Genomic DNA, 57,271 nt, shown 5'->3' on the forward strand with positions numbered 1-57,271 from the left:
TTGTCCCTTCTCTCTTTTTCTCTCATCATTTTTTTGTTTGGGCTCTTTGGCCTCTTTTTTTCATTTTTTTGGTGGGCGTATTTGGCCTTTTTTTCCTCACATGGGACAATGCTCTAATAATGATGATCATCACACTTTTATTTACTTACAACTCAATACTTAGAACAATGATGACTCTATATGAAATGCCTCCAGCAGTGTATCGGGATGTGCAATGTTCTAGCTTAGCGTATGACGTTGAAACATCTCGCTAGCTATCTTACGATCATGCAATGGCAATATGAAAGTGACGGCACATGTCATGAGACGGAACGGTGGAAGTTGCATGGCAATATATGTCGGAATGGCTATGAAAATTCCATAATAGGTAGGTATGGTGGCTGTTTTGAGGAAGGTATATGGTGGGTTTGTGCACCAGCAAAAGTTGCGCGGCACTAGAGAGGCTAGCAATGGTGGAAGGGTGAGAGTGCGTATAATCCATGGACTCATATTAGTCATGAAGAACTCATATACTTATTGCGAAAGTTTTATTAGTAATCGAAACAAAGTGCTAAACGATACTCCTAGGGGAAGGGTTGGTAGGTGTTAAGAGTCGCGCGATCCCGACCGCCACACAAAGGATGACAATCAATAAATCAATTATGCTCCTACTTCCTAACATAGCGGTTCACCATACTTGCATGCTACGGGAATCACTAACTTCAACACAAGTATTTCTAGATTCACAACACCCTACTAACATAACTCTAATATTACCATATCCATATCTCAAAACTAATTGTGAGGAATCAAACTTTTCTTACTAATCAATGCACTTGAATATGAAAAAAAAATTATTATATCCTCTTTGGATGCCTATCATATTTAGGACTAATTTCATAGCACACGCCAATTACCAAGTTATTTAGAGAGAGCACTCTCAAAATGGTATAAGTGAAAATCGAGAGTTTTTATTTCTACAAAATATGACACCGTCGTGCTCTAAAAAGATTTAAGTGAAGCACTAGAGCAAAGTTATCTAGCTCAAAAGATATAAGTGAAGCACATGCGAGCTAAATTGCCTAACTAAAAAGATATAAGTGAAGCTCATTGAGTATTCTAACAAATTCACTATGAGTGCATGTCTTTCTCAAAAAGATGTGCAGCAAGGATGATTGTGACAAAACAAAAAGTAAAGACTCCTATAATAAACGATGCTCCAAGCAAAGCACATATCATGTGGTGAATAAAAATATAGCTCCAAGTAACGTTACCGATGGATTAGAGAGGAAAAGAGGAGATGCCTTCCCGGGGCATCCCCAAGCTTAGGCTTTTTGGTGTCCTTGAATTTGGCTTGGGATATCTTGGGCATCCCCAATCTTAAGCTCTTTCCACTCTTTATTCTATTGTCCATGAGAACATCACCCAAAACTTGAAAACTTCACAATACAAAACTTAAACAGAAACTTGTGATATCATTAGCATAAGAAAACAAACCACCAACTCTTTAGGTACTGTAGTAAACTTGATTTCCATTTATATGATGTTATATTACTGTATTCTCAGTTTTCCATGGCTAGTACCCCCCCCCCCCCCCCCCGATACTATGCACAGTTTTATCAAAATAAGCAATCAACACAACAAAAATAGAATCTGTCAAAAACAGACCAGTCTGTAGTAATCTGTATACTTCGTAGACTTATGTTATCCCAAAAAGTTTGAAAAATTATGGAACTTAGGTAAATTCACATATAAACCAGAAAAAAAAAGAATCAACTCAAAAGCTCTTTTTCGATAGGAATTAAAAATAATTTCGTGAGCACAAAATTTCTGTCTTTTTCAGCATGATCAAACAACTATCACCAGAACTAATCATAAAGGTTCTACTTGGCACAAACACTAAAAGAAACATAAAAAACACAATCATAACAGAATTATGATGGTGAGGAAACAACAGAATAGAAAGTAAAAAGCAAAAATAAATTCATTGGGTTGCCTCCCAACAAGCGCTATCGTTTAACGCCCCTAGCTAGGCTTAACGATTTCAATGATGCTCACATAAAAAGTAGTAGTTGAGATATGCAAAAGTGCATCATGAATGGAAAAAAACACGTTTAAGTCTAACCCACTTCCTATGCATAGGGATTTTGTGGGCAAACAATTTATGGGAACAAGAATTAACTAGCATAGGAAGGCAAAACAAGCATAACTTCAAAACGTTGAACACATAGAGAGGAAGCTTGATATTATTGCAACATGTAAAAGAATATGTTCCTCTCTCATAGTAATTTTCAGTAACATCATGAAGGAATCTTACAATATAACTATCACACAAAGCATTCTTTTCGTGATCAATTATAGCATAAGGATCATCACCAAAACTTGGGAAACAAAAAATATCATCTTCATCAAGCATAGCATCCCCAAGATTGTGGTCTTGCATATCATTAGCATCATAGATATTCAGGGAATTCATACTAACAACATGGCAATCATGTTTTTCATTCAAGCGGATATCATGAACCACTTTATAATTTTCTTCTTTCAACACTTCATCAAAATTTTCAGATTCATGATATTCAAACAAAACTCCATAGAGATAGTCAAGTGCACTCAACTCACTAGCAAATTGTTCATCATAATTTGTTCTTTTGAAAAGATTAGCAAGTGGATGAGGATCCATATCAGATTTTTAGCAAGCGAAGATGCAAGCAAATAGAAGGCACATGGCAACACAAGCAAACATAGCAACAAAAAGGCGAACGGAAGAAGAGCGAATATTTTTTTAAATTTTGTTTTTTTAGAAGTGGGGGAGAGGAAAACGAGAGGCAAAAGGCAAATAATGTAAATGCAAGAGATGAGTTTGCGATGGTTACTTGGATATGATTCACTTTGAATACTCCCCGCAACGGCGCCAGAAATCCTTCTTGCTACCTCTTGAGCTTGCGTTGGTTTTTTCCTTGAAGAGGAAAGGGTGATGCAGCAAAGTAGCGATAAGTATTTCCCTCAATTTGAGAACCAAGGTATCAATCTAGTAGGAGTATCAAGATGAGACACCAATGTACCTGCACAAAACAAACAATCTTGCACCCAACGTGAAAAAGGGGTTGTCAATCCCTTCACGATTATTTGCAAGGTGAGATCTGAAGGTGAAAAGTGCAACAAAGTAATTTTGTAGATCTGAATATAGGATGTGCAGTAGACCCGGGGGCCATAGTGTTCACTAGAGGCTTCTCTCATAATGCAAGTATTGCGGTGGGTGAACGAATTACTGTTGAGCAATTGATAGAATCGCGCAAAGTCATGACGATTTCTAAGGCAATGATGATACATATAGGCATCACGTCCGAGACAAGTAGAACGATACTTTCTGCATCTACTACTATTACTCCACACATCGACCGCTATCCATCATGCATCTAGTGTATTGAGTTCATAACAAACAGAGTAACGCCTTAAGTAAGATGACATGATGTAGAGGGATAGATTCATGCAATATGATATAAACCCCATCTTTTTACCTTGATGGCAACAACATGATGCGTGCCTCGCTACCCTTTCTATCACTGGGTGAGGACACCACACGGTATGAACCGAAAATCAAGCACTTCTCCCATTGCAAGAATTATAGATCAAGTTGGCCAAACGAAATCCATAACTCGAAGAGAATTACAAGGATACGAAATCATGCATATAAGAGATCAGAGGAGACACAAATAATATTCATAGATAATCTGATCATCAATCCACAATTCATCAGATCTCGACAAACACACCGCAAAAAAAAGTTACATCGGATAGATATCCATGAAGATCATGGAGACCTTTGTATTGAAGATCCAAGAGAGAGAAGAAGCCATCTAGCTACTATTTATGGACCCGAAGGTCTGTGGTGAACTACTCATGCATCATCAGAGAGGCAATGGTGTTGATGAAGAAGCCCTCCGTGTCTCAATCCCCCTCCGGCAGGGCACCAGAACGGTCCCCATATGGGATCTTGCGGAAACAGAAGCTTGCGGCGGCGGAAAAGTATTTTCATGGCTCTCTTCTTTGGTTTCGGGATTTTAGAGAATTTATAGGCGAAAGAGGTAGGGCAAAGGAGCCACGTGGGGCCCACAAGCCTGCCAGGCGCGGCCACCCCCCTAGGTCGCGTCTAGGGGGCTTGTGATCTCCCACGAGGTCTCCTGCAATGGTTCTCAAGTCCCCTGCATATCTTCTGTTATGGAAAAAATCATCCCGCAGGTTTTATTCCGTTTGGACTCCGTTTAATATTCTTCTCTGAAAAAGGTCAAAAACACGGAAAAAACAGAAACTGGCACTTGGCACTGAGTTAATAGGTTAGTCCTAAAAAAGATATAAAATAGCATATTCATGCATATAAAACATCCAAAGTTGACAAGATAATAGCATGGAACCATCAAAAATTATAGATACATTGGAGACGTATCAACAAGCAAGGCCCCAATCTTCGCACCTACACAACAATCAAACACTTGCACCCAACACTAAAAAGGGGTTGTCAATCCCTTCACGGTTATTGCAAGGATGAGATCGGATAGAGATAGATATAAAAGATTGCTAGAATGGAAAGTAAAACAAAAGTAAATAAATGGCAACAATATATTTTTGGTATTTTTGGTTTATAGATCTCAAAGTATAATATGGAAAATAGACCTGGGGGCCATAGGTTTCACTAGAGGCTTCTCTCATGAAGGAAAATAATACGATGGGTAAACAAATTATTGTCGAGCAATTGATAGAAAAGCGAATAATTATGAAGATATCCAAGGCAATGATTATGCATATAGGCATCACGTCCGTGTCAAGTAGACCGAAACGATTCTACATCTACTACTATTACTCCACACATCGACCAACTCCTGCCTACATCTAGAGTATTAAGTACATGAAGAACAGAGTAATGCATTAGGTAAGATGACATGATGTAGAGGGATAAACTCAAGCATTATGAGGAAAACCCCAACTTTTTATCCTTGATGGCAACAATGCAATACGTGCCTCGCTACCCCTACTTTGTCACTGGGTGAGGACACCGTAAGATTGAACCCAAAACTAAGCACTTCTCCCATTGCAAGAATTACCAATCTAGTTGGCCAAACCAAATCAGTAACTCGAAGAGACTTGCAAATATATGAAATAAAGCATATAAGAATTCAGAAAAGACTCAAATAATATTCATAGATAATATGAACATAAAACCACAATTCACCAGTTCTCGACAAACACACCGCAAGAGTATTACATCGGATATATCTCCATGAAGAACATGAAGAACATGGTATTGAAGAACAAAGAGAGAGAAGAAGCCATCTAGCTACTAGCTATGGACCCGTAGGTATGTGGTGAACTACTCACACATCATTGGGCGGGCAATGGAGTTGATGTAGATGCCCTCCATGATCAATTCCCCCTCCGGCAGATTACCCAAAAAGGCTCCCAAATTGGATCACACGGGAACAGAGGTTCCCGGCAGCGGAAAAGTATTTTTTGTTGCTCTTTTGGTATTGGGGAATATTTGGGAATTTATAGGAGGAGGATTAGGGTTAGGAGGTCTGTCGCGGGGCCACAAGCCAAGGGGGCGCCCCCCTAGGGCACGCCCTGCAGGCTTGTCGTCTCCTCGCAGGTCTCCTTCCCCCTCTCCAAGTCTGGCAGGTTTCTTCTGGTCCAAGAAAAATCATTCCGGAGATTTTATTCCGTTTGGACTCCGTTTAATATTCCTTGTCTGCAATACTCAAAAACAAGGAAAATAGAAACTGGCACTAGGCTCTAGATTAATAGGTTAGTCCCAAAAATAATATAAAATAGCATATTAATGCATATAAAACATCCAAAACAGATAATATAATAGCATGGAAAAACCAAATATTATAGATACGTTGGAGATGTATCAAGCATCCCCAAGCTTAATTCCTGTTCGTCCGCGAGTAGGTAAATGATAAAAACAAATTTTTTGATGTGGAATGCTACCTAATATATTTATCCATGTAATATTCTTTATTGTGGCATGAATATTCAGATCCATAAAATTCCAAACAAAAGTCTAAGATTGACATAAAACAATAATACTTCAAGCATACTAACAAGGCAATTGCGTCCTTTCGAAATAACATGGCCTTAGAAAGTTATCCCTACAAAATCATATGGTCTGGTTATGCTTCATCATCCCCACACAAAGTATCTAAATCATGCACAACCCCTATGAAAGTCAAGCAATTGTTTCACACTTTTTATGTTCTCAAACCTTTTCAACTCTCACGCAATACATGAGCGTGAGCCATGGAAATAGCACTATAGGTGGAATAGAATATGGTGGAGGTTGCAAGAGAAAAAAAGGAGAAGATAGTCTCACATCAACTAGGAATATCAAAGGGCTATGGATATGCCCATCAATAGATATCAATGTGAGTGAGTAGGGATTGCCATGGAACAAATGCACTAGAGTTATAAGTGTATGAAAGCTCAAAAAGAAAACTAAGTGGTTGTGCATAAGATGAAAAATTCCACTGGTTATATGAAAGTGACAAAATAGGAGACTCTCTATGAAGAACACGGTGCTACTTTGAAGCACAAGTGTGGAAAAATATAGTAGCATTGTCCCTTCTCTCTTTCTCTCATTTTTTTGGTGGTCATCTTTGGCCTCTTTTATTTTTTTATATGGGCTTCTCTGGCCTCTTTTATTTTTTGTAAAGTCTGGAGGATCATCCCAACTTGTGAGGGAATCATAGCTTCCATCATCCTTTTCTCACACGGGACAATGCTCTAATAATGCAAATCATCACACTTTTATTTAATTACAACTCAAAGATTACAACTCGATATCTAGAACAAAATATGACTCTATAAGGAATATGGAAGTGATGGTGCGTGTCATAAAAACGGAACAGTGGTGTTGCATGGCAATATATCTCGGAATGGCTATGAAAACTCCATAATAGGTAGGTATGGTTGTTATTTTGAGGAAAGTATATGGCGGCTGTTTTGAGGTAGGTGGCTTTAATGTACCAGCGAAAGTTGCGCGGTACTAGAGAGGCTAGCAAAGGTGCAAGGGTGAGAGTGTCTATAATCCATGAACTCAACATTAGTCATAAAGAACTCACATACTTATTGCAAAAGCCTATTAGTTATAGAAGCAAAGTATTAGATGCATGATCCTAGGGGAAGGGTTGGTAGGAGTTAAACATCGTGCATCCTTACCTCCGCACAAAGGTTGACAATCATTAAACAAATCATGCTCCGACTTCATCACATAACGGTTCATCATACGTGCATGCTACGGGAATCACAAACTTTAACACAAGTATTTATTCCAATTCACAATTACTTACTAGCATGACTCGCATATTACCATCTTTATATCTCAAAACTATATGCAAGGAATCAAACTTCTCATCATATTCAATGCACTTAATATGAAAGTTTTTATTATATCCCTCTTGGATGCCCATTATATTATGACTAAATTCATACCTAAACCAATTACCATGTTGTTTAAAGACTCTCAAAATAATATAAGTGAGGTACGAGAGTTTAATAATTTCTATAAAATAAAACACCGCCGTGCTCTAAAATATATAAGTGAAGCACTAGAGCAACATTGCCTAGCTCAAAAGATATAAGTGAAGCACATAGAGTATTCTAATAAATTCACGATTCAGCGTGTCTCTCTCAAAATATGTGTGCAGAAAGGATGATTGTGGCAAACTAAAAAGTAAATACTCATATCATACAAGACGCTCCAAGCAAAACACATATCATTTGGTGAATAAAAATATAGCCTCAAGTAAATTTACCCATGGATTGAAGACGAAAGAGGGGATGCCTTCCGGGGCATCCCCAAGCTTAGGCTCTTTGGTATCCCTAAATATGGCTTGGGTGACTTGAGCATACCCAAGCTTAGGCTCTTGCCACTCCTTATTCCATAGTCCATCAAATCTTTACCCAAATTTTGAAAACTTCACAACACAAAACTCAACAGAAAACTCATGAGATCCGTTAGTACAAGAAAAACAAATCACCACCTTATGTACTGTTGTGAACTCATTATTTATTTATATTGGTGCAATATTTACTATATTCTAACTTCTCCATGGTTCATACCCCCCGATACAACCCATAGATTCATCAAAATGAGCAAACAACACAAAGAAAACGGATTATGTCAAAAAAAAGAACAGTTTGTAGGAATCTATAAACTTCGAATACTTATGTAACTCTAAAAATTCTGAAAAAATAGGAAAATCAAGGAAATTTGTATATAAATCTTGTGTAAAAATTTCAGACTAAAAGCGCGTTCCAGTAAATTTACAAAATTCCTGGACTGAGAGCAAAAGTTTCTATTTTTTAGCAAAATCAACTTGCAAACACTTTAAACCATTCCAAAGGTCTTACTTGGCTCAAACACTAATTAAAACAAGAAAAAAATTTATTACAGAGGTAATAATGTGTGCAGAACTCAAAAATAGAATAAAAATAAAAGCATAAAAATAAAATTGGGTTGCCTCCCAACAAACGTTATTATTTAACGCCCCTAGCTAGGCATAATGCAATAGATCTTGCTATTGTCATCTTTGGTATGCAACTCCTCAATTGCACACTTGTAAACTCTAGGAGATCCTTTGGTTTTATCAATAATCATACTCCTAGGCGAGAAATTCAGAAATTCACTTGTAGTAATAGGTTCCCTAACAATGTCGATAAAGCTAGGGTGAACACTTATCATCTTAAGATCTCCATCCCCTTTTCTAGAGGATTCACCCTTATTTTTGGGAACATAAACAAACTTGGCAGTCTTAGGAGGAGGAAATTTTGGAGTGGTACTTTGAATAGAGGCGTAAGCGGAACCCAAGTTGGTAATAATGTCCTCTAGCTTTCCAATTCTAGCAGAACCTTGATCCAGTTTTTCATTAACTATGTGTTCCTTTTCCCTTAGGTTCTTTAAAGTAACTCCTACCTTGGATCCATATTGAGTAATATGATTATGAATATTTTTGTTCAAGTTTTCAATGAGCGCAATGGTAGCAACTTTATTTTCAATAGTATCAAGCCTTCGCATCACATGTTACATAGTTAAGATTGTTTCATTAACCATGAGCGGGGGTGAACCTACCAAATTCGTCATAGAATTATAAGAATCAAAGGTATGGTTACCCAAGAAGTTTCCTCCCATAATGGTATCCAAAACATATCTATTCCAAGGAGAGACACCCACATAAAAATTGCGAAGGAGAACGGTAGTAGATTGCTTACGAGTAGATCTATTTTGAGCATTGCAAATTCTATACGAAGCATCTTTTAAGTTTTCTCCCTCCCTTTGCTTAAAATTAAGAACTTCATTCTCGGGAATACTAGCGATAGTAGAAAGGCTAGCCATGAGTTTAAGCGATCTAACACCCAAGCAAACGAAAAGGCGAATGGAAGAAGGGCGAATAAAAAGGCAAATCCTTTTGGTATTTTCTAAAAATCGTTTTAGAAGTGAGGGAGAGGAAAACGAGAGGCAAATGGCAAATAAAGTAAATGCAAGAGATGAGTTTGTGATGGGTACTTGGTAGGCTTGATCTTGCTATGTATCCTCCCCGGCTACGGCGCCATAAATCCTTCTTGCTACTTCTTGAGCTTGCGTTGGTTTTCCCTTGAAGAGGAAAGGGTGATGCAACAAAGTAGATAAGTATTTCCCTCAGTTTGGTGAGAACCAAGGTATCAATCCATTAGGAGGAACAAGCAAGGCCCCAATCTTCGCACCTACACAAACAACCAAACACTTGCACCCAACGCTAAAATGGGGTTGTCAATCCCTTCACGGTTATTTACAAGGATGAGATCTGATAGAGATAGATATAAAAGATTGCTAGAACGAAAAGTAAAAAAAAAAGTAAATAAATTGCACAAATATATTTTTGGTATTTTTGGTTTATAGATCTGAAAGTATAATATGGAAAATAGACCCGGGGGCCATAAGTTTCACTAGAGGCTTCTTTCATGAAGGAAAATAATACGGTGGGTAAACAAATTACTGTCGAGCAATTGATAGAAAAGCGAATAATTACGAAGATATCCAAGGCAATGATTATGCATATAGGCATCACATCCGTGTCAAGTAGACCAAAACGATTCTGCATCTACTACTATTACTCCACACATCGACCGACTCCTGCCTGCATCTAGAGTATTAAGTTCATGAAGAACAGATTAACGCATAGGTAAGATGACATGATGTAGAGGGATAAACTCAAGCAATATGATGAAAACCCCATCTTTTTATCCTTGATGGCAACAATGCAAAACGTGCCTCACTAGCCCTACTTTGTCACTAGGTGACAACACCACAAAATTGAACCCAAAACTAAGCATTTCTCCCATTGCAAGAATTACCAATCTAGTTGGCCAAACCAAACCAATAAATCTAAGAGACTTGCAAAGATATGAAATCATGCATATAAGAATTCAGAAAAGACTCAAATAATATTCATAGATAATCTGAACATAAAACCACAATTCATCGGATCTCTACAAACACACTGCAAGAGTATTACATCGGATAGATCTCCATGGAATATTGAAGAACAAAGAGAGAGAAGAAGTCATCTACTCCCTCCATTCCAAAATATAAGACCTTTTAGAGATTTCACTAGGAGGCTACATACGGAGCAAAATGAGTGAATGTACACTCTAAAATAGGTCTATATACATCCGTATGTAGTTTATAGAGCAATCTCTAAAAGGTCTTATATTTAGGAACGGAGGAAGTAGCTACTAGCTATGGACCCACAGGTCTGTGGTGAACTACTCACGCACCATCGGAGGGGCAATGGAGTTGATGTAGATGCCCTCCATGATCGGTTCCCCCTCTGGCAGATTACTAAAAAAGGCGCCCAGATTGGATCTCACGGGAACAGAGGCTCCCGGCGGCGGAAAAGTATCTTTTGTTGCTCTTTTGGTATTGGGGGAATATTTGGGAATTTATAGGAGGAGGATTAGGGTTAGGAGGGCTACCGTGGGGCCACAAGCCAGGGGCGCCCCCTAGGGCGCACCCTGCATGCTTGTCGTCTCCCGGCGGGTCTCCTGCCCCCTCTACAAGTCTAGCAGGTTTCTTCTGGTCCAAGAAGAATCATTCCGGAGATTTTGTTCCGTTTGGACTCTGTTTAATATTCCTTATCTGCAATACTCAAAAACAAAGAGAAAACAGAAAATGGCACTAGGCTCTAGATTAATAGGTTAGTCCCAAAAATAATATAAAGTAGCATATTAATGCATATAAAACATCCAGAACAGATAATATAATAGCATGGAGTAATAAAAAATTATAGATACGTTGGAGACGTATCAATCCCCAGCAAGTTTGCATTTAGCATTCATACGCTCAATGTTTTCCTTAGTTACCTCATGCATTTTTAATATCAATTCATCATGTTGTTTAACATCAAAAGTAACCTTCTCTAAAGATGGAAGAGGCAACAAATCAATAGGTGCACAAGGTATGAAACCATACACAATTTTAAAAGGGCACATCTTAGTAGTAGAGTGCAATGAATGATTATAAGAAAATGCAATATGAGGCAAGCATTCTTCCCACATTTTCAAGTTATTCTTCAAAACAGCCCTAAGCATAGTAGACAATGGTCTATTGACTACTCCAGTTTGTCCATCAGTTTGTGGGTGACATGTAGTACTAAAAAGTAATTTAGTCCCCAACTTAGCCCATAAACCTCTCCAAAACTGGCTAAGAAATTTAATATCATGATCTGAAACAATTGTATTGGGCACACCATGCAAGCGAATAATTTCATGAAATAACAAGTCAACAACATTAGCAGCAACATCACTTTTATGACATGGTATGAAGTGTACCCTTTTTGAAAATCTATCCACGACAACAAATATGCTATCCCTCCCCTTATTTGTTCGAGGTAAACCTAAAATAAAGTCCATAGATATATCCTCCCAAGGAACACTAGGTACTGGCAAAGGCATATATAAACCATGAGGATTGAGTCGTGACTTAGCTTTTTGACATGTAGTGCAGCGAGCAACAAAACGCTCAACATCCCGTCTCATCTTTGGCCAAAATAAATGTGTAGCAAGTACGTCCTCTATATTCTTCATGCCAAGTGTCCCATTAACCTCCTCCATGCGCCTCCTGCAACAACAAAATACGAACGGAGCTAGCTGGAATGCATAGCTTGTTAGCACGGAACACAAATCCATCACTAATGACAAACTTGTTCCATGTTCTCCCTCCTTTACAATTCTGCAACACATCTTTAAATTCAACATCATGCACATATTGATCTCTGATGGTCTCCAAACCAAATATTTTAAATTCAAGTTGTAAGAGAATAGTATAACGACGAGACAATGCATCAGCAATAACATTTTCTTTACCCCTCTTGTGTTTAATGACATAAGGGGAAGTTTCAATGAATTAAACCCATTTAGCATGTCTATGGTTCAATTTTGGTTGACTTTTAATATGTTTCAAAGATTCATGATTAGAATGTATAACAAATTCTTTGGGCCATAAATAATGTTGCCATGTTTCCAAAGTTCGAACAAGAGCATATAATTCCTTATCATAAGTAGACTAATTCAGAGTAGGCCCACTCAATTTTTTAGAAAAGTATGCAACAGGTTTACCATCTTGTAATAACACACCTCCTAATCCAATTCCACTAGCATCACATTCAAGCTCGAAAGTCTTATTAAAATCAGGAAGTTGGAGTAAAGGAGCATGTGTTCACTTATCTTTCAATATCGTGAAGGCTTCTTCCTGTGCGGTACCCCAAGAAAAAGGGACATCCTTCTTTGTAAGCTCATTGAGAGGTGCAACAATGGTGCTGAAATCTCTCACGAAACGCCTATAGAAACCAGCGAGGACAAGAAAACTCCTCACTTGTGTGACCGTTTTGGGCTGCGGCCAACTCTCAATAGCTTTATCTTGGCCTTATCAACTTCAGTTCCCTGTGGAGTAACAACATAGCCAAGAAAACATACTCGGTTGGTGCAAAAGGTGCTCTTCCCAAGGTTACCAAACAAATGTGCATCACGTAGAGCAAGAAAAACAGGACGCAAATGTTCCAAATGTTCCTCCAAATATCTACTATAAATCAGTATATCATCAAAATAGACTACCACAAACCATCCAATAAAAGCACGTAAAACCTCTTTCATTAATCTCATGAAAGTGTTAGGTGCATTAGTTAACCCAAAAGCCATGACTAACCCCTCATATAATCCAAACTTTGTTTTAAATGTTATTTTCCATTCATCTCCCAATTTCATACGAATTTGATGGCATCCACTATGCAAATCAACTTTGGAGAAAACAGTAGAGCCACTTAATTCACAAGCATATCATCTAACCTAGGAATAGGATGACGATAACGAATAGTAATATTATTAATGCCTCTACGATCAACACACATTCGTGATGTACCATCCTTTTTTGGCACTAGAATAATAGGAACATCACAAGGACTAAGGGGTTCGCTTATATAACCTTTGTCGAGTAGCTCCTGTACTTGACGCATATTCTCCTTTGTCTCCTGTGGATTGGTACGGTATGGAGCACGGTTGGGAAGCGATGCATCGGGAATTAAGTCAATCTGATGCTCAATCCCTCTAATAGGTGGTAATCTCGGTGGTACGTCTTGTGGAAAGACGTCAGCGAACTCCTGCAGAATGTTAGTGACAGCAGGAGGCAAAGAGGGAGGCACATCCTCGAAAGAAAATAATACCTCTTTGCACACAAAAGCATAGCAAAAAGATGTTGTAAAATCCAGATGAGTAATATGAGATTTAGTAGCAAGTAAACATCCACTCTTTAATTTTATTTCAGATGCAATGCTATATGATGGTTTATTAGGCTTGTTGTGTTGCTCAAATTCCTTTGCCACAGTCTGATTTTCACTCTTATTTAGCTCATGTTTTGCTTTTCTAGCTCTAGTAATGTCATCTTTCATAATATGTTCAGGAGACGTAGGAAGCAAGGTTATATTGTGATCCTTATGAACAAGAGTATATTGATTTGTCCTACCATGGTGTACATAATTTTTATCAAAATGCCATGGTCTACCAAGTAAAACAGAGCATGCTTGCATGGGTACCACATCACAATCAACATAATCAGAATATGTAGCAATGCTAAAATGCACACAAACAATACTTGTTACCTTAACCTTGCCACTATTATTGAACCATTGGATGTAATAAGGATGAGGATGTGGTCTGGTTGTGAGATACAACTTCTCCACCATCTCCATGCTAGCCAAGTTGTTGCAACTCCCTCCATCGATGATGACGCAAACAAAATGTTCCTTCACAACTCCCTTTGTATGGAACAAATTGTGCCACTGTTTTTTGTCAACCTGTGTTACTTGTACACTCAAAACATGTTGAGCAACTAAACTTCCATACCTATCGGTGTAGTAAGCGGCCATGTATTGTGTTTCCTGTTCAGTATCGTCAACGCCCTGTTCGTCACTAGCAAGAAGAGATAAAGTCTCCTCATCATAATCACTAGTGGAGTCATATCCACCATCCTCAATAACAATCATCACACGCTTGGATGGACAATCTCTCACATAGTGACCTCCACCCTGGCAGCGATGACATATAACCTCATGTGTTTGCCCTATGGATGCAACAGATGAAGACAGGCTCTGTGAAGGCCTGAAAGGTGTGCTGTTGGCGAAAGGTGGGGTAGGTGACTGTTTCATGCTATTTCGGCTAGAGTTAGTGGCTGAAATAGGAGGTGTTGCAGCAGGACGTGTGGAAGCAGATGAGGTTCATGGCGTCCATGATGAAGTACGACCTGCAGAAAAAATTAGTTCTGGCCATTGCGTGTCGATCCTGCACTTCACGTTCGGCTTTGCAAGCAAGATGGAATAAACGAGTGATAGTGTTCTACTCCTTATACTCTAAAATAGTCTGAATATCTCTATTTAATCCACCCATAAAATGTGCAAGCATAGCTTCATTGTCCTCAAAAATACCACATCTAATCATGCCAGTTTATAATTCCTCATAATATTCTTCTATAGAATTTTTTTCCTTGTCTTAAACGCTGCAATTTTTGAAGTAATTTGCGTTGATAATATGGTGGAACCCAACGAGTACGCGTAGCAGTTTTCAAAGCAACCCAAGTAGTTGGAATATTAGCATGATGTATTCTACAATGTTCAGACCATCAAACACAAGCAAAACTAGTGAATGAACAAATAGCAGCAGAAACACGTCTATCCTAAGGAAATTGAAAGCATGTAAAACGTTGCTCTGTTCCTAACTCCCAAGTAAGATATATATCAGGAACATATCTACCATCAAATGTAGGAATATTCAATTTAAGTTTAGGGAGATGGTCATGATCCCGTACCTGAGGGGATGGTGCAGCCCTACCATTGTGATTGTATCCATGTGGACGACCCGGTGCTTGTGGTGGTGGATGTTGTCCCTGGTGCTGATTTGGAGCAACCTCTCCCTCATCATCATTATCACCACCATAATCCTTATTCTTCCCAGCCACAGAAACCTCGATAGTAGCAGCAGGAGCAACATCACGAGAATTCTGTGCTTGGCCGAAAGGCACATGTCGCGCTCGTCCCACAAAATCCGGGACTCGTTGTTATCGTTGTTGTTGTTGTTGTTGGAGAGGGACGGAAGTTGCGGCTGGTGGTGGTAGATGGGCAAGCACCTCATTAAACTTGGCGTCCATCTTGGTGTGGAATGTCTTCTCCAAACCGTCTAGCTTCTCCATGCCCTCTCCAAGGCTGGTCACGAAGTCTTGTACCTGGTCAGCCATCATTTGATGAAATTTATCATGGAACTCCTAGTTGGTCAGGATCTCCAAGTCGATCTCATCAACTTGTGATCCTGTCATGGTTAGCAGCAATAGGAACACAGAAGAATATGAACGTACATACTACTAGGAAGTGGCGGCGACGGTGACGACGACGGTGGTGGTGGTGGTGTGTCACAAATCCTTCAAGAAAATCTCAAATTCTTATCAGTTCTTACCCAACAGCAGGTGGTGATCCGCAACCGATGTAGTCAAAACTCTCAAAGCTTGGATAGAGCGATTGCCAGGTGGTGTCAAACACACGATGTAGATGTATGTGGAGCTGGAAAGGCTTATAATATGGTAGCAAAAAGGGTCAGCAATAATCAATTCAGAGATGCAAAGTTGAAAGGACGCTCAACAACGGTATCGTGCTGGTCCTAGGCTAGACCGCACTAGAGACACGAGCCTAGAACACCAACAAAATCACGATGCTACACGTAATCAAGGGAAGAGCCACTCTGATTTTTTTTCCAGAAAATCCCTATAATGGTGAGTGTCTCGCAACTCTTCCAAAGGACTAAAAACAGGATATGCATGAATTTTTTTGACTATTTTTATTTTATTTTTGGTAGTGATTCAGGGCTGCGACGACCAAAAATTGCGACAAGAAATCGCTATGATGGCGAGTGCCTCAAAATGCTCTGGACAGCCTAAAAATAGGATAGGGAAAACTATTTTCACCTACTGAACTTTTGGCCTAAAGACCGCTCTGAAAACTATGCCACTCTTTTTTTCCTGAAACCTACTCACCAAGGAAACACGAAACAGAAAACAAAGGAATCTCGAAACGACACCTAATATGTAAAGGACTCAGATTGGTGAGGGATATGTGGTGGGATAGATGGTAATGATGACGATAATAATGGGTGATGTTATATGGCAGCGGTGATGATAGTAGTGGGTGGCAGCGAGATCGAAGATGGGGAGGCGGTGGCGTGACAACTTGTGGATAGAACTCGAAACTCTAAAGGACTAGACTCTAAGATGAGCAACTTGACATGATGATGCAACCGCAAGTTCAATAAAGCAAAATACCGAACAGAAAATTGTAAAAGGCTCAGATTGGTTCGCATAGGATGAACTAACCCTATTTTTTGGCTTTTTTGCGTGGACTATAGGTATGAAGAACAGATGCGATCTAAACTATGAAAAACTAGTAAAATCTCACCGAGCAACCTAGAAATCCGATACCACTTGATAGAGGCAAAATTGTCCCTGTCTTTCGATGAGGTGGTGGCTATCGTTTTTGGTGGAATAGACTTTGACGATCCGACTACGAACGTGCGAAGACCTCACGCCTTAGCAATCGCTAAACCAACTCCGAGAGGTTATTGACCACGTTGGAGAACGATCAACCTGACCACAAGGGTCTATTTCCTGCATGCAAACGAAGAACAAGCTAGAACTGAATTGCAATCTAGATATTGCGAATATAGGAGGAAAGCTTTATTGATGAAAGTGGGGTTGTATGACGTCTTGGTGTGGTCATAGAACACAAACGAAGGACGCGAAGTTGCAGCTCTAGTAAACTTGTGATCTAAACAAAACCCAAGTCTAAATGGTGCCCTAAGGGATGTATATATGAGGGAATGGAGAGGGATTTTTGCAACCCTTGGAGGAGGGGTCCGAAAACGACCCTAAACTCGGTTTCCCCACACATACGGACTCTAAAAACAGCCTATGTGGTAGTATTTCGAAATTACATGGGCCTGGCCTAGAAATAAGGTGACGTAACACCTATAATAGTCTATGGACGAAATTTATGAAGTGACATCTTGTATATTTCATCCAAGCCTTCATGATTTCCTTATGGAGGCTTCAAAGTCCAAAAATCACCACTAGAAGCTCCCTTGTTCTTTCCCGCGTGTGCACCTTCCCCTCCATGCTTGATCCCGCTCCAATGGCTATCCTCCTTGTCCATGCTAGTTCCTTCATTCATAAGCAAAATAAGAGTATCTAACTTTGGCAGCATCATATGTTCATGAACATTAGAAGGATTTCCAAGAAACAAAAGTACTTGGTAATTCAATTGGTGTGCGCAAGCTCTAGTAACTGCTCCAGTAGGTATAGCAGGTGTAACAATAGTATCGATGTCCTCATCACCCACATCTCGGCCCACTTGACACCAGGCATGTGAACACCTCATTAGGCCCATATGCTAGAAACGTTGACCGATCAAACGCCATCATTGTAATTGTTAGTGACAATCGCCATCACAGAAAAAATGACGTTTGGTCCCACATATAAGAGCATCTCTAGCAGACCCTGTATAAAGCCGCGACCCGCAAAATAACTGCCAAAATACGGGTCGGCGTGGAAAATGCAGCCCGGTCAGACCCCGCAAACGCGTCTGGCCCGTCAATTTTTTTGAGGGGCGTGACAAATTCCCATCCCGGCCCGTGAAAACACAGGTTTCCGACTCGCCCCTATGGTGCCCTTTATACCAGGAAAGCAGTTGGCGGGAGGGACATTTCATCCCGTGCCCTTTCCCCACCCCCTTCCGCCGCCCGCCCGCCATTGGTTCCGCCCGTCCACTACTGGCCGATTCCGGCCAAATCTGTGGGCGGAATCGCGGAGCGGGGGCGCCCCTGCCCTCTTCCACTGAGCCTCTCCACCGATTCCCCTGATACGCCAATCCATCGTGGCCGGAGAGCTACCGCCGGAGATGGAATTGAGCCCGTGCGAGAATTTTTTGCTCGACAATTCATCCGATTCAGACGACTCTGATAATGAGACGTCGCTTCTCACCTTTCGCGAGCAGGCGTTGGTGATGGCCCTTGCCATGAAGGAGCACGAATACGAGAACCGGAAGACGCGGCGAGGATCGACCGTTGGTCGTCTTTGCATTCCATGAAATCGTCATCTCGGGAACGAGATGTTGATGCAAGACTACTTCGCGGACAATCCAACATATCTTCCGCACCTCTTCCGGAGAAGGTACCGTATGCGCCGATTCCTCTTTGTGAAAATTGTTCAAGCTTGCGAGGCCAATTGTCGGTATTTTACCATAGAAGAAATGCCACGGGCTTGAAGGGATTTAGTACATATCAAAAAATCTCGGCAGCTATGCGGGTAATTGCATACAACATTCCGGTTGACTATGCCGATGAGTACCTTCGCATTGGTGAAGATACTACAATTGAGTCAGTGCGTAGGTTTGCCAAAGTGATCATCCGTGTCTTTGGTCCTGAATATCTTCGGGCACTGAACGAGGAAGACACAAAAAAATTGATGGCACCTAATGATAGAAGAGGTTGGCCTGGCATGCTAGGAAGCATATATTGTATGCATTGGACTCGGAAAATTTGCCCAAAGGCATGGCAGGGAATGTATTGTGGCAAGTCTTGTGATGCAACAATTGTGCTAGAGGCCGTAGCATTCGAGGATTTATGGATTTGGCATTGCTTTTTGGTATGCATGGTACTCTCAATGATATCAATGTGTTGCAACGGTCTCATTTGTTTGCTAGGCTTGCTAGTGATGATGTTCCTGCTTGCAACTACACTATCAATGGGCATGAACACACAAAGGGGTACTATCTTGCGGATGGTATATACCCTCCTTCGTGCACATTTGTCAAGAGCATCAAAGACCCCCGAACAAGGAAAGAGTGTGAATTTACAAGGACACAAGAGGCAACCCAAAAATACATTGAAAGGGCATTTGGGGTTTTGCAATCTAGGTTTGCCATTGTTCGTGGTCCTGCTCGGTTTTGGGACAAGCGATCCTTGAAAAACATCATGACATGTTGTGTTATTCTTCACAATATGATTATCGAAGATGAGAGAGCCATGAACTTGGAGTTCTTCTACGACAATGTGGGTAGCCTTGTCAAACTAGCTAGAGACCCTAACCGAGTTAGAGCTTTTCTTCAGACCTACAAGGAGATTGAAAATGCAAACACCCACTTGCAACTTCATAAGGATCTCATTGAGCACCATTGGCAAAGGGTTGGGCAGTAACACATTCCATTTTCCATTCATTTTCATTTCATTCATGTGTGATTTGTATATGGGACAAGTTTTGTATTGAATTATTTAGTTTTCTTCGGTGATTTGAATAATTATTGTACTTTGGATGATTATTGTATTATAATATTGACATTTTCTTATATTGCACATTAGTAATTCTGATTTATGGGGTTTTCGGTTCGCGGGTCGATGTGGCGGCGCTCGAGCACACCCCGCATAGCCGACCCGTAAAAGAGCATGTTATGTGAATATCCTTTTTTACGGGTCCGTTTATCGGGGTCTGACTCTGTCCGCGTCCGCGTCGGCCCGCAAAACCATTTTTCGACGAACTATAAACGAGTTTTGTGGGTTGGCTTTGTACAGGATCTGCTAGAGATGCTCTAAGCAGCCACATGAGCATTTTCTAGCCCCATATGCGAGTATCGTTGACCGGTCAAAACTGACGCCCTATTAATTATTGACGGCCATAGTTGGTGATAAAACCACAACCATATCCACATGGAAGCAGTCACGTCAGGACTTGTTGGGCCCACTTGTTGAATTTTTTGACAGGTCAAACCGACTACTGATGACGGATTATCATCACCAAAAACGATCTTAGGTGACAAACGGCTTATAATAGGTGACAGTTTTGGCCGCCGCAAAAAAATGGTCATTCATGACAAAAAAGGGTTAGTCACCTAAGCCACTGATCTTAGGTGACACAAAAAAGTGGTACCGTCAAGATTTTATTTTCGTGATATTGCTTCGGTGACGATGGGTGTGATGGCCAAAAACTGTCGCCTGACCATTTTGAGTGACAAAATCGGTTTTACGTTACACAAGTGAACTGTCACTGAAAACCGTTTGTTCTGTAGTGCAATCTAGCCCTCAATCCCACCCGCCCCACACTATATGGCTTGTGCCACCCGCTGCCCAATGGCGACCTTTCCATGCCCCATTCCCCACCCCTAGCCACACCGAGGCTCCCGTGCCACACTGTCAGCGTGCCTCTTCTTCGACACAATGGATGTTACCACCCCATGTGATCCACTCCCATCCTCCACCTAGCTCCCCACCTCTTCTCTTCAAATCGTTATTCCGGGAGTCTACTAGGACCGAGTCGCCTGCCGTGCGCTTAGAACAACAACTTGAGATTTGGTGCCTTGCCACCTCTGACACGCCCTCACCCGTTGCATGTTTCCATCCTTGACGTCGCTTCCCCGACCACCGCGGACGCGATATCGTGTCTCGCATCCTTCCCCCACATAGCTCTGAATGGCCGCTCCCATTGACACCTTGAAGGTGCTCGACAAAATGTCTTCTAAATATTTTTTCAAATATATGATGTTTGAATGAGTAATAAAATTGACGATGTTCACTCACATTGGAGGGTAGGAAAAAATATGTATGTATTGTGTGGGGTAGGAACATTAAAGTTTGAATTATTATGATGTGAAATTGGAATAGGGTCCAGATGCATGAACATGAAGAAAATGAAATATATAGAGTGCTAAATGAGAAGAGGAACATCATCAAAGGGAAATGAATCTAATAAACATGCCGTTTTCAGAAGGTTTGGACAAATTGCAATTTATCACGCCACTTACAACTGGTGATCAAGTATATACAATCGTTATTATATACTTCCTCTGTTCTAAAAAAAATTGTCTTCTGGATATGAATGTATCTAGTCACGTTTTAGTATTTTTAATACATTCATTTCTAGACAAACTTAAGATAAGAATTTGGGACGAAGGGAGCACTAATGTTCTATTTAAAGCATCTCTAGCAGACGCTTGATAAGCAGCGTGCTGGAAAAAACAACTATATAACGCGCGCAACCAAAACTAGCGCTTCAGCAGCCATGCTAAAATCTCGCATGCGGTAAACAAGGTTCAGCACACTTGGTAAAACGCAAGGTTCAGCACACTTGGTAAAACGGCGTCACGCGCAGCGTCCGCTCGCGTAAAATCTGGACTGCGTAAAATCTGGACTGCTACAGGTGAGGCCGTCGGATTGGATGCCATATGTTGGAGCAAACACCCTCCACTTACACAAAATGAACCATATAGCTGCTTGCCGTTACTGTATTTTTGACAACTACTCTCAAGATTTTGTGGCCATTCACTTGTGAGTTCACTGGTGAACTTTCTTTGGTTTGAATTTGACATCAACGTCATTCTGGCATTGGCAAAACAGGATTCACATAGTTACATAAACCCAGAGGGTGCCCGAACTTACGCCAGAGACATAAAGTAACACGGAATGCCAGATTTCAAAACTAGCATCTGATTAGAAGATCATAAAACAAGAGGGGACGGAGAGAGAAGAAAGGTACTCATGGATAAATCCACGGTTGCAGCAAGAGAACACACATAACTACACTACATACTGGAAACTTGCGAATAAGCTGTCACTAGTCTAGCAAGCAGCAGCTGCACGCAACGGCAGAATATCTAGCTTGATCCTCTCCCTTGTGCCCCTCCAGCGTCTTCCATGGAGTAGAAGCTCCAAGGTCTCTGGTTGATCACTGCTTGGCTTTCCGGCTACCATTGCGAGATCTCTTTCGGCTCTCCTTGGAGCCACCAGACTTCGGTTGGGTAGACCGGGCGTTAGGAATAGGCACACGATGCTCACTAGACAAAGCAGGGAAACCAACGGCAGGGTTTCTGCAAAAAGGAAATGATTGTATTTAGCACAGCAGAAACGATCAGACCATCTTGCAAGATTATAGCAATCCAGGTTCATTTCATGCAAACTCTATGTGAACCCATCCAGCTCACTAAGTTAAGCCATTATTTGTAATCAGTGGAAACGATCCAATGTCACCAACGGTAGAGATTTTCTGAGTGCAAGAGGGTTGCATAACTCAATAAGCTTGAATGTATCATATCGATGATTTCAAGTTAGAACATTAGATATACTTGCAGTATAGGAAGTAATGCACTAGTTATTTGTCAGCATGTTTGAGCAATGAAAACCAATTAGTAAGAGAATTTCGTTCATTCAGCTTATGGTGAAGTATATATGTTTGATGCATCTTACCCATAAGTACGGCAGACTCCTGCATGACTGTGTGAGCACCAATAGGCCTATCCTTCAACATGTTCTGGCGCAGTGCCATGTTCTCAGCTGCGCAGCACTGAAGTGCGTAGCTGAGGCGGCGACACTCCGCCTCGAGATACTTGCTCTTCGTCTCCAAGTCCTTAACATATGACTTTTTCCTCTCCCTCGACTTCATGGCAGAATCCCTATTCCTCATTTGCCTGACAAATGAACAAACACCCAACTTGTATGAGGCTATACGGCCCAAATAGCCTTGCAATTGAGAACACAAACGTTCCTACTTAAACAATAATACTGGATACTTGTCATCTGGTTAAGATTTTTTTTGACTCTAAGACGAATCTTTCAGCAAGAGAAAATAACATTCCGTTTAACCAAGAGATGTACCAAATGTGACTCTTTTTAGCCAAGGTCAAACTCCACATGACAACGGACAAGTTATGCAATTATAAAGTTGTAGTGCCCTCATTTAATTAAAATTTCTTCCAATGAATAACATTCACCATACAGAACAACACATCTGAAAGCTTAAGAGATATCCTAAAAAAAACTTATAGTTTGTTGTACAATTTTGTGCATTTTAGTACTACTCCGAATTAGGTTAATTATGACAAGGACCCTCCAGATAATTGATCCTTAAGCTGGATGTAAATTCGTAAGTTCTACGGGCAAACAAGATGACAGACGATATATCGTGCGACAAATAACAAAATTTGGCATACCTCCTCTTCTTTTTGCTGATGGGATCATCGCCATCAACCTCCGTCTCCGGCGTCACCACCTCCACCCCCTCTTCATCCCCCCTCCTAGAGTCCCCATCAGTGCTGCCCCCAGCCTCAGCCTCACTCCCGTTCCCCTTCTCGCCCCCCTCCTCCGCACCGTCGAACAGGGCGTCGATGAACTCATCCACGCTGATCCCGTCCACCGGCTCCACCCCCGCCGCCTCCTCCTCCTGCATCAGAAACCTCTCGATCTCCGACAGCGCCTCCTCGCCGGCGGGGCTGGACCGGGAGGTCACCGACTCCGGCGACCCCGCCTCCGCATCGAGATGCGGAGGCGGGGCGAGGAGCTCGGAGACTGCGGAATCGGCGGCGAAGGTGGCGAGGAGGGCGTCCAGGTCGAGGTCGGCGTCCATGGGGTGGGGTGGGGTGAGGTGCTATTTTGTCACGGTCTCTGGTTGCCGGTTGTTATATAGCGGACGCTTGTGCTTCGGTTATTTTGCTTCGTGGGGAAGGAGGAGGATGGTTCGTGGAAGTCGACGGTGAGGGGTACAGCACAGAGGGGTTGAGTGGGGCCCACGCGGAGCGGTGCCGTGGCCTGGCCAATCGGAGGGACCGGAGGCGCCACGTTGGCTCGTTGGGTTTTCGTGGGGGCTTTGGGCCGGTCTTGCTGCGTTGGGCTGCTGCCTGCTGAGATGGACTTTGAAAGGACTAGTAACTGCACGTGTTCACAAATATGAAGTTTAAGTAAGTATAAAAATTTGAAATCATATTATTCGATGACCGCCTTATTATCTCTAAAGAAAAGAGGAAAAGGGGAATACAAACCTATCAATTATCTTTTGTGGATGTCATGTGAAGTTCGAGCACAACAAGTAGAAATCACAATTGTATAGGTACATGTTAGAGATGAAGGACAGCCGACTGGATGAACAACTTCTTAATAAAGAAGATAATGTCATAGCCTATTTAATCTATTTTATTGTAAAAATGGAATCAAACATCCGATGAAGATTTCGTAATGTCTAATTTTCTTGGATGATCTTGGAAGGTACATATAAACATTGTCCAAGTGAACATGGTGGAGATACAAACTTGGAGCGAAGATACAAAAAACAAATCAGTCTTGAAAAAAAAAAAAGTTCCTTCTTGGATTCATGCTGCTTTTCATCTTTGCAAGTTGAAGAACTGATGATGGCGGCAAGGCCACCCATGGGAGTTACAGCGGACACCGCCTACGAGCTGGAAGGGTATATCGATAACGACGACAGTGCCGCCCCACTCACTTTCTTACAGCTTATCCTAAAGTAGAACTACGGTTCAGAGATATTCCTATTACGTATATTGTTGTAGAACATGTCGAAGCCAAAAACAAATCAATAAAGCATTAGATTCATAATGAGAAAATACAGAGGGAATTTAAATTTTATAAACCAGCTTAGTTCTGGCAAGATTAAACATGAGCTAAAGATGTCACCATGGTATCAACATATTAGCACCGGAGAAAGTGTACTACTATTGTAGGATGGTAAATTGTACAATAAGTAATGACGTGAGCAGATTAGTGGCTATAAGAATTTCTAGATCATAGTGGGCACGCGTTGTTGTGCCCGTCCATTTTCACAATAAGAAAGGTAGGTGATTTAAGAAATATATAGCACTGTGAAATGTAAGTTACATAAGAAAATTTGAAGATACAATGTGCAAAGTGGATATAAATATTCATTCATAATAAATACAATTATGTTTATAGAATGGTTCGAGATAAACTGAGAACATGTAATTTATAATGACATGACCAAGAAAAAACATTGTACCTCAAGGTTAGTACTTTAGCCATTCTCTAGGGGCAACATAGCACAGATAGGCAAGGAAGCTTATCAAGCGTAAAGCATCGTGGTGTGACACTTGAGAACCCTAGGGGTTTTGTCTTCAGCGTTCAACCATGTAACTCACTTTGATATTCAATAAAATGTGTCACAAGTCATTTCCATTTTAAAAAATAGGTTGCAAACTTATGGGTGAAAAATACAGGGAAGTTGTCCAACGCCTTTCCTCCTCTCCTTGATTGTAATGCTTTGGGAATCTATGCCCGTCTATGTCCAAACTGGGTAGTCAGCTGCTATAGCATTTGCAAGGCCTCCCACACAAGCGCTGCACCAATAACATAAGGTGCGTTTGTGCCCATCCATCACGTAGAAAGAACAATATAAATATTTGAGGAAAAAATGAAGTGTGAAAACATCAGATAAGGTTCAAAAACTGGGAATTAGTACTATGCATATCTTAATAAGAGGATAACTAAATACTTAGACAAGAACGAATACTACTAACTTGTTTTTTGGTTCTAGAATGATTTAGATGACAACTACAGGCAAAAGAAAAAAATTCTTAATGCTAGGAAGCTTTCATTATTTCTCAAATATCAAGCCGGGTCAGCTGCAACATATTATTAACTTTGAGTTCAACAATATATATTAAATGCCAATACTAACAACTGGCCAAAGAGGCATGCTATGTGTTATAGACCTGAATCCAACTTAACATCTATTATATACACTGAATCGTCAACATCCGCATTGGAAAACAAAAAAATGAAAAATATATACAAGCTAATGGAGAACAGTAAGAGGCACCGTTTAAAAAAGGAACAGCAGGAAGGCCCCAGGTTTGCTTATGTGGATAATAATCTGTAACTGGAAATAAGAAAAACTCATCATCGTGAACCTGAACTGAACTATTTACACAATCATGTTTCTTCAATCGGAAAAACTCATGGCAAACACTTATTAACTGAAACAGAAAGAATATTATGTAAAAGAAAAATCAGGTTTAACAATAGCCAATTTTGTTAGAAGAAGTTGAGGAAACAGAGGAGTGTTCATTGCTGTCTAAACAATCAAGCTTGGACCCAGTGTTTCAATCAACAAATTCAAACGTAGTAAATAGGAGCTCACTTCGTTCACCACAAACAGCTGGTTGATCTTCCAGCAAATGTTCTGCTGGCTAAAATAAATTTTCTGGATGACGAGGCAATCAGCAGCTTGATCCCCAAATTCCTGCAAGAACAAGAACTCTACAATTCAGTACCAGATTGTACCTTCAACTGATTGAAGGCTGATGTAGAGAGCCAAGATTTACTCAACAATACACATGTTATGGAATAGCTATATCTCGTATTCGAATTTCACACCTCAATATTTCTCTGAAATACAACCATAAAAAATATCAAGTCAACGTATCTTATCAAATCTGAAATTTACAGCATGAAAATACTACTATGATCTATATTTAAAAAGCCAAAGTGTCTTGTCAAATTTACAATTTACAGCATTAAAAGACCACTAATATCACTCTAGTAAATGTGCACGTGCAATGCACGATCTCTACCAGCAGTATCATGTTGCAATAGTATAATAACCTTCGCCCTTTCACTAAAGCGATTTACAAGGGTCAATGGTAGAAACATACTAGCATCCGGCAATGTCACAAACCCTGGCGTGGCCTTATAGCACTACCAACATGCATTACCATATCTCTACACATGTTGCTACATATGTCCATAGCGGAGTTATGCCCTTCTCCTTACCATGCAGCCACTTTTGTCATGTGATAATAATGTGATGTGCTTCTTCTCAACCCGTGGGCCATAGACAGTTAAATCGCAGCAAACAATAATTATAGCTAAGTGTTGGACGCAAGTGAACTAAATTCAGAAGGCTTGAACAAATTCATTAAAACGTTCAAGTGCAAAAAAATCTAGCATCAGAAGATGAAATGCATAGTAAAGCATTAAAATCATAATAAAATAACATGAATTCAACTACCTTCAGGATTCCATATAAAGGTTGCTTAATGGACATGATGCAACAGAAAAATGGCAAGCAAACAATATCAGTTCATATGGAAATGGTTACCATAACGAATCACGGAAAAGGAGTTCCTTTTTGAGGTACCAATTTGCACTTTATTGAAAGATAAGAAAGGACAACACCGCAATAAACACATGAGTAGAGAATGACCAAAATGGGGCGCTCCATTTTTGTCACGCCCAAGATGCGACCCTATCCTCAAATTGGCACGAGGGCCTCGTCAGGGATAGAAGTGCATCTCGTCGTGTCGCAAGAATGGATATCGTTACAAGTACGTGTACTAAAAAGAAGAGTTATATATAGAGTTGGCTTACACTCGCCACAAGCTACATCAGAATCACATCAGTACATTACATATTCATCAGGAGTAAGAGCAAGATCCGACTACGGACGAAAACAAACGAGAAAAGAAGAACGACGTCCATCCTTGCTATCCCAGGCTGCCGGCCTGGAACCCATCCTAGATCGATGAAGAAGAAGAAGAAGAAGCAACTCCAAATGAATAATCAACGCGCTCGCGTCATGTAACCTTTACATGTACCTGCAACTGGTGTTGTAGTAATCTGTGAGCCACAGGGGACTCAGCAATCTCATTTCCAAAGGTATCAAGACTAGCAAAGCTTAATGGGTGAGGAAAGGTTAAGTGGTGAGGTTGCAGCGGCGGCTAAGCATATATTTGGTGGCTAAACTTACGAGTACAAGAAATAAGAGGGGGAAGGTCTATGCATAACAGACGTGACTACTGATGATCAAATGAATGATCCTGAACACCTACCTACGTCAGACATAACCCCACCGTGTCCTCGATCAGAGAAGGAACTCACGAAAGAGACAGTCACGGTTACGCACACAGTTGGCAAGTTTTAATTAAATTAACTTCAAGTTATCTAGAACCAGTGTTAAACAAAGTTTCCACGTTGCCACATCACAGCGGGCATGGCTTTCCGAAAGATTTAACCCTGCAGGGGTGCTCCAACTAGTCCATCACAAATTACCACAAGCCGCATAGAAATCCTCAATCACGAAGCTCGCGATCTCGTCGGATTCCCTAGTGGAAAACCTCAACTCTGAGATTATCCAAAGCATCACCGGAATCCCGATGCACAAGATATCTCGTCAAAGGTAAAACTAATCCAGCAAGGCCGCCCGGCGTGTCGACGATCCCGATAGGAGCCGCGTATCTCGTTCTCAGGACACGGCGGATAAGCACAGCGTACGGTGGCCTGATAGAAATCTCCCGAGTTGCCCCGGGTTGGCCCCGCAAACGGCTCTAGTTTTGGACCAGCACCAACAGCACTGGCCCCCCTGTATTATGTGAAATTACTCCTCGGGTTCATGACGCCCTATGCTTACAGTATTAACAAGTTATTATGTTGGGCAAATGTAGTACCAATGTTGGGCCTTGCCGGACCAGCTTTAATCTAAAACGAATTATCAAGGGGGTCCCCATAACAACCCCGATCGTGTTAGGAGCGCTCATTTATGGAACATAACACCGGTAGCCGAAACTAAGGGGGCAAAGGTGGAACAAAACACCAGGCTAGAAAGACCGAGCCTTCCACCTTTTACCAAGTATATAGGTGCATTAAATTAAATAGCATTTAATATGATGATAAGACAAGGAACCCATGTTATCACATGGAAGCACCTACACCTGCAACTAGCAACGCTAACAACAGGGTTAAACAAGCAGTAACATAGCCAATCTTGCTAGGTCGTACAGGTTGAAGGTGATCATGGCATTGTTGAGAGGCTGATATTTAACATGTGGTAGGCAACGAGACATAATCGATAGAAGCGGTAAAACTAGCATGGCAATGATAGTAATGGTATCTGGGAAAATTGTCATCTTGCCTGAGATCCCGCTTGGAAGAAGAACAACTCGGCGGAGTCGGCAAACCATCGTAGTCGAACGGGTCCTCACATTCCGACACGCTTGCGGAACTCTATCGAGACGGGCAACCGGAAACAAGCATCAACACAGATATTCACCACACGATGCACAACATGATGCATGAACAGTTCAACATGCAAGGGATGACATGGCAATCACAACAATAAAACACTACACATTAAGTGAAGCTCAATATGCAACGAGTTGCATATTGACGAAACTCCACGTTTAATTATTTAGTTCCATCCCGATTAGGTACACGGCAATATTAAATGTTATTAAACATGGCTCGAGAGTGAAGCACAAATTAATCTACCTAGCTAGGCATTTTAAATGAGGCCGGATACGACATATAGCATCTCCGAAATAACCCCATGCGTTAAATCTTAATCTGTCCAGATTTGTCCTAATCACATTTCAGATTTGTTAAACGGAAAAACAAAGTGGTTCACGTGAAAGTACACGTCGTTCTGCTCCATACACATAAAAGGCACATCTCCAACGGAGCTACGGACGAATAGTTACGACCTAAACTGTTTCAACACGTCGACACGCAAACCGATGCAAACTTCACACTAAACAGTTTTAATTATGCATGAGAGTTGGAAAATATTACTCTACGCAAAATTCTAGCAAAGTTACAAATTTGAATCACTCCGATCCGATGCACGGTTTAAAAACTACGCTCGTTTGAAAAACAAAGCTTTTCCTGAAATTAGCAAAATCCCTGGAAATTGGAAAAAAAATCTGACGACGTTAAAAAAAGAACAATGGGCCGAATTGCACTATTGTGCAGTGGCCCAGGGCTGAAATCGGCCCAATTGGTGCTATGGTCAAGAGAAGAAAAAAATAAACTCAGCAGCAAAAGAATTGAGGCCTCCATGGGATTTGATCCCGGGACCTCTGGCACCAACCAGTCCAGCTACGAAGCAACTGGGATAACATATGGGTTTAGCCAATATGAAGGTGCATAAGGGGCCGACCTGAACCAAAAACAAACAAAGCAGAACTAGGGGTGCCTGGGATTCGAACCTCAGACCCCTTGGATGAAAACGAGCGGCGCTAGCCACTGGGCTACGGTCGTGTTTGTGTCCAACTACGGGTCGTGCAAATTTGAACCATATCAAGGTCGAGACTTAGTCTTCCACGAATGCACGGGATCTCACCTTCAGATGCAGCAGACATACGCGACGGCGAGGCTTGCTGTCAGCGGCGCGAGGCATCTATAGCGAGGTGAGACGGAGGACGCAGCTGCAACATGCTTGGGGGTCGGGAACGGGCGAATCCGCCATGTGCAGTGCGGATCCGTTGCCTTGGAGCTCCAACGGGAAGAGGCGAGGCACGAGCGACAGTGTCGGCTCTGCAGCTAGCGCCATGGCTGCCTGGGCCTGGAGACATACACACAGAGAAATTAGGGAGAGAGAGAGGAAGAACAGGAAGGGGGCACAGGAAGGAGAGGGTCTGATGGGGGTGGTCTGGGAGGTCAACGGCGGCGTCTGGAGCTCCTCGAGGCAGTGGGTCGACGAGAACCGGACGGATCCGTGGCCACGGCAGCGGTGGAGCTCCGCTCTGAGGTGTGTCACGGAAGATCGGGGCACAACGAGGCGGGACAGCAAATCAAGCTTTGACCATGGCTCCTGCAACAGAGAGCTACGGGAGATGAGGGAGAGATAAGAGAAAGAGAGAGGAAGGAGGAGAACGACGCGGTAGGGCACTGGCCTGGGCTTGGTCAACGACACGTTCCCGGTGAGCTGGTGCCCACTGCTGGTCCCGAAGCTGCAGGAGTGCGGGCTATGGAGATGGTCGGAGGCGAGGCATGCGCACTTGGGGCTGCCTGGTCGTGGTGAAGAACGAGGCGGGAGGAGGTTGAGGTGCTCCTGGATGGCAACGACAGGAGGGGTCGAGCTGGAACCATGCCGGATCTCGCCGGCGGCGCGACGAAGGACTCCCGGGCCGACGCGGGCGAAGCTCCCCTCGGGCTACCATGGTGCCTGGGGGAGGTGCTCGCCGACAGCGACACTTCGGTGAGCAGCGCGGGGACGCAGGCCCGGGGCGGCGCCTCAAGCGACCAGCCGACGAGGGCACGGGCAGGAGGAGGCTCTGCCTCGGCTGCAGGGGCGCTACAGCACGCGAACGGGGTGCCTCAGGCTCCTTGCTTGCGGAGGACGCGTCCAGAGGACATGCACGACGAATCGGCTGCACCCCGGATGGCTTGGCGGAGAAAACGAGGTGGGCGGCGGCTGGATCGGGAGGAGATCCCGAGGGAGACGTGGCTGGCGGCGGAGGAGGGACAAACCTCCTAAATTTTAGGGTTTGGCCTATCTTAGACTATGGTCTAAATACATGTAGCTAGCGGGTTAGGTTTAGGGACATCTGGACCCTCAGATTTAGATCGGGTGGTCAAGATGATTAGGGTAGGGAGTCCTATGGACAAACCGATGACATTTTGCGGTAAAACGGTGTTGATCCGGACCCAACGGTCATGATCACCGGGTTCGGGTTTCCGGAGGTTTTCGGACTGGCCGCGCGTAGGATTGACGCACTATGCAGAGGGGCTAGGCGAAGGTGAGAGGGAAAACGGGCGACCCGGCAACGTATTTTAAAACACCGACAGATGTCCGACGATAGACCGAATACGGTGCCGCTACGGTCGACCGTTCGGGTACCAGACGGGCTCCGATCGCGACGAAATTTGACAGGCGACCTACCTATATTAAAATAACACCGCACGTCGAATCTCAACCCTATCAGAGAAAGTTTTACGCACACTTTAAAAACAGGGTTACGACGGTGCCGCGGGCGCGTGCGTGAGCGGTCGGACTCGGAACGGACAACGACGCGAACCGGCAGCTAACAACGGATGCAAGTTTTGAAAACGGACGACAACGGAGACGCCAGTGCAATGCAGATGATGTGAATGATCCGATAAATGAAAATACCCACACGACGAAAATGGAAAGAAAGGGGAATCTTTTGGAACGTCGGCATCGGGCTGTTACAATTTTCCTACATGACGACCTTACTTTATAGAATATCACAGGGTGCTTTATAAAGACAACTACCATATGGGCGAGACTTGTTAAGAGTACAAGATAACATCTATTATTTGTAGGGTGTTTGGAGAGAAAAGTTCATAACGATATGCATTTGACTGTACATCTAGCATTGATGATAGGAACTCCTCCTTAGGGTTCTAAATCAATTCCAAGAGGAAAGGCTTGTGCTTCAGCTCAAATCTCTAGTAGCTAGACTCTTTTCTGCAATCACAAACAGAAAATAAGAGAAACATATAAATAAATGTGTTCTTGTTCTCGGAAAGATGTGTGCGATAGCTACCTGATGCTCCAGTTTTTCTCGATAGGAAGTTCCCACTATGAGGAAACAACTAATGATAAGGATGTTCATAGGGTCATTTTGCTTAAAAAGACTACTGTCACAAAATATTGTGTTGTGCATATAATGGTTCTCGTCTGAGCCAGCAAAGTACATCGGCCATCACAATTTGTTACATTGTATGATCAAGTTATTTGCTTCTTCACGTATTACCTGGTCATCTCATTTACCGTCGAGGTAGTAGAAAACTGAAGGGCCTTGTATTCTTATATATAATAATGATGAGAATAGTAATGATCAATCATTAAATTGTTAAGAACTTAAGAAATCAGAGGTGCCTGCATTATAAACCTTTGTTCGTCACCATGTTTGAAATATGCCATCTTCACCAATCATGAGGTACAATACCTTTGAATGGTTTGGTGTCAACTAATGCACCAATGATTCAGCAAAAAATAATGTTTCTCATTCTGAATCAAAGTAACAATGACTACTTGTCTAGTATAATCATTTTTCTAAGTCTCGTGGGAAATGAACATAGAAACATAGAAAAAGATATCTATGCATTACACGTCTATTGCACTATTAATGCAAAAAGTTTTAAAACATGCAGTTGAATTGCTGGCCAATGGAGAAAACTTATATCTATCTGTGGTTCTTTCATCAGTAATCAGTCCTCGTGTTTCTAAATCTCTCTAGCAAATAAGTTCAGCTGCATAGAATATTCATACTAATAACACTGAGAGGCAAGAGCAACTTAGCAAAATTATTGTTGGCAAAGAATAATTCTGTACAACATAGAATCTGGAAATCTGGATCCTCTTTTTTTACCACTATTAGCAAAAGTAGATCATATCTTCGGTTGCAAATGTTAACAAAAGTACTTTTAAGACACAAATTAAAAGGCGTTAATTTGTTAACAAGTGTGGACGCATGCCACAAGATGAATTAATTACTCTTTCTCCTCAAACTCAATAAAGATGCACTACTAATGGGCATATATTTCCCCGTCTGACACTGACAGGTCCAAATTATCATCAGTGCTAGCACCAAGTGCACGGGTAAATTCATGCCAACAGATGTGAACTGAAAAGCAGAAAAGACAAACTCACCTGATTGAGCAACAACCTGAAATAAGCTGCAAATGAGGGTGCAAGTATGACATCATACATGATTTACCCAGTAACGACTGTTGTAAGAACTTCTTCTGAATTCTCTGAGACCCGAAGTACCATGTTTTGGACCTAAGAAATCGATAGCATCAAAGTAAATACAAGTCAATCAATTGTTGCAAGAATTCTAGACAAACCATAGCATGTTCAGTAGAAAAAGACATACAGAGTCCATACCATGGTCACCACACAGAAATTATTCAGAATGACAATACTATCGTAAAAAAAAGCAAGCAAGTCACTCCATGCATACTCTTGTTTAATGGACAACTAAATGCAAATATTCAAATCACAGAACTCAATTGATAGACTGGTGCATTGTAGTTCATATCAAACCTTTTTAGATGGTGTGGGGATGTCATTAAGAAACAAGAGGCCCGGCTTAACATTCTCCCCTGAGAGATTAGCCCTCACCTCAGAAGCTAGATCACCCAACTCTGAAAGGGTGTGTCAGTAAAGTAAGCGACACTTATCTGGATTGCATTCACAAAGGTGATTCCAGTGCTGGGAAAGAAAGGAATTGTTTTAACAAACTTGTTAAAAAATTTCTTACAGAAGCGCTATTCAGTGCCACTGCATAAGATGAACATCCTTACCAAAAGATCTTTTGCTTCTCTAGAGCAGCTAAAATATGTTGTTCAGACCCAATTTTGGTGATAAATGGAACAAGATGTAAAGATGACATGGAATTCACAACCGACTAAACAAAATAATGCCATAACATAAGAAGACCTACAGCTACAGGAAACCGCTGATAGATACAGGTATTGTCAGCATATGATGCGCTTCTGGTCCTGCATAGTGAAATTTCGAAATGGTTATAATAACACATCATATATAGAGAAAATTACCATGACACGGGATGAAGGTATACATATGATGAAATTTAATAAGTAAACCAGTATAACAACAGATACACTTCTGAACCTCAATCATAAAAATGGCAGCGGCGGCGCTTGCATCCTACATGCATAAAAACAACACGACAATGGGGCGCATGAGCGAGCGGGGCTCGTCGGCGTCGCCTGCAGCGGTCGCGCTCGCGCCGAGCCGTGAGTATAGAGGAAGACCTGCACGGATGGGGCGGCCCCCACGCATCGGAAGCGCCTGGCGGTGGCGGCGCGTAGGGGCCGAGGCAAGCGCATGGCGGCGACGGCGTGAACGGGCCGGGGCGAGCGGCTGGCGGCGATGTCGTGAACGGGCCGGGGGCGAGCGGCTGGAGGCGGCGGCGTGAACGGAGCGGGGGCGAGCGGCTGGAGGCGGCGGCATGAAGGGGGCTGAGGGGAGCGGCTGGAGGCGGCGGCGTGAAATGGCCAGGGCGAGCGGCTGGCGGCGGCGGCGTGAACGGGCCGGAGCGAGCGGCTGGCGGCGGCGGCGTGAAAGGGCCGGAGCGAGCGGCTGGCGGCGGCGGCGCGAACGGGCCGGGGCGAACGGCTGGCGGCGGAGGCGAAAAGAGGGCCGAAGTGAGCGGCTTGAAGTGGAGGCGGGGCGAAGCGGCGAACACGGAGTGGTTGGTGAGCAGAGGACGTGCGGGGTGAAACGAAGCGGGGATTAGTGTTTCGTTAACTATTTCGTTAACGACGTTTTTAGGCCCTGATGGTGTAATCAAACGGTCTATTGTAAGTTGGATCTGTCCTGTCGTGCTTTTAATAGTATAGATTCATGAATCATGACTCTCAACGTATCAAACCATTAAGAGTTGCTCAAAAACAAATCAATCCCATTATGCATGGGCGGCCAGCCACCTACGCCACGTGCCCATGCTGGTTGACCGCGGTGATAAAGTTTTTGATTTCTTTCATGTTAGTTTTGGGAAGATGGAAGTGAGATGTTTTTCGTTTTCTTTCTGAGAGAAGTTTTTTGTTTTTCTCTTTGAGATGGATGTGATGTTCTTGTGTGAGATAGTTTAAAAAACTAAATTCACATGAAGGTGAGTTTTTATTAAGATGAAGAAACACGCGCACAACTTCCTCTTAAACGGCTCGCAATAACGGGTCTCGGTCACTAGTTTATTTTATAGATAGACTAAAGAAACTTATTTCATATGACGAAGAAAAGGTATTGATTTAGCTAAAGAAAGTTGACCAAGCATTATGTCCTAAGTGTTGTATGTAAGTGATTTTGCATTTATTTCATTCAATGGTTGTGTTTACGTCTCAATACTTTTTTTGTGAATAATTGTACAAATAAAGAAGAGAGAAATATGGACTAAAGCCGCACATAATTGAAGAATTAATTGCAGTGCATAGAGAAATGTTTCCACTTACGTACGATCACTTTTTTTTTCTGTTTCTCCTTTAATTGGCGTTCCACCTATGCATTTATTTTACCAAATCATGTTAAGTGTCAAGCATTGCGATGGACCTTACACTACAAGTCAGGCCCTGTTTGTTTCATAAGTCCTATGACTTTTTTAAGTCTCAACTTATAAGTCATAAGTCCCCATCTGTTTGTTTACAGGGACTTATAAGTCCCGAGTCCCTACCTGTTTGTTTACATACAGGGACTTATAAGTCCATGTTGCACTGTTCACATGGATCGTCATCAGCCAACGCGTACGGCACACAGGATAAGCACCGCTGCAACGAGGCTCAGGAGAGGGCCTGTCCGGCGATTGGAGGCACCGAGGCAGAACGAACCGAGGCGGGGCGGCGAACCGAGGCGGGGCGGCGACGGGGCGGCGACCGGAGCGAGAGGCGGGGCGGCGACGGGGCGTCGACGGGGCGAGAGGCGGGGCGGCGACGACGATTGGACCGAGAGGCGGGGCGGCGTGCGGGGAACGAGCGTGGAGCGACGCGGGGTAGGTCCGGCCCGGGATAAGTCCCAATAAGCTCCTCCCTGAGAGTCTTATTTGATAAGTCCCAAATCACCACAATAAGTCCCAATAAGTCCCTTGTGTTTGGTTTAGGTGGGACTTATAGGGACTTTTTAAGTCCCTAAACCAATAAGTCCCTGAAAACAAACACCCTCTCAAAGGTAAGACGAGTAGTGAAAAAAAACAGTTGTTCGCTAGTTGAAGTTGGTTAGGTTGTTCGTGGTGGAATATGACATCCTCACTTAGTAGAATGATAAACTATTCATTAACAAGGTGCGCCTTCTTTTTCAAAAGCTCGATTCCAAAGAACCTCTAAGTTAAGCGTGAGTTCTCTTTGGTACAATGAGGATGCGTGACCGACCAAAAAGCTTTTTGAGATGCGCATGAGTGAGGACAAAGTATGCATAGAAGACGAGTACTGAGATCGGGTGACTTGTATCTTGCAAGTCATGTTGCAACATGTGCCTCTACATCTACCATCCAAATAAGATCCAATGTTTCACATTGGCCCAGGTGAAGGAAAGCCACAACCATAGATTTTATGAGACGAAACGGGGTTGTAACGGGCAAAGCTAGGGATTTAGGAGGAGGTCTCACGCTCTCATGCGTCACACCACAGATGAAGGGGTATATGGCGATTGTCGCTGCTCGAAGGAGAGTTAGGAGGGGCTAAAACGACATGGATTAGAGAGATGAGGGGTTGCGGCTTCGTTGTAGAGGAGAGGAGAGAGCCACCACACCGCGCGATTCTGCGTGAACCTCTCCAAACGATTTTTTTTCATGAGTCCCGAGGTGTTCATATTCAGGCTGCAATATTTTTCTGAAATCTTACTTTGGCTGAAGATATTCTTACTCGTACACCAGATCATACAAATACACTAATGTACTAGTTGACTACTTGTTTTGGTCTTATTAAAAGTCTTATCTACAACATATTTTCATTTATTTGACATATCTTGCTTTAATCAGTATCCTTGACTCGCGTCTCTAATTACAGCTTATCTCTGCTCATGTTCATGCAATGGAACTATATAATACAACTTCTCTACAATGTTGTTTGATTTAATAACAAGTATACAAGGTATCCTCTCTACAATGTTTTTTGATTTACTAACAATTATCAAATCAAATAGGGGAAGCAAATTGCACATTTGTTGCTTTTCTACAAAAAAAAAATGGTGGTCATGCCATGTTGACTATTTCCAGTTTATGAAGTAACGTACATATGAAGCCCAATCATGTATATGTACTGATGGCATCATCCATTTTATCTTAGAGAGGTTACAATGCTTTGTTTTGTACATATGTACTTGTCTTCTTGTACTGTTTAGTAACCAGAGAGGTTACAACTTTAGGTTCACCACTAATTATACATATCATTTTGAATTTGGCACGATTCGGTGTTATGCATTTATGGAAGTGTTGTGCAATGGTAGAAATTATTGAGAGAATACCTCAAGTTGGCAAGAGATACAGATGTGGCTTGGGTGTTTTGGGTAGAATATGGGGTCTCATAGGCTTTGATGTGAGGAAAAAATGCACCAACTTAAGCAAATTGGATGGAAAGGTGACTTCACGCAAAATTGTTTGTTCCATGAGGGCATTTGAAAAAGGAAAGGTCATACCTATCGTGGGCCAAAGCATTTTAGAGTTAAAACGAGACCTGATTGTAAAGTTTGAATGCTTATTACATTCGATCGAGCAACAGAAAATTATGAAGTTATTGATGTTGTGTTGGAAAGCAACCACTACATTCGATTGTCACAAAACTGCCACTTGTTGGCACCACAAAGGAACATTTCAAAATTACAAGCTTTCAAGATAGAAACCCTAATGATTCTGGAATTATGCCAAAAGCCGCACATGAGTTTTATTATCGTCTAGTTGGTGGGTCGTTTAACCTTGGTTACACCTTCCGCGACCAAAAGAATAATTTGGGAAGCAAGTGACATAGAGAGTTAGATTTTGGACATCTTGCTAGTGTGTTGAAGTAATTTCACGACTATTGAGAATCCATCAGTCCAATATGCTTTAGATTCCAATTTTGAGGACGATACGAAGAGTCTTCCACGGTATTGCACAGTCGCCTGCCGCTGACGCCCTGGACACCATCTGCACCTCGTCGTCTTCCTCCCTTGGATCCACTGCAGTATGTGTCGTCCAGTACACCGCAAAACAGCCGTCATTGGGATGCTTGTACTCCTTGTACTTGTCCCAGTTGGCCCTCTGTCGAGCATCACCGAAGTTGGCCTAATTCATGGCCCAACGAAGGATGTCGACTCACATAACGCCCTTCGCTGGGATAGGAATTAGCATCTTCAACTCCTTCACCACCGCCTTCTTCACCATAGCGTCAACCTTCTTATGCACTCCAGCATGCTTGTGAAGTTCGAGCACAGTTACATTGTGTCCTCAAACTTCACGCGATCACCAAGCGAGCGCCCGAGGAAGAATGCCCTCCAGTCCATGCCCCAATGGTCGAAGAGGAGTTGGGATCGTACCAGCAACTCCTCTTCGACCAGTCGGCCGGTCATGGCCTTCCTCCGGTCGGACCTGGTCATGGGAGGCCCGTGCCCCAGGGCGGAGGAGGCTGCAGCCGGTCTCTGAACATCACAGGCCGAGTTGGCTCTCACCTGCGTCCATTTGTCGCCCCAGGCACAGCTGCCGTTGAGGGAGGCGTCATAGGTCGTGGGAGGACCGTGTCTGTAACGACTAAGATGCGGTCCTTTCCGATCTGGGGATCGAGGCCCCGAATTGGAAAGGAGCGCATCTAAGCGTCTCGCAAATAGGTCACACAGCACATACATAACAATAAAGAGACAATCAGGGGTTCAATTGCCTTCTCATAAATATATCAGAGTACATCACGCATACAATCAAAGTAGTTCCGCTACGGACTACAACAAGAGAAAATGGCTATGCTACCCTGCCTGCTGGCCCACGATCACGACCACGCCTCAATCTTCTGGATAGTTCACGTACAGGCGGTCGGTCTCCTCATCATACTGCCACGCTAGCTGCGTGCCGTCGGGATCATCTATCTCTGGGGTACCTGAACCTATTGGTATTGTGGAGGAATCCGTGAGCCACGGGGACTCAGCAATCTAAGACCTTGGTGCCAGAACTAGTCAAGTTATTAGGTTGGATAGGGTAGAGTGTTTAAGGTTGCAGCATCCTAAGCTTGATTTGGTGGCTAACTTACGTAGAACATATATGAAGGTGGACTATACTAGCGGTCGAGAATACTTGATCACTAGGTGATTCTGAACACCTACCTACGTCATTCATAACCCCACCGTGTTCCCGATCGAAGAGAGATCTTCGAGGGGACAGTCATGGTTACGCACACAGTTGGCAATTTTATTAGCTTTTGTTTAAGTTATCTAATACCGGATGTTAACAAAATATTCCAAGTTGCCACATAACCGCGGGCACAGCTTTCCGAAAGATTAAACCCTGCATGGGTGCTCCAACTAGTCCATCACAAACGTACACGGGCCGCAAAGTAATCCTCTATCACGAATCTCGTGATCTCGTCGGATTCCTTAGAGGAAAACCTCAACTCTGGGGAGAACCAAAGCTTCACTGGGATTCCTATACGCAAGATATATTGCTAAGGTAAGGCAAGACTAGCAGGACCTCCCGTCGTGTCGACGACCCCGATAAGAGCCGCGTATCTCAGTCTCAGGACACGACGGATGGAAAAGCCTACAGGAACCAAACCTCAAGTTTCCCTGTGGTGGCCCCCGTAGTCTGTCCATTTTGGACCAACACTCATGAGGAGCACTGGCCCGGGTTGTTGATTAAAGATCCTCGGGGTGATCATTCCCTATGTAGATTATTATTAAGTGATTAGCAAATTAACACCAATATTGGGTCCTACCGGACAAGTCTTAGCACTACGAGATTTATCGAGGGGGTCCCCATAACAACCCCGAACGTGTTAGGAGCGATCAATATGGAATCAAACACCGGTAGCCGGTAACTATGACGGCAATAACAGAACAAAACACCCGGCAAAAGGCTAGGCCTTCCATTATTTACCAAGTATATAGGTGCATTAATTAAATAACAGAATTAAGATAATGATATCAAGCTCATGTTATCACATGAGACAAAGCACCTGCATCTAGCAACACTAACATTAGTAGCTGAGCAAGCCTACTTAGCCATTCAAGTTTGCTAGGAAGGGATCAGTGTTTGGGTTCATGGAATATCAAGAGGCAATTATTTCAGTGGTGGGCAGTGAGCATATGACAAGGAAACGTAATTTAGCATAACAAGTCTAGAGATGGAATCAAGGTCATATCATCTTGCCTGTGATATCCTCAGCTTGGAATGGTTCTTGATCGTCATGCACGTACTCTCCTGACTCCACGTATTCGTTCTCCAATCCCGGTGCTATCCATCATAAGAATAACATCCAATGAACAACAGCACGTCAAGATGCAACAATCACATGATGCATGAGAAGAATATGAGCATGCATCACTATTTCTATCACTAGCACAAGCATAAGGAGTGAATACATGTTCCTGGACAGAACTGCATGCTAACCTATTTTGACATGCATGATAATGACATGATCAGATGCGTCTCGTGAAAACAATGCAAAACCATATAAAGAACATTACAATCGGAGCTACGGATCAACGGGAATCAATGAAACAAGATATGAAGCCCTACGTAACAAAATCATCACCACACACTCAAATGGCACAAATCTGGTATTCCCAGGTTGCCTAGACATAAAACAAACCAACATGAATGGGGTGGAGCAAATAAGAACACCACATCATCAACTAAGCACTCACAAACATCAAAATGACAAAACTACACAATCTGCCATAAACTGCATCATAGCACCTTGTGAGCTACATGCAAAGCACCTACAACCACCCAAACATGACAAATAATATATGTGGCCGTATCTAGTCAAGAATAATACAAGCACAAGCAAGAATCACACAAAAAGGAATTAAACACAGAAATTTACAAGGCTGTAAACTTGCCCAAAAACATCAGTTTTCACGGACTTAGTGAAAATTCCAGATTCTCACTTTCTGTCTATGCTCTGAAGCATTTTGACAACAGCCAAAACAATATCTACAGGACCCCAAATGACATGAAATTTTACAGGGAGCTAGACAAACATATCAGGTCCAACTTTCTAGTTGAAAGCTAAGGCTATATCACAACACAATGACCAGCACAACCTCATCAACAGGAGAAGAAAATATAAACAAATTCTCAGACTTAGTGAAAATCTCAGAAAATCTCAGATTTTCACTAATCTGGAATTTCAGCCACATGCCTACTTTGAGTGGGCATAACTTTCACATATGGAATCATAATCATGAGATGAAACCAACAAGAGGTAGAGGGGGTCACCCTCTACTAGCACAACCAAGAAACAATCACAAAGGCTCACCACAACTCATGGAACCAAGCTCCAAACATAAAAGAAAATGAAAATATGTCATCTCCAGAAAATGTTCCAATGGCAAAACTAATCTCACCAATGGATTCCTGGGATGATTCTACCCCAGAAACATATAAAATACATATGCACTTGCTTGGAACAAGTGAGCACAAACTAGGAAAGAAAACTACATAGTTTCACATAGAGATGAATAGGCTTCATCACATGTGATTCCACTAGCTCAACACCTACACCATGAACATACACACACTCGCAAGGAAGGGTACACACTCACACATATGGACATGTGTTGGTGCACCTTGCTTTAGTAGGTGGAGTGAACCCACATACACCCACACAACTACACACACACAAAGCATGTGAGAAGGGGGGGGGAACCCATCTATACCCACACCACACTCTTGAGATCACAAGCACAAATCACATCACTTCACTATATCTCATGAGAAGTAACTACACAATCTCATCACACATGTATGTGTGATACATCACACACTCACACCACATGCCTACTTATATATTCACATGAAGCAAACATGGACACGCAAAAGGAAAATGAAGCCTAGCCTAATATAATCTGAATCACATGCACCTGCAATCTACTGTTGCTAGGAGCAAAATATTACACAACAAAGAAAAATAATACAGGAAAAAAATAAGAGGCTTGGGGGGGTTTGATCCCAAGCCCTCTCTGCACTGCACTGCTGTTGTTGCCACCCTGCTACTGTCTTGGCTTTGATAGAGAAGGCTCAGCTAGCAAGGTGTACCTCTGCTGCTGCATCTACTTCGAACAAGAAAAGAAAACCCAAAAGGGGGGTGCACCATAGGGGACTCGAACCCTGCACCTCAAGGAAACAAACAGACACACACACCAACGCGCTACGACACGGCTACTGTTAGCAGGAGGGGGTATTTCTAGGAATACCATCACAACACCTGTCTCTGCTCTGTCCTGCGCGCCGGCGACAGAGAGGCCGCCATGGATTCGCTGTTGCTGCTGCTGCGCTACGACGGAAGACACTAAGGCTACGAGGAGGATACTTCCCTTGCTGCCGAAACCTGCGAGCACCACAAGCTACACAAGCCCTCTGCAACACCAGGACCTGGCGCTACCTACATCAAACAGAGACGCTAGATCGCCGCCTGCGCTAGCTACTGCTCTCTACCCGACGGGAAAGGGGGAAGGAGAGGCTTGCTCACCTTGGGAAGGAAGGGAAGGAGTCGATCCAAAGGAGAGGGAGTCAGATCGGAGTGGAAGAAGAGCCGTTGCACCCTGACGCGGAACCGAGGAAGAAGCCGAAGTTCACCCGGAGCTAGCTGTTAACGAGGAGATGGTCGACGATGTAGATGTTCCCCGGCCTCAACTAGGTCGGGAACAGAAAGCGGGGTGCTCTGCCGAGCCCCCGGACAAGGTGGCGGCGCCGGACGGCGATGAAGCAGGGAAAGACGCCGGCAGCTGCTGCTGCTCTCTCTGCTACCCTACTTAGAGAGCTTACCGGGAGGGGAGAGAGGGAGATGGGAAGGAGATGGTGGCGGCGGCGGATGGGAGAGGGGGAAAACCTAGGAGAGGGAGAGGGCACGAACGTCGAGATATATAAGGGGGTGGCCTCGACGATAGTGCCTCACGGCGGCAACTCTCGCTCTCTGCAACGCCTGACGGAAAGGTGCAGAGAAGGGGGGGTAGACGCCGTCTGCGGTGGAGAAGGGAGGTGCGCGCTGGGACTCTGTGCGAATAGGTATGGGCCAAGGGAAGGAGTTGGGCTTGCTAGCACCAGAGAGAGGGAGAAAGGAGTGGGCCGCCACGGAGGGAGAGAGCCCACCTGAGCGCCACAAGAGGAGAAATGATTCCCTCTGCCTTTTCTTTTTAACAGGAAGTACCAGAGAAGAAATAATTGCACAAGAAAAACTACAAAATAAAAAAATAAAGCTAGCACATACCTGGTCATGAAAATTCAAGACCTATTTGAATAAAATGCAACATGAATATATGGGGCAAATTAATATTTACAAAACAGCCATTGTTTGGCCTGTTTTGTAATTATTTGCACCTCTTGCACCCCTCCTTAAAACAGCACCTATACTTCACAAATCCACCACAAACAAGAGCTAAAACAGGAACATTTTAAAAACAGAAAAGGAAGAAGTGTATCTTGACATAGGAGGAATAGAGAGAGGGGTGAAGATGATTTGAAGCCTAAGCATTCACATGGAATCCTACTAGCACAAGCAACCTAGTAGAGTTGCACCACACCACACATATGTCCACAAGATCACAAACACCACATGAAAGCATAAGACCACAATGCAACATCACAAGACATGAGCATGAAATGTTATGTTATGCATGAATGCAAGGGAAGGAAAAGTTAAGGGACATCACATGGAACCATGGCATTGATCTCTCTCATAGCATTGACATGGTGGTCCCACAAGGAAGGTTCCAAATATGGCAAATACACACTTGGGGCATTACAGTGTCCCAGGTCACCGGACACGGCGTAGGTCGAGCCAATGGGTCCTCATCGGCCGGCAGTAGAGGAAAAACTGCGGGGAAGCAACGTGTCTCGTCAACTGCTGCGTCTTCAGAAGATGTCGACGAGAATGAAGGCTTTGAAGATGAAGATGACAACAATGCTTTTGGAGAGGTAAATTTTTGAATTGTGTACATAGTTCTTTTTTTGTATCAGGGTGCAAATTCATCTTCTTTTTGTGCTAGCTAATTGTGTGTACTTGTTATTTTTTGTTTGAAATGTGTACTTGTTATTTTTGTTTGAATTGTGTACTTGTTATTTTTGTTTGAATTGTGTACTTGTTATTTTTGTTTGAATTGTGTACTTGTTATTTTTGTTTAGAAAAACATTGCCAAGGCTGATTGGACAGACGCGCATATTACTGTATTTTGTAACATCGCCTGTGAGGAAGCTAGGGATGGGCACTGTGTGAATGGTGTTTGGACAAGTAGAGCCTACAATAACATGAAGAAAAAATTATCAACGTGCTGGCCTCCTGCATAGTACCAAGCAATTCAAAAATTGCATAACTAGACTCAAGAGCTACTATACTGCTTGGGTGTGGTTGGGGCAGCAAACTGGTTGTGGCCGAACTGGAGATGGAGCTATAACCACATCTAATGAGTGGTGGAAAATAATAATTAAGGTACATACATTATTCTGTAAATTACATCTGAATTGCTCACAATTGGTTACATTATTCAGCCTTGTCCTAATTACCTAACTAATGTTGTAGGAGAGACCAGATGTCAGAAAATTCAAGGGTGGCAATCCTGAGTATTTGGATATGCTAATAGAGCTATTTCAAGGTGTGGCACTTGATGGATCATCAGCTTATGTGCCCTTAGATGAAGATGAAGAAGAAGAATATGATGTTGCCGATGATGGAAATGAGTAGAGTCCAATGAGCACGACCAGTAGGAAGAGGGGAAGCAGCGGCAGTGAACAGTCAGCTTCAAGCCCAGGAAAGAAACACAAGAGCCCAATGGTAAAACTAATGATAGGGCTCATCAATACTATGAATAGTGAGAACACTTCTGACATGATCACTGAATATGCAAACAGAAGGCAGGAAGCAAAGGACAAGGCAAGAGAGAAGAAATCAAACAACACTAAGGAATCCATTACTCATTGTCAACTGTTGGCAGTTCAATGTGGTGCAGAAGAAACAAGTGTTGAGTACTTCATGGCAACTCAACTGTTTGCAGATGAGGCAAACATAGTCATATTTGAGAACATTTCAAGTAATGAGGCTAGACTAACTTGGTTGAAGAGGTGGTGCATGATGAAGAAGTTGTACTAATGTTTGCATGTTTCAGGATGATGACAACAGTGTTGATGGGAGCAGCATTGATGATGAAGCACTGATGTTGTTCATGCACCAAAAAAGGAAGAGAAGAATGATGCAGATGGCCTGCATGATTGGTATGTACTACCTGGACTCTTACTGGAACAAAGGACCTAGAAGAGTACCAATAGAGTCTGGGCATGATTGGGTTATGACAACACTAGGGAACGAAACTGCCTGTTACAACATGTTTAGAATGCACAGACCAGTGTTTGAGAAATTGCATAGTGTGCTTGTTGATTCCTATGATTTGAAGTCCACTAAAAAATGTCATCAGTTGAGTCTCTAGGCCTGTTTATGTGGATAGTAGGTTCCCCTCAATTTCTAAGACAATGCTACGGTAACAAAAGTCCTTCCTTGGCGCTAGGAATTCTTCTTGCTACTTCTCTTGTTTGCGTTGGTTTTTCCCTTGAAGAGGAAAGGGTGATGCATCACATGAGCAGTAAGTATTTCTCTCAGTTTGAGAACCAAGGTATCGATCCAAAAGGAGGGTCTCGTCAAGTCCAGAGTACCTGCGCAAACACAAACAGGCTTGCACCCAACGCTTCAAAGGGGTTGTCAATTCCTTCAAGATTGTTTGCAAAGTGAGATCTGAAGGCGGAAAGTGCAACGAAGTAAAAGTGTAAGGCTGAAAATATGGTGTGGAGTAGACCCCGGGGCCATACTGTTCACTAGAGACTTCTCTCAAAATAGCAAATATCACGGTGGGTGAACAAATTACTATCGAGCAATTGATAGAACCGCGCAAAGTCATGACGATATCTAAGGCAATTATCATACATATAGGCATCACGTCCGAGACAAGTAGACCGATACTTTCTGCATCTACTACTATTACTCCACACATCGACCGCTATACATCATGCATCTAGTGTATTGAGTTCATGACGAACAGAGTAACGCCTTAAGCAAGATGACATGATGTAGAGGGATAATCTGAAGCCAATGATGAAAACCCCATCTTTTTACCCTTGATGGCAACAACACGATGCGTGCCTCGCTACCCCTTCTGTCACTGGGTGAGGTCACCGCACGGTATGAACCCAAAAGCAAGCACTTCTCCCAATGCAAGAATCATAGATCTAGTTGGCCAGACAAAACCCACAACTCGAAGAAAATTACAAGGATATGAAATCATGCATAAGAGAGATCAGAAGAAATTCAAATAAGATTCATAGATAATCTGATCATAAATCCACAATTCATCGGATCTCGACAAACACACTGCAAAAGAAGATTACATCGGATAGATCTCCATGAAGATCATGGAGAACTTTGTATTGAAGATCCAAGTGAGAGAAGAAGCCATCTAGGTACTAGCTATGGACCCGTAGGTCTATGGTGAACTACTGAAGCATCATCGAAGAGGTTATGGTGTTGATGAAGAAGCCCTTCGTGTCCGAATCCCCCCTCCGGTAAGGCACGAGAACGTGCCCCAGATGGGATCTTGCGGAGATAGAAGCTTGCGGAGGCGGAAAAGTACTTTCGATGATCTCGTGATTTTTTGGGATTTTTAGGGAATATATAGGCGCAACCCCTAGGGTAGAGGACGCCCAGGGGGGCACAAGCCTGTGGGCCGCGGCCCCCCCTGGCCGTGGGGTGGGGGCTTGTGGGGCCCCTGAGGCTCCCCTGCCTTGGCTCTCAAGCTTCTCGATCTTCTTCCGTTACGGAAAAAATCTTTTCGGGGATTGTCTTCCGTTTGGATTCTGTTTCAAAATCTCCTCTGAAAGGGGTGAAAAACATGGAAAAAAATAGGAACTAGCACTTGGCACCGAGTTAATAAGTTAGTCCCAAAAAATATATAAAAGGCATGCAAAACATCCAAAGTTTGACAAGATAATAGCATGAAACCATAAAAAATTATAGATACGTTGGAGACATATCAGACAAGCAGAAAACATATTTGTTAGGTCATTGGAGACAATTGTAAGGAAGTTTGATAAGGTTTTGGCATGTTTGATCAAGCTTGCAAAAGACATCATCAGGCCAATAGATCGTCAATTCAGAACGGTGCATTCAAAATTAAGACCTAGAAAGTATGCACCATTTATGGATAATTGCATTGGTGCAATAGATGGGACACACATACAAGTTGTGGTACCAATTGCCACTGTTGCCCAGCATAGGAATAGACATAAGGAGAAGAGTCAGAATGTGATGTGTGTGTGTGACTTTGATACGAGATTCACATTTTTCCTAGCTGGTTGGCCAGGATCAGTGCATGACATGAGGGTCTTCAGTGATTCCCGATCCATATTTGGTGACAAGTTTCCAAAATCTCCACCTAATAAGTTCTATCTTGTGGACTCAGGGTACCCAAATAGACCGGGTTATCTTGCACCATACAAGGCTTTAACCTATCATTTCCAGGAGTACCGTGATGGCACAATGCCTAGAGGAAAAAAGGAACACTTCAATTTCACCCATTCTTCACTTAGAAATGTCATCGAGAGGTGTTTTGGAGTCTTGAAGAATAAGTGGAGGATTTTGCTTCACTTGCCTAGTTATCCACAACAGAAACAAAGCAAAATCATTGTGGCTTGCATTGCACTGCACAATTTTATTAGACAAAGTCAACTCGCCGATATAGATTCCGACTTGTGTGATCAAGATGAAAATTATGTACCATTGTCTATGGCAAAGACTACAACAAATGATTCAACAAATGAGATGGACAGTGCTGCTATGAATCAATTCAGAGCTTGGGTCGATGATGGGTTGTGGTCCTTGAAACAACAATGATATGAACACGTGTTCTTCGCTTATGTAATTTCTGTTATCTCGGTTGTTATGTACTCTCTCTTATTTTGGTTCTCATGAACAAGTGTTAATTCGTTTGTATGAACAAGTGTTATTTCGGTTGTCACTATTTTGTAATTCGTTTGTACGAACAAGGGTTATGTGAACACATGTTTTTTTATTAGGGATAACACAGACTTATAAGTCACTGTAAACAAACAGGTAGGGACCCGAGACTTATAAGTCCCTGTAAACAAACAGGTAGGGACTCGGGACTTACAAGTTGGGACATAAAAAAGTCCTATGCCTTATGAAACAAACAGGGCCTAACTAGTATGACACATGAGCAAAACGCCTATGAATACGCACTAAAAAAAACCTTCATTGACACATGCCTTAGGGGGTGTTTCTTTCCTGGGACTTTTTGGTGTAGGGACTAAAAAAAGTCCCTAAAAGTCCCATGGGAAAGAAACAGGAGGGACTTTTAGGGACTAAAAGTGGTCATTTGGGACTAATTGAAGAAGTCCCTCCGGGAGGGACTTTTAGGGACTTTTTCCCACCGTACCCCCGCACCGCATCTTATCCACGCGCTTCCTCCCATCCGCTCGCTCCTCCCCTTCCCTTCCCCGCCGCTTCTCCCCTTCCCAGCCGCCAGTGCCCTGAGCAGCCGCCGCCGCCGGTGCCCTGAGCAGCCGCGCCCCCATGGCCACCGATGAAGACGACGAGGCGCAGTGGATCTCCCAGTTCCCGTCGCATCAACCTGCATCTCAGGGTTCATCGGCCGGCGGGAATCTAGGAAGAGGAATTGGATTTTTGGATCTCAACAGCAACATCGAGGACTTCCCCGAGTTGGGCTCGTACCAGCAGCTTCTCCTTCACGAGACGGCCGTTCATGGTTCTTCTCCGACTGGGCGTGGTCGCGGGCGGTCTGTTTCCCAGGGAGGAGGAGGCCTGACCCGGTCATTGAGCCTCGGTGGCGCTCACACGCGCCCGTTCGTCGCCCCAAGCACAGCTCCCGTTGACGGAGCCGTCAGAGGGCGTGGGAAGGCCATGTCCCATGGCACTGGGCACGGTGTAGGCCGAGCCCGGTCTGTTTCCCAGGGAGGAGGAGGCCTTCGAGGCATTACAGGACGTGGCTTTTCCACCTCTCAAGTTGCAAGCCGGCAACGTGCATCGTCATCTGCTGTGCCTACAGAAGATGCGGACGACAGCGAAGGCTTTGAAGATGGAGACGACGACGGCGTTGTGGGAGAGGTATAAATTTCTCGTATATGCATATTTAGTTTTCTATTTTGTGTATGTGTTATTTCCTACTAAACAAATGTACAGACCTTGTAATGGTCTCTTTGTACAGACCTGGTAATAGTACAGACCCGGTAATATCATTTCTATTTTTGTGTATGTGCATCAGACCTGGTAATGGTCTCTTTGTTTTTTCTTTTGCTACTTTTTTTGTTTGTTCAGAAAAGGATGTATCAGACCTGGTTTTGTGTATGAGGCCATCTGCTGTCCGATCTTTTTTTGTGCTGTGCGATCTTTTTTTAATAGTCTTTGTTGTGCGATCTTTTTTAACAGTCTTTGCTGTGCGATCTTTTTTTGTGTATGAGGCCATCTGCAGTCAATAGTACGAGTTCATGCAGTGAATAGTAAATACCTGTAATGTATATGGTCAGGGGTAATATGGTCTTTTTGCAAGTCATTTAATGACCCCTAGTCCCTGTTTAGTCCCTGGAAAGAAAAGGGTAGGGACTAGAGACTTTTTAGTTGGGACTAAAAAAAGTCCTAGGACCTTTTAAAGAAACAGGGCCTTAGGCCCTGTTTGGAAGGTGACTACTACTAGTCAGCATTAAATGTCTTAGTATTAAATTCTTCTCTCTCCCTTCCATTTATCTCTCTTCTCTCCCTTGTGCAACACCAACTACCGCTATACTCCCGTGCAAGGAAGGAAAGCAGCAAGGTCCTGTTCCTTTTCTCCCTCACGCCATGCAACAGCAGCTCTCATGTCCCTTTTTTTTCTCTCCTCACGCAAGCAACACAAGCACCAGACTATCCCTCACGCCAAGCACAAGGAAAAATGTCCATACATAAGAAATCAAAATTGTCCACACAAGGAAATCAAAACTCACACATAAGAAAACTAAAATTGTCCCATAACGTTACATGTTGGAAACGAAATAAATAACATCACAAATTTCTCAACGCGTGTTGAACAAACCATCAACAATCGTATCTCTCACTCGATTCATATCCACTGAATCTAGCTCCATTTCTTCACCCCTAGTGTTACGACGCCTCCTCCTCCTTGTTTCCTCAAGGAGAGGTTGATAACTCTCATCATTGTCACACCTATCGAATTCCTTGTCCGCCAAATGACTTTCACGAATAAAATTGTGCAAGGCCATGCATGCCACAATAATTTTTGTCTGCTTGCGTAGAGGATAACTTGGTACTTTGAAAAGAACCCTCCACTTATTTTTCAAGACTCCAAAACAACGCTCAATGACATTGCGTAGTCTAGAATGAGTATAATTGAAGTGCTCCTTTTTACCTCTCGGCATGGTGCCTTGATGGAACTCTTGAAAATGATACTTTTGGCCCCTATACGGTGCAAGATAACCCGGTTTGTTGGGGTAGCCCGAGTCGACAAGATAAATTTTCCCTGTTCATGGCAATGCATTTTAGCAAATGTCAATGTAAGGCATAAAACTATTGTACTGAGTATCAAGTTTCGTACCTGAAGGTGGATGTGGAAACTTGTGACCAAACCGGCTAAGAGCATCCTTGAATGGCCTCCAGCCCGATGGGAGCGCGGAGCCCCCCGGCCACCGAGCCGCGGTCGAGCCCCCCTGCCACCAAGCCGCGCCCGGCGGTTCCCCGGAGACGAGGGGGCGTCATCCCCCACCCGTCCTCGTCGATGTGGTGCACCGCAGCATCGGAAGACGCCGTCTGCGAGAAGAAATCGAAGGGGAGTTTGCCGTCGCCGTCCATGGTTGACGGTGCGCCGTCCACCGGAAGACGCCGGATCTGCGGGGCGCGGCGGGAGTACGGACGCGGGCGCGGCGCGACGGAGTGCGGCAGCGACGGTGGAAAGGGGAGCGGCGGCGCGTCGCCCTGCCTGCGTGCGAAGGGGATGGGGCGGTGGATGCGGATGAGCCCCGCACGGGAGGATGAGCCTGCAACAGGATGGGCCCGCCAATTAATTAGAGGAGAGACTTTATTCAGTAAAAGTTGGGGGTGGGGTGACTAGGGACTAAACTAGTTTTAGTCACCCATTAGTCAGGGGTGTTTGGAGGTTTACTGACTAAAGGTGACTACTACTAGTCTCTAGTCTCTAGTCTCTAGTGATCCAAACACCCTCTTAGAGGGTGCTTGGATCCATTGGACTAAAGCTAGTCTGACTAAAACTAGTCTCTTTGAGAGGCTAAAGTTCCAATCACCCCTGACTAAAGTGGGACTAAAACTAGTCTAGAGACTAAAATCTTTTAGTCACATGAACCCCTACTAAAATTCGTTTTAGTCCTCTCTCTCCTCAATTAATCTCTCCTCGTTTTACTCTGTCATTTAATATCTCTCCTCGTCTGTTCCCCTGCCTCGAGGGCTCTTTCCCCTTTTGCGGGTCGTGTTGTCTCCGCCTATGCAGGACGCCTCCACCTCTGCAGCGGGTCGTGCTGCCTCCACCTCTGCAGGACGCCGGCGGCTCGGCTACGGCCGCGCCTCCACCTCCGCAGGACGCCGTCGGCTCGGTCGCTGTCGCGCCTCCGCCTCCGCAGTACGCCGCCGCACCTCCACCTCTGCAGGTCGTCGCCGCACCTCCACCTCCGCAGGACGCCGCCGCCCCTCCACCTCTGCTGGTCGCCGCCGGCTCGGCCTACCGCCGCCCTTCCGCCCCCGCACCAGGTCAGTCCTCTGTCGCTCGATTTTTCTTCAGTTTTTGTGCTTGTTCTTTCATTAAGCAGATGAGAACATTGTCTCAGATCACCTAGTGCTGCGGCAGAGGCCATGGACGGCGCCCCGTTCGATTTCTTGTCTCAAACGGAGTCATCTGGTGCTGCGACGGAGTCCATGGACGGCGAAGGGTGGGGCTTGACGCCCCCTCGTCTATGGCGTGATAGTTCCGGCAGCCGTGTTCCGAGGACCGGGAATGTGTATGAGCAACAGTAGTGGTGGGAGAGGAGTTGGCGGGAGGAGTTGGCTGTTATTGTGGTAGGATTAGGGGAGAGGGAACATAATAAATGCTCATTAATTGATTTTAGTCTCTTTAGTATTTTGGATCCAAACATGGGTGAGACTAGCAAGTTTTAGTCCTACTAATTTTAGTCATGGGACTAAAACGTATCCAAGCACCCTCTTAGGCTAGCCATAGTGGAAGTAACTTAGGTAGTATCATGTACTTGGGACTATCAAACATGCTGATGTGGCAGACAATTAAATAAGCGATAGGAGGTTAGAGTAACATAGATAGATACCGTAACATGTTAAATGCTATGCAACTACTCCCTCCGTTCCTAAATATAAGTCTTTTAAGCGATTTCACTAAGGGTCTACATACGGAGCAAAATGGGCAAAATTGACAAAAATGACCCCTGGGGCGAAAGAACTCACGGATTGACCCCGCGGGGGAAATAATTCACCGGCCTGACCCTTTTGTGTGGCGCCCGACACCTAGGCGCCACACTGTACTGTGTGACGCCTAGGTGTTCGGCGCCACACCCCCGACCACGTGGCAGGGAGGGGGCCACCCCCCAGGCAGTGTGACGCCTAAGCCTGAGGCGTCACACATTGTAATGTGTGGCGCCTAACGCTTAGGCGCCACACATGGACTTATACAGCCACGGCCCAGCCCCCCTCCCCACCCCCTCCCTCATTCAAACAGAAACTGCCACTGTGGCGGCGGCTGGCTCTCATCCCCTCCCTAATCCCCTCCCCCATCTCCTTCAGATCTGGGGATTTCTTCCTTGGATTGATCCCCCAAGGTAATGTCCTCCCCCATCCCTTCCCTTTCCCATCCTTCTATCCAATTTTATTATGTTTTGGTTGAGTAGATTGATTTTAGTAGATTGATTTGAGTAGGTTCTTAGGATTTGACTAGTTAGGATATGAGTTAGGATTTGGTTGAGTATATGAGTAGTTAGTAGTTAGTAGTAGTAGTAGTTAGTAGTAGTAGTAGGTATAGGAATTGCATTAGGTTTTGGTTTTGGTTGAGTATATGAATAGTGAGTAGTAGTAGTAGTTAGTAGTAGTAGTAGTTAGTAGTAGTACTTAGTATTAGTAGTAGTTCATATGAGTATATGAGTCTTATTTGAATATGAGTATATGAGTAATTATTTGTGATTTGTAGGATGGTGTGGCTTCTGAATAATGTTTATGACGTTGAACACCGGGCCTATTTCATGTCGGAGAAGAAGATGGTAAGTAGAAAATGATTAGTAGATTAGTATTTTTTTGAAAATGTAATAAGAACTTGATATCTTCTTCTCCTATATGTTTGCAGGAGCTTACGCCCTTGAAGATCCGGTCTCATGGGGCATCCTCTGTAATGCATTACGATGAGCGGTACACCCCGTACATCGAGATGACGGGACTCCTTCCATTCGTGCAGCTTGTGAGTCGGTCAACTCCCAATCTGAACGCTGCGGCAGTCACATCACTCATTGATCGTTGGAGGCCGGAGACACATAGTTTTCACCTCCGGACCGGAGAGATGACGGTTACTCTTCAAGATGTTTCCATGATCACCGCTCTTCCGATCGAGGGGAAGCCACTATGTATGAGCACTGATTCTGAGGGATGGCGGCAACAAATGGAGGCTCTTATTGGTATGTCGCCGCAGGAGCCGGAGGTAGAAGATGGAGGGAAGAAAGATAGAGTCCCTGTCGGCGCCACTTTCACTTGGATTGCCGCCAACTTTGCTCATTGTCCTGAGGACGCAGATGACGAGGTGATCCAGAGGTATGCTCGCGTCTACATGTGGTACGTCATCTCTAGGACTATCTTTGCGGACGGCACAGGCAAGAATGCTCCATGGATGTGGCTGAAGGCATTGACTGTTTTCGACAACAAGTTCAGCTGGGGCTCGGCCGCACTGGCTTACTTGTATCGACAGGTAATAAATTGTTAGTATTAAGTACTCTCTGTTATCTTTTTCTGCTAAACTGATGCATGTTTGTTGTTACTTGTAGTTGGACGATGCTTGTCGCAGGACGACAAAGGACGGTGGAGTTGGTGGTTGTATGCTCCTACTTTTAGTATGGAGCTGGGAACGCCTACCTGTTGGACGCCCTAAAAGCTCACAGTGGAATACCTGAGATGACCACGACAAACCTGTACGGCAACCTACATGGGATTACAAGTGGGACTTGGTATCGGAGGTGGCAAGCGAAGTGAACCTATTGTACAAGCAATACACCAACGAGATGGATTCGCTTACCCCCGAGCAGGTAAGATGGTTTCAGAGTTGACTTCCAGCTTCTATGTTGTGAGTGAAATTAATTGTGGTATTCATCTTGTGTTGGAGGTTGAATGGGAGCCATATGGTGTCGGGCCAAACTTTGGTGATGCACACACGTTCGAGCTGAATCCACTATGCGTGCAGGAAAGACATCTTTGGCTAATGCGTTGTCCCCTAATATGCAATTGGGCGGTTGAGTTTCATCTCCCGCATCGTGTGATGCGTCAATTTGGGTACTTTCAGCCACACCCGCCGGAGTGGGTGGACACGGACACACAGCTTCACAGGTAACAAAAAATAAGTAGTGATTAGTTTTGTTCTTAGTGTTGAGCGAGCTACTGATGTGTTTTGTTCAAAGCAGGTTGGATAGGAGGAGGCAGCGAAAAATCAAGGATTGGCAGAAGCATCATAAGAGCTATGTCGTTATGTTCGAGCAAAGTGTGCAGACAACTTCGAGCATACAACGAACCCAGTACCGCCAGCATTGTCCTCTTGCGTTCAGCAACTACCTAAGATGGTTTCAGGAGAGTACTCGTGTCGAGATTTGTCCGCCGACTTACGAGGAGGACATATTGGAAGAACCCACTGAGTACGATGCACTTGCCCAAGGCGGTTACATCAAGTTGATTCGCGAAGGGTACCAAACTTCCTTCGCCCCTGTCCTGAACTTTGTGGTAAGTGTGCTCCCCTATGAAAATTATGAATTCTAGTGGACCTATTCACTTGCACTTATTTGTTGTCATTGTCTTGTGATCATAGCGCAAAGAGGTCAAGAAAAAGCTGATGAGTCCGAAGATATTCTAGATAACACACCTGGAGGACAAAAGGGAGAATCTGCACTTCGTCTATTCATAAAGGTGTTGTGTCATTATTATTATTTTGCCCATGAATGCAACATTATAGGTTACCTAATATATGTCATTTATATTTGAATCTAACAGGAACAGGGCAAGAAGTTACGGCGCCTATCCAACATTTTAGGTTGCCGTGACCCTGAATATGTTTCACCTTCGACATCCGGTTCATCCGAAAGAAATACTCTTGACGATTCAGCTTCTTCGGGCGCTCGTATGGATGATGGTGACATTACCTCGGCGGCTAATACCCAAAGAAATACTCAGGAGGATGATGTTGACACTCCTCAGGTATGACATAGCCATACAATTTGCACTTTCAACCTTCAGCTTTGAACCTTCAAATTTGAACTTTCAACCTTCATATGTATTAGGCTGCGGACGACATGACGTTGAAGGCTTTCCAACGCTCCGCTTACATGTTGAAGCCCAGGAAGGAATTTAAGCGCTACTCACCGGATGATTATGCGAAAGGAAAGAATCCGGTGGCCGGGGGCTCTCGTTTGTCAAGGATGAGAAGCATGGACGATGAGGTTGAGGATGACGATGACGATGAGTCGGATGACCCGGAGCAATTTGTGGTTGCGAGAAGGAAGAAACTAGTATCCAAGAGGGGACGAGGCCCCAAGTGATTTGGAGTTGGTGTTGCACTTGTCGAGCTGAACTATTTACTTTTATTGTGAACTATTTCGAGTTGTGAACCATTTAGTTGTTGTTGCACTTGTTATGAACCATTTAGTTGTTGGCTATGATGATGATGCCAATAATTGTTGCACTTGATGATTCCTTGCTTTCACATATATGATTGCTGTCAAAATTGCTTTATTGTTGTCTAAATTGCTTTATTGCTGTCAAAAATGCTGTTTTGATGTCTAAATTCAGATTCCAGCAGGTTTTCACACGTGTGACGCTTAAGCCTTAGGCCCACACATGTGAGGTGTGGCGCCTTAGGCTTAGGCGCCACACATGTGAAATAGACTGGGGGAGGGGGTGGGGAGGGGGGCTGGGCCGTGGTTGTATAAGTCCATGTGTGGCGCCTAAGCGTTAGGCGCCACACATTACAATGTGTGACGCCTGAGGCTTAGGCGTCACACTGCCTAGGGGGTGGCCCCCTCCCTGCCACGTGGTCGGGGGTGTGGCGCCGAACACCTAGGCGTCACACAGTACAGTGTGGCGCCTAGGTGTCGGGCGCCACACAAAAGGGTCAGGCCGGTGAATTATTTCCCCCGCGGGGTCAATCCGTGAGTTCTTTCGCCCCAGGGATCATTTTTGT

General features: G+C 43.6%; 1 protein-coding gene and 1 long non-coding RNA gene across 3 annotated transcripts; both read right to left on the reverse strand.

Annotated features, from left to right (window-relative positions):
* Positions 1 to 21,937: 21,937 nt before the first annotated feature.
* On the reverse strand, positions 21,938 to 24,058 carry LOC123409390 (bZIP transcription factor 50). Its single transcript, XM_045102312.1, has 3 exons — positions 23,574 to 24,058; positions 22,831 to 23,051; positions 21,938 to 22,454 (listed from the first exon to the last, which is right to left on the reverse strand). Exons 1-3 carry the CDS (start codon positions 23,984 to 23,986, stop codon positions 22,207 to 22,209), a joined length of 882 nt encoding a protein of 293 aa, XP_044958247.1. The 5' UTR covers positions 23,987 to 24,058; the 3' UTR covers positions 21,938 to 22,206.
* Positions 24,059 to 32,289: 8,231 nt separating this feature from the next.
* LOC123409391 lies at positions 32,290 to 34,992 on the reverse strand. 2 transcript variants are annotated; one of them, XR_006612846.1, is made up of 3 exons: positions 34,578 to 34,992; positions 34,178 to 34,278; positions 32,290 to 33,913 (listed from the first exon to the last, which is right to left on the reverse strand). It is a non-coding gene; the product is annotated as an uncharacterized LOC123409391 (long non-coding RNA). The 2 variants fall into 2 exon arrangements; XR_006612845.1 differs by having other exon boundaries at positions 34,178 to 34,992.
* Positions 34,993 to 57,271: the final 22,279 nt, after the last annotated feature.

This window comes from Hordeum vulgare, chromosome 7H (assembly GCF_904849725.1).
Source record: "Hordeum vulgare subsp. vulgare chromosome 7H, MorexV3_pseudomolecules_assembly, whole genome shotgun sequence".
NCBI lineage: Eukaryota > Viridiplantae > Streptophyta > Magnoliopsida > Poales > Poaceae > Hordeum > Hordeum vulgare.

Excerpts from the sequence above, each read along its gene's own strand:
- LOC123409390 (XM_045102312.1), bottom strand. The coding sequence starts at position 23,986 with ATGGACGCCGACCTCGACCTGGACGCCCTCCTCGCCACCTTCGCCGCC. Across the intron at positions 23,052-23,573 it reads ATCAGCAAAAAGAAGAGGAG|GCAAATGAGGAATAGGGATT; the intron begins GTATGCCAAATT and ends TTCATTTGTCAG. Across the intron at positions 22,455-22,830 it reads GGAGTCTGCCGTACTTATGG|AAACCCTGCCGTTGGTTTCC; the intron begins GTAAGATGCATC and ends TCCTTTTTGCAG.